This window comes from Rattus norvegicus, chromosome 7 (genome assembly GCF_036323735.1).
Source record: "Rattus norvegicus strain BN/NHsdMcwi chromosome 7, GRCr8, whole genome shotgun sequence".
In the NCBI taxonomy this organism is placed as follows: domain Eukaryota; kingdom Metazoa; phylum Chordata; class Mammalia; order Rodentia; family Muridae; genus Rattus; species Rattus norvegicus.
Genome location: NC_086025.1, coordinates 16,400,060 through 16,472,148, shown reverse-complemented (window position 1 = coordinate 16,472,148; position 72,089 = coordinate 16,400,060). Strand labels below are relative to the sequence as shown.

At 43.4% G+C, this 72,089-nt stretch overlaps 3 pseudogenes across 1 annotated transcript; all 3 read right to left on the bottom strand.

Annotated features, from left to right (window-relative positions):
- Nucleotides 1-11,898: 11,898 nt before the first annotated feature.
- Nucleotides 11,899-27,220, bottom strand: Smokl3 (sperm motility kinase like 3; annotated as a pseudogene). Its single transcript, NR_172051.1, is given in 8 exon segments — nucleotides 11,899-12,412; nucleotides 16,733-16,935; nucleotides 17,007-17,829; nucleotides 18,436-18,473; nucleotides 19,522-19,675; nucleotides 20,513-20,842; nucleotides 21,548-21,804; nucleotides 26,320-27,220. The product of NR_172051.1 is annotated as a sperm motility kinase like 3 (transcript).
- A 730-nt stretch (nucleotides 27,221-27,950) lies between these two features.
- Nucleotides 27,951-44,798, bottom strand: Ddx21-ps2 (DExD-box helicase 21, pseudogene 2; annotated as a pseudogene).
- A 98-nt stretch (nucleotides 44,799-44,896) lies between these two features.
- Nucleotides 44,897-65,650, bottom strand: LOC134479626 (RNA-binding protein MEX3A-like; annotated as a pseudogene).
- Nucleotides 65,651-72,089: the final 6,439 nt, after the last annotated feature.

The following is a 72,089-nucleotide window of genomic DNA, read 5'->3' as shown; positions in this document are numbered from 1 at the left end:
AGGAACTTTTTTTTTTTACATTTATGTATGTATGTATGTATGTATGTATGTATGTATGTATGTATGTATGTATGTATACATCATACAACTTTCTGCCTGCATGTATGCCTGCAGGCCAGAAGAGGGCACCAGACCTGATTATAGATGGTTGTGAGCCACCAAGTTGTTTGCTGGGAATTGAACTCAGGACCTCTGGAAGAGCAGACACTGCTCTTAACTTCTGAGCCATCTCTCCAGCCCCAGAGCTAGGAACTTTTTACATTTTGTGTTTTCCTTTACTAATCTATCATTTCTTTAGTATCTTGTAAGCCTGCGGTTCTCTATTGCATCTCTTGTATTCTGTTGCTTTTGCTTGTATCTGTACGTCCAGTTCTCTTTTCTAGGTTTTCTGTCTCCAGGGTTGTCTCCATACCTATTTTCCTTTCTGATTCTATTTCCATTTTTAGGTCCTGGACCATTTTATTCATTTCCTTTCCCTGTTTATTTATATTTTCCTGTATTTTTAAGGGATTTATTTGTTTTCTCTTTATAGGCTTACACCTCTTTTTGCCTTCCTATATTTTTTAAAGGAATTCTTTTTTCTCCATTAAAGGCCTCTATCGTCTTCATGACATGGGGTTTATGGTTATAGTCTTGCTCTTCAGGGGTGTTAGGATATTCAGGGCTTGATGAAGTAGGAGAATTGTATTCCAGTGGTGGCATATTGCAGTGGCTTCTGTGGATTATTTTCCTGAACTTGCCTGTTTCTCTCTGGTTGTCTGTGTTGGTGGCTGAACTTGGTGTCTTGGGTTGGAGCAGACCTCCTGGTATGCATAAGAAACTGTGGACTGGGACTTTGTGTACTGCTGTATAGCTGCAGGTGCAGAGGTTAGAGGTCATTCACTGGGAATCAGTTCCCTCCTTTTGTCTGAGACCTGGGAATTGAAGTCATGTCTTCAGGCTTTGTAAGAAGTGAATGTCTTTATGTGATGAACCATCTCATTAATCCAAGTATTTTAGGGTTTGGCGATGTTGTTTTCTGGTACTGGGAACTGAATTTACGGCCTCATATATATTAAGCAAGCCGCCTACCACCAATCTATGTTCCTACCTCTATATCCTTTATATTCCTTTGAGTTTGCATAATAAATCTATAAGAAGTGCAACCACAAGTCAAACTCCAAAAATTCTGGACAAATTTTTATAAAAAAAAGAAAAAGCAATAAAGAAGAAAAGATTTATTTTTCTTACAATGCAAGTTAGAAAATATTAAAACTGTCCCCACACTATACTTATTAAGTATTGCCTCCTTTGTGTGTGTGTGTCAGGAGAGCAGTGTGAGCATCACAGAACATAGCCCTCAGACTGCCAGGCCAACAGTGTTCCCCAACCTTCATAGGGCAGCACTGACTACTTCCATTCCTGTTAGGAGCTTCTTTCATTGTCTACCCTCCTACTCCCTTTTAAAGTTCTTACCAACCGTTATCTAAAACTGTGGTGAGTCATATTGTGTAACTATGCAGGGGAATGATGTCACCAGGGACTGAATGTGTCTCGTTGAATCCTCTGAGATTGAACTTAGCACATGAAAACGCTGGAAGAGAGTACATGCTTGGGCTGCATGCCCCTGTACTCATGTACTCAGTCTTCATCCTTGTATCCAGAAAATCTTTCTCTTTCAATAGGACCTTGTCTACCTCTTTCTTCTCCACGAAATTGCAGGGTTTCATGCATCATTGTAGTGTGGAATAAGAATATTGACATAATTTTCCCAATGGATATTATCAGAATAGATGGACAATTATGCAAGACACCGTTCAATAGCAAGTAGATCTACAGAAATGATGCTTCCTCTCGGGAAAATAAAATTTATGCTTTTTTCAATGATCTGTTTTGGTGCTATTGTATACCAGATAACATTCTAAGCAGTTTTTCTCAACTTCACTTTTAATAAACAAAACCTCCGTGTAAAATTATTTTTTTCCTTTTTCTTTTTTTCTTTATTAACTTGAGCATTTCTTATTTACATTTCGATTTTATTCCCTTTCCTGGTTTCTGGGCCAACATCCCCCTAACCCCTCCCACTCCCCTTCTATTTGAGTATTCCCCTCCCCATCCTCCCCCCATTTCTGCCCTCCCCCCAATAATCACGTTCACTGGGGGTTCAGTCTTAGCAGTACCAAGGGCTTCCCCTTCCACTGGTGCTCTTACTAGGCTATTCATTGCTACCTATGAGGTTGGAGCCCAGGGTCAGTCCCTGTAAAGTCTTTAGGTAGTGGCTTAGTCCCTGGAAGCTCTGGTTGGTTGGCATTGTTGTTCATATGGGGTCTCGAGCCCCTTCAAGCTCTTCCAGTCCTTTCTCTGATTCCTTCAGCGGGGGTCCTGTTCTCAGTTCAGTGTTTTGCTGCTGGCATTCGCCTATGTATTTGCTGTGTTATGGGTCTGTCTCTCAGGAGAGATCTACATCCGGTTCCTGTCAGCCTGCACTTCTTTGCTTGATCCATCTTGTCTAATTGGGTGGTTGAAGCAGAAAGATAAATCTACTTATTTCCCCTTTCCTTCAGTCTGGGACCCTGTTCCATGGAATGGTACCTTTGCATTCTATCTAGATGTTTCTATTTCAGGCAAACACTTTTGAATGCAAATTCACGAATATGTTCAGAGGTCAGTCTCTGACTCAGTTACTTTAACATTGTTATAATATGGCACTTGACCTCGGCAATTTAAAGCATAAAGAGTTTCTTTGTGGCTAATAGTTTTGGAGAGTAGTACCTGACCATCTTGTCAGGGTGTATGGCTACAGGAAGACAGTTATGGCATGTGAACAGTAGCTAACAAAATATTTCTTGAAGCACAAGCTAACTGGGAAAGATTTAGGCTTTAAAAACTTTTCAACTGGCTCCTAATGACACACCTCCTCCAACAAGGCCACCCTTCTGATTTAATTCTAAACAGTTCTACTGCCTGGAGACCAACTATTCAAACATGTGAGCCTTTATGGGCTGTTCTCATTCAAATGACTACAGCTACTATTTTATCTGAAACCTTAGTATAATTAACCATCTTAAATAACTTTTCCCAAATGACCCAGATGAGTGTTGGAACTAGAATTTCTGTTTAGACCATGAATGAACCTGTCTTACTAACCATTACAAAATACCTGCAGTATTTATCCATGTAGTATATTGGATTATATCAAAATAGTGGTTACAATATCTTGTGACTAAGCTGTCTCTTTATAATCTAGAAATGATAGCCAAGCAAGACGAGAAACATGGTAGCTGACATATGACAGGAATGTGCTGTAACCAGATTCCACTCCACATACTTTGATCTTAAAGGATAGGAGAGTTGGAGAATTTCATTAAAATGACAAAGAAAATTCTGTCTGCCTATATGGAGATTTCCTTCATTCTTTTTCCCCTCAGAAATGTGTCCAACTCTCTTAGTTGACTCTCATTTTTAGTCTACCATTATATGATACCACGTAATGTCAAATAGTCTTGTTATCCCTCAAAATGTCTCAGTGAGGGTCCTCAGCATATGAATAGGGTCACCAAAGCTTAGAACTATCAGTAACTTTTTATGATTATGTAGCTAATAGGCGCTAGAATCCAAATGATTACTGAAGGGATCTTAGAGAAAACATACTTCAAAACAGAGTCCCTTGGAAAGGCTTACAACGATGAGTGTCATAAATATGGATATGCATGATTAAATATATGTCATACCTTTTCTTTTCCAAAGATACTTCTCATGACTGCTTTAATTGGATGTACCAGAGCTGTGAAGCAAATGGAAAATTTCCTTCTGTGAACTCTGGGTATTCTCCCCCTAAAATATACCACCCAGACAGGATGATATCGACCAGATTACACAGGTCCACAGAGAAAGCTTGACATGCTCACTTTGAGTGAATCACCTTCCTCTGGATGGCAGAATCAGGCAGGATCAAATCCAATAAGCATTGAAAGTCAAGAAAGAATGTTGATTTGTGTAATGAGGTCAGGCACGTTCAATGCCTAGGGCAACTTGGATCTGTTTCTCTTTTAATTAACCTTGAGACTTTGTCTTATAATGTTAGTGAATTAACAAAAATGCAGGAAGTAGGAAACAATAATACCATGGGGGGAATATATCTCATAGTAGAGCTTACATGATTGTCTTCATTTACCCTGTCTTAAAGGACTATAAAAAAATGCCATTGTCTTCCAGGTATAGCCAGTGTCCCTGCATGATGTCAATAATGCAATCATTTTTCAGGCAGATGAGCTCAAGAACTTGATTCATGGCTTCAAATGTGGCTCTGTGGATGCAATTCTCTCTCATAAAAGCTAGCATTTCTGTAGGAAAATGTTTTCTTTTGTTTATCGGTATTCATTTTGTTCATAAGTATAAATTGCTTTGCTAGTTAATAGGTTTATAGATCTCCTTGGTCCCTAAATACTTTGAATTGTTTATCTTACTAGTTCCTGCCAGTCATATCGGCATCTTCAGAAACTTGGACAGGCTCCACCAGCCTTAAGAAAGTTTCCTTTTTCCCCTTTAGTGAAAATTGTAAAGATCTGTTTCTTCAAGATATGAAAATAGGGACTGGAGAGGTGGACAAATGCTGAGAGCACTGACTGCTCTTCCAGAGTTCCCTAGTTCAATTGCCAGAAACCACATTGAGGCTCACAACCGTCTGTTATGGAACCCAACACCTTATTCTGTTATGTCTTAAAACGTCAGTGTACATTGTTCTTTCACGAAACACTATATATATATATATATATATATATATATATATATATATATATATATATATATGTTTTTGTAAAAAAACAGTAAAGAAACATCTTGTCTCAAGACATATATGCATGTGTGCTCCCCTCACATCAACTTAACAGTCAAAAATTCTTAAACAGCGTACCAGAAGTGACCCAAGAACAGGCCACAGAACAGAGTCAGGAACCTCCCGTATAAACAAGAACTTCCCTAGAGTCACAACATAGTTTTAGAGATTTAAGACTTGTTCCCGTCACGCCACATAATTTCCATGAACTTTTCCCATACAGTAACAAGATATGTGGACTTCTTCCCATGTGGGTATCCAATAAACAGAACTGCTTCTCCTGATGTTTCATTATATCAAATGTTTCTCATGTGGATTCCAATAACAAGGCTACTTCCTATACGGGTAGATGTTCATCTACAACATGCAGGAATTTTTGATATGTGGATTTGTGATATCTAGGAGTATCACACACACACACACACACACACACACACACACACACACACACACCATATAAACAACTTCTTAATATTCATGTAGCAAACACCCAAGACTGCTTCTTATGTGGGTCCCTGATATGCAGGAATTCTTTCCATGTGGGAATATAATATCCAGTGCCTCTTACCATGAAGGTATAGTATTCCCAGGACTTCTTTCACTGTGGGTGAGTGAGATCCAAGACTTAATTTCATGCAAGTAAACTGTATACAGGACTTTATCATTTTGGGTTTGAAGTAAACAGGATTGTGCCCCACCTTTGTTGATGATATCTGTTGCTTCCTTCAATAAAAGTACCATATCCAGGATTGTTTTTTTACATATGTGCATAATATGCATGGCTTTTCCTATGTAGGACTATGATATCCAGAGTTTTTATCGATATATGTTCCAAATTTTCAAGACCTCTTTTCCTTCCATTGCAGGTACATGATACATAGTATTGCATGAATTCTTCCCATGCACCCCCTACCATGCATGTACCAATATTGAGGAATGATTCTCACACAGTAACATGATATCGGCAATTACTTCCCATGTGAGTGCATAAATTTGAGGACAGCTTGCCTTAACAGTCCAACATATCCAGAGCTGGTTCTTATGAACGTATATGATGTCCATGACTGTTTCCAATGCTTATACATGACATATAGATCTTTGTCCTATGCATTTGTGTAACATCCTGGACTTCTGACCATACACATACACTCTAAGCTCTCAGAGGCCAGCCCTGATGATGACCAGGTCCCACAGAGGAGGTAGGGAGTCAGAGAGAAAGAAGTGAGTCAGTCATGGTGGTTTGGAGGAATCTTGCAGCCTGACTGATTGGCAGTCTGGTTGCTTCTTTCTTTATAGAGAACTCAGTAGGCAAGGATAGATTCACGTTCCAAAACATAGAAAATATCATTTTTGTCCCCAAACACGTTTTATCTCTTTTGGCCAGAAGTTTAGGCAACATTCATAAATCATGACAGAACAGAATTATCTTTTACAATTATCGTCCCTCCTTAACCCCAGAACCCAACAGTTAGGATATTGTGGATTCCAGAGCACTGGACAGAACAGCATCGATGCCGGCCTGGGTGTCATGTCCTGAGCAGTGGAGCAGGGTACTAATTGTCATTAGGCCCAAGAAAAACTTCGAGCCAAAGCTAATGCAGTTATTATTCAATTTCCAACATAGTACGATGTTTATATTTATTTATTTGTAGAATTTATTCATATGTACAATCTTGTTCTTGGGCATAGGACACCACTTAATGAGAAAACTTTTCTAAGAAATGGAGGTCTTGACACCTCAGTATCCTATCATTTTTTTCAAACCATCCTCTGTTCGTCAGAAGAAGCTGGAGATGACTCCAGGCCATCTAACTTTCTTGCTGTATCTTTTCCTGCAGAGTCTTGGTATATGTGGCCACCAATCTTCTATGCCACATGAGTGCCTGAGGGTATAGCAGTGAGAGGCTTTTGCCTGTTCTGCTGCTAAATTTTCTAGTCCACTGAATCTTGTTCACCTTTTTAAGTTCAGTTTGCTCTGATTACCTTGTTGTTGAGTAAGTACAGGGGAAATGTTCCAAGAATATCTATGAGCCAGAGACCCACTACGTGATCTCTGGTGTCTTTGAGTTACAGCCTTCAGAGGGCAAGGATATCTTTCCAGTAGGGCCAGAAAGGCTAGCTCCCTAAAAACAGTAGTAATATGCTCAGGACTGTTGTGGGAAATCTTAGAAACAACTGAGATGTCCCTCAACAGAGGAATGGATACAGAAAATGCGGTACATTTACACAATGGAGTTCTATTCAGCTATTAAAAACAATGACCATGAAAGTTGCAGGCAAATGGAAGGAACCAGAAAATATCATCCTATGTGAGGTAAACCAGTCACAAAAGATCACATGTGTGTTCAGTAAGTGGATATTAGGAGAAAAAGCTTGGAACACCAATGAGATAGCTACCAGACCATGTGAAGCTCAAAAGGAAGGGGGATTAAAGTATGGATTCTTCATTCCTACATAGAAGGGGTAACAAAATAATCACAGGAGGTAGAGAGAGGTAGGCACTTCGGAGCGAGAGGGAGGGGGTGGGGAAAAGGGGAGCAGGATCAGGTGTGAAGAGAGACAGGGAGACATACAGAGGATCAGAAAATTACAAGAATGTGTGCAGCAATGCGGAGTGGGGAACTAGGATAGCCACCAGAAAGTTGAGATTCTAGCAAAGCAAGAGGCTCCCAGGACACATGGGGATCACATTAGTTGAAATACCCAACAGTGGGTTGCAAGATCCTGTAGAGAGCATATCCAGAGTTTAGGCATGGTTTGCGCCTCAGGCATGGGGCCACCCACTCATCTCAAAAATATTAACACGGAATTAATTTTTCCAATCTGAAGGAAATGCAGGGAGAAAGAATGGATCAGAGCCCTGTGTTCCTTAAGTACATTGCAGGGATCCCTGCCCCTAGTCGAGAACACTGTCCTGTATAAGGCTGAACTGCAGATACATGCCACAGAGCTATTCCACCTAAGTCTGGGGTACTCATCCAATGGGTTCACAGGAGCTCCATGCTGAAGTATGCACATGGAGTCAATTATGAGAAGGAGTGACTCAAGGGCTGCTGATGTCCAAATGCCTGACCCAGCTCTGGTTTCACCTTAGAAATTCTGTATTTCTGGAGCCTCAGGTAACCGGATATTAGCCATGCTGGTCATTGTTTTGGCTCATAGGCATCTCAAATGGCTAGGACTATGCATCGCCTCTCTCTTCAACTACTTACTGTTCATTAGTCTGAAATGAGATGATAAACTCAACAGCAAAGGACATTGAAGTACCTATAGGCTTTGACTCAATGAATAAATGTCAGCCTGCTTGATCCATGAAAGCAAGAGCTTCTAGTTCTACATCTTCCTTTCCTTTGCTCCTTAAGACTTCATGACCAAGGCAAGAAATTTGTAAAAGATAGTGTGTGATTCAGACTCACATTTACAGAACTAGTACATTGTGGTACAGCAAAGGAACAGTTGAGAGCTCTCTGGGCCACAAACTGGAGGCAGATTGGAAATCACTGGGAATGACTTGGGCTTTTGAAATCTATAAAACGAACCCTAGGGACACAGCTCTTCCCCAAGAAGCACTGCCTTATCCTTCTGAAACAGGTTTACCCACTAGGAACCAAATACTGAATCACATGGTTCTATGGGCACCAAACCCCTAAAGAGATCCTTAGCATCATCAGAAGGAAGGAAAAGGCCCTGAGGCAAAAGTCTAGACCAACACTGTGGAGATGTGCTGAGGGCACTGTCCATTTCATGTTCACATGGAGCATTTTTGCAGAAGTTATAAGGGAAAAGGAACACCATGTATATAAGTCTGTAGTCTGGGTTGGGATTTCATCCCTATTGTCCAGGGAGCTGTTTTTTGCATCCAAAGGACTCCTATGTACCAGTCTTGGTTTAATTTCTAGTCTATGTGTCAGGATTTTCCCTGGACCTGTCAGCAGAGGCCAAGGAAAGTACTCAACCTCGCTGCATGGCCAGCCTCTTCAGAAGGACAAACCTCAGGAGTAATCATAGCTCCCTGGGCTTTACATTGTAACATTAGCCTGTCCTGGCCTTGCAGGGACCTGACAGGCATAATCCTACCACCCTGGAAACACAGAGGAGCATCAGTACAACATTTGTCTCGATATTACTGTTCTCCAAAAGTAAGAGCATCCAAATTTAATGTTCACATTCCATATCCTGATGACATCTGTATTTTATTTTAATCTTTGAATTCTCCTCCTGGGAAAAGATTCTTGCCACGTCTGTGAAGAACATGACCAGAAAGTATCTGAACAGAACCTAACATCAAATAATGCCCCCAAATAAAGCCCAAACCACTTATTAAATGCAGGAAACAGTGGACACTTACTAGAGCAGTAAGGAGTGGACCAGTTCTGAGAGGGGAAGACAAGAGATATAGTGGCCAAAATCAGTAGACATAGTGTCTAATGTTTATGACCCAAGGTTAGAGTGAGGAATGGATGGAGACCCACAAAACAGTGTCAGGAAAATAAACAGGCCATGGGTAAGAGAAAGCAAATAAGACACATTGCATGCACAAGTGCATTCACAGAAGCTTGCACAAACACGCGCGCACACACACACACACACAGATGGAGAGTGAGTGTGTGTGTGTGTGTGTGTGTGTGTGTGTAAACAGGACATTAATGAGGTGTCATTCTGCCTGGTTCCTTTTCTGAGCCATAGTGAACAATGCAACAATGATGCTGCATGTCTGAGGATCCCTGCATCACATCGATGGATCAGACAGCCTTCCTATTTTACTCATTCTGAGGGACAAAATGGCTGGCAGCCAGTGGGGTGGCCCCAGTTTCACTTCCCACTATCAGTGTGTAAGCAACCATGATTCTCCCTGTCCCACCCATCGTTTGTTGACCTTGGTTTCCTTGTTACCTGTCATGGTGGACAGGGCACAGGTCACATAAAGCACTTTAAATTCCTCTTCCAGGATGATGAGGATGGGGAACACTTGTTTAAGTATCTACCTTTGAGGGTCTTCTTTGGAGGACCATGTTTTTAGTTTTGTAGCCCCTGTATTCATTTGATGACAGGGTTGGGGTGTGTGTGTGTGTGTGTGTGTGTGTGTGTGTGTGTGTGTCCACATGCGCACTCACGAGTGTGGTTTTATGTGGGTCAGTGGTGTCTGCCACAAGACAGAAGAGCTGGCATGGATGAAATAGGTTTAAAAAATTCCAGGAATTCTCCTAATTGAAAAGTGTAGGCATTAGTTACAACTCAGGCCTACTGGTCTCAGAACAAGTGACATGACATTTCACCAGGATGATGATGTCACTTAGGACAACACCTGATATCCTCCCCCCTGCAAATGAAGCATCCTAACTTCTCAGATTGAGCCAAAGGGCAGCCTTCTTCCCTGGATCTCACCTCACCTCACCCCATGATGTTTTGAAGTTCCCTGTTCACAAGGAAAAAGGGTCCATGAGTTATTTCACCGAGAATCATGAGAGCATCCATTTATTGGGCTGCAATTCTCCCAGGAAGAGTTTTCTCTTAGGAAGTGTTCCTTACTGGATCTTGGCACCATCCAGCAGGCTGGGTTTGAGGTTTCTCTGCAGGTTCTTAGCTTGCTACCGAAGATTCTGTTGGCTATTAATTTCACACTATACACTGCTCCTGACTTTGTGACTCTGGCTCTGGTCCTGGGAATCCATATAATTTGTAAAACACTCACTGGACAAGCACTGTCGAGTCAGGAACCAAATTCCTGGCCTATGTCAGCTTTGATAGAGTTTTCTTTGTGGTGTAACCCGTGTGTGTCCTCTTGAGCAGCTCTCAGGTCAGTCTTAAGTGCATCTCAGGGTGTGAACTCAGGATGCAGGCTTAGGGTGACTTTGAGGTCCATGCTTAGAACCAAGAAATAGGCAGCAGAAGGGTTGAGTAAGAGGCCTGGCTTAGATGAATCCCAGAGTATCATTCTTGTTAAGACTCCCGGACTGACAGGTTTATTTTGACCTCTAAGACCAGGAAATCCAAGGTTAAATATTTCACTGATACACTATGGGAATGGTCAGAAGTCCAGGCCTAGGGATCTGATCTCCTGTCCCTAGTCCAGCACATAGGTAGGAGGAGAATACATTCTTGAATGCCCTGTCTTTAACGTGAACAAAGACCATGTGATTTCGGGAACCAAGGCAGTTGCCTCATGATGCTTGTGACTTGCAAGAGAAAGAAGCAACTAGAGCCAAGGTACAGATGGAGGCTGAGGCAGGCCCTGCTTTGGTTCTGCTTCAGTCAGAGCAATAAAGCCCTTCAGTCCAGCTGTGTGGCTACATAGGTCATGATACCTGGCACTTGACCTCAGTGTGTGTCCTACACTTCTGCTAGCTTGTCAGCCATCCTGTGTGGTACTCAACCAATCCTGTATATTCCAGAGACTTCCCCTATGCCCTTGGTGTGTCAGTTCCTATAAGGACAAGCTATCTTGTGGTTGTTCTGTTGTGGTGCAAGATGTCATGTAAAGGACTTTTCTCTTGCGAGAATTGAATCATCTGGTCCCGGTCACATTCCTGATCTGAATCCTCCATACAGAGGCAGATGTGCTCTTTCAGACTGATAGCTGACACCTAGCCTGCTTTGGGCCATGAATTCAATCACACACTCCCTCCTGTGTTCCCCTTCCTTTCATTCTAGATGTAGAGGGTGGTGTGATGTCAGTATCTCCTAGAACCAACCATGACACCACCCTAGGACCACTGTACTGCTCTGCTGCCCTGCACTAGTATTCTACTAATGGTGACATCCTATGGAGTTTGACAGAGAGCATGGCAGTCACAGCACTATGGGTCATGGAGAGTCTCCAGTGGTCATTTCTGTGAATGGCAGCTCCCAAATTCTAACGGTGGAATCCCTGAATGATTCCACGTAGGTGTAGTGTTGGTGAGTCCTGGACCTTTAAATAAATCTGTAAGATTCTCATGTCAGACACCTTGTCCTTGGATTAATTTCTGAGTGTTATCTGTACTGCTTTGAGCTGTGCGTTTCTGAATTTGTAGGGGAGAATCTTGGAAATATCAGGCTCTGAGCCTTGTTCCCAGTCAAACAAGTTTTAAAAGGGCCAATAACCATAAAGGACAGAACTTCAGTTTTAATGGTAACTGTGAGTCCAGTCTATTTCCAGCCCCTTAAAGGGGTAAAAATCTTTCTTGGACTATATGTCAAGTGAGATAGCAGAAGGACCCAACACTTCCAAAGTCAGGACTTGCAAAGTTATACCAAGGAATGTATGAAAAAAGGCCTGTGGATACCTGGGCACAAGATTCGTGAATCTGCTATCCACAGACACAAGTTTCACAATCATAGTCCTGGTTGCAACAGCATCAGCCACAGGCTTCTCCTGTGGAGTGGGGCCTTCTTCATGATCTAGGCTTCAGACGTAACCTTTGACCTGAGTCTGTCAGACCCTCTGTAGGCTGGAATGTCTAAGGAGACTTTGGTCCTTGCACCTTTATCCCGTGCACAAATGCTTTCAAATATTTCTTAAAGATGTGACTTGGCCTTAGATGGGCCAGGCTTCTTGGATGTAGTCCATCTTCTAGGCCTGGGCTCATCAGGTAGAACAATCTCTTCAGTATCAAAAAGCTGGATGTGGAGAACAAAAGGAAGGAGATTGTGTAAATGGAGGGAATATTTTTTCAGAAGATATGTTCCCAGCTCTTTCCCAATAATTTTTGAACATACCAGACATTCTAGCACTCTACCAATGAATAAGAAAACCCTCATTGCCATTCCTGTCCCTCTAACCTGATGTCTGAAGAATCAGAAGCTCTGAAATGTTAGCCAAGGGGATATGCAAGAGCTGAAGGAGTCAGACAGAGAGCTTGTTTGTGCTCTATCCAGTGTCAGCAGCAGGCCTTTTTTTTTTTTTTTTTTTTTTTTTTTGGAAAGAGTTGATTTCTGCCATGCTGCCTGTCCAGAGGCTTTCTAGACATCCTGTAGAAAATGTCAGGGTCAAGCACTCAGCAATTCTGTTGTTGGTTGCCCAATTTTATTCTGCATGGCCCATACTAGGGAACAACATGACATCTGCAGGTCTTTGTTCTCTTCCCTACAATGGGGTAAAAACTGGAAACAACCTGTCAGGGGTGTCCTCAAGTATACATCAAATGCCCTGTCACTTGTGGACAGACCATGACTGGGGATCAAGTTTTACAAAACTTTGAGAATGGGGTGAGCACAGAGAACATGAAGATCCTGGGTACTGAGGGAGAGAGACACAACTACACCTTCAGGGACCTACGCCGAGTTATAGAAAGCATCACCTGTGCTATCAATGTACAGAAGACAAGCAAGGAGACCCACTGCACATCCTGCAGTGACATGACCAAGATTCCCCCTGGAGACTCAAAAGCTCAAGGTCTGCGACACAAATATAAACACAACCAGCGGTGAAGATGATGGACAAAGGGTTCTTTCTCCATAGCTGAAAAATGTCTAAATGGTACTTCTGAAGAATGCCCAGTCTACTGTGCACAGCCCAACAGTCATACAACAGTTTATATTTTGATGTTACTGTGTGTTCTCTATTTCCTGGTCTCATAGGAGCATCATGAAAATGTAGGGACACATTGCAGATATGCCACTGTCCAGAGTTTTCTTCGCAGAGCAGTACCTTGCTAAAGATACAAGCAGGGCCCTAATGACCCAAAAGACTCCAGTAGACTTCTTATGCCTTTTGTGCAAATGTGGGGGAGGAGGGTAAAATAAATTTTCTGGGCAGTTACTTAACAAACAAAGGGTCTAGATCACCTTATTACACTTGATAAAAGTCGCCTGGAATCTGCTCATCATGAACCAGAAGAGACTCTTTCCTCCAATGACTGACAGATCTCTACTCTCCACCAGGATTGGCTTATGAGGGCCCAAAGATGTCATTGCCATCCAAGGATGATCTACTTTCTGGAAAATGAATTCTCAGAGCTGGATGGAAGGTTTATACATGATGATAAATGTTGGGAAGAAGTCTGGAGGGATCACATGACTTGGTGATGCCACAGGCGGGGCTCAAAACAGAGGCACACAGTGGTCTACAAAACAGTATCTATTGAGAATCCTAACTTATCCACCAACCCATAAATAGAAACTTATCACATACTAGACTGTGCCTTGATCAGAACCAGTTTGGTCCAAGATGAAAACCTGTGAGAGAGTAGTGAGGATAAAGCCAGCTAAGCGTCCAGTTCTCATTGTGCACTGCCACCCACAGTAGAGCAGTGTACACATAAAGCTTGACCAGTGATTCCAGACTGTGGGTACCTGTCCTGCCTCACTCTGTTCAAGTACCTTGAACTCAGGAAAACCCCACAACTCACTCAGCTTCTACTTAGGGCATATGCCAGCCGACCCCTCATTGCAACATCATCCAAATTTTGTAATGTTCCAGATTATGGGAAGGCTGGTACTTCAAAAAAAGAACATGACATAGTCTTAGAGACAGCAAGGACACATGACAGATAAGGAGGATAAAATCCTAAAAGATGACAGTTACCTACAATAAAAGGATCATTTATGACATCTAGTAGGACCATCTATCTTTACACAGTTGTGGGAATGCCAAAGGCTGTTAGTAGATTTGTCTTTCAGTACTGCACTATAACAGTATGGACTCTGCCTGGCTATGCCTTAGCCTAGCCTTTTAAAAAGGACTATTTAGGCTCTACACTAACAAATGAGTTCTCCAAATTGTAAGCACCATCTTGAGCATCACATATTTGAACACATCACTGAGAATTTGAGACTATTTCACAATTTTTTTCTTTACCCACGTCAGTCTCATGTGTTCGAGTTTCCTTGACAATTAAGCCCATGACCACAACATTGCAAGTGGTCTTTTCAACTGCTTCTTGCAAGCTATGTTAAACTGACTGCACATCAGACAATACAAGTGAGAGGGTCTTCACAGCAACCATCTGAGAAAAATGACATAGTCTGCCTGCCTAAAGCAGCAGGGTCATTGCTAAGAACCAGAAGGAGACATCCCCAGGAATCACTGGCCAGATGCGACAGAGCCAATCTTGGGGGTTTGATAACTAGTGGGGTTGGAGCAGTGGTTCAGGAATATAATGGCTTAGAAAAACAGCATTTACTGTTTGTGAATACATCTTGTATGTAGAGTTTTATGTAGATTTTCACGAATGTTCATATGTACCAAACAATAGTAAAAGCATTTAATGGAATTATGAAGAGCACATGGCATTTCAGGATGCAACCTCCAAAAAAAGTGGTAGTAACAAGCCAGATTGAGTCCACCCTTGAGACTGGGAAAGCTTAGAGTACAGCATAGCATTCTGTGAACCCAGAGAGCATGGTTGCAGTGTATCCACAATGTAAGCAAATGGAGGCACAGCAACATTAGAGACCACACTGACCTGTATCCCAGTGGCTGCCTATGTTAAACTCAGAGGATCCTGGGATTTCCAGGGACCAGAAAGAATCAGATATGTGATCCACGGATCCGTGTTGGGACAGAAGAAATTGACAACCCTGCTCACATCTATGGGAGAAGGAGCCCACTTCTCCCTCGAGTTTTAAATAGACAGAAGCCTCTGCTATGAAGAGTATGGGCCATTGCCTCTTTAGAGACATCCCAATGTCAATGCTTCATGTCCTGAGAGGATATGTTGCTCACAAAGGTCAGCTTGCAGTCATGGTCTCCCTCTATTTTGGTCTTAATAGCTAAATTCTCTGAGGATCATCATGAGAGGATATGTCACCTCTGCATTCCCTTCAAGTGCCAGCTCATCATCTGGACCTCAGAGAATTGAGAGATGGATTAAGTGCTGTAAATAGTTTGGAGGTGAGATCTGGGCCATGTCTGGAAAGAATGGGGTATGAGTTACTGCCTTTTGCAATGGATGGAATTGCTGCTTTGGCTCACCTCAAAAGGCCAAGGACATGACGGAGAAGCTGTGAAGACTAACATGGTGGAGGGATATCCTGAGATATCATTCCCTTGTCTACTATACAGGGAAACCATACAGAAGGAAGAAGATGTCCACATGGCTCACAGTAAAGCCTGCTGTGACAGGCCTAGTTGTGAAGTGAAGTGGGCTCATTCTAGAGTTGTTAGGAAACAGGGCATGGCCGACATCTGCCCATGTTACACAAGAATGAAGCCTGCTGTGACAAGTCTAAATGTGCAGTAAAGCAGGCTTACTCTAGAATTGTTAGGACACTGGGCATGACCAAGAACTTTCCATGTTACACAAAGAGAGTGCTATGAGTTGGAAGATATCGAGACTGTGTCAAGGTCATGGCTGTGAGAATGACTGAAATGGGTGTGTCTGGGGAGGAGACTGTTTTCAAAATAAGCCAGGAGGAAGGAAAGATCCTGAGAAACTTGATGAGTTTCTCTGTTGTTGGGGCAGTCACTGTCAGGAGAGACCTCAGAAGGGCCTTGGTTTCCCCTTCACACAAGGACACAGTGTATTACTTAACTCAGTCATGGACAGACATGGGTACATTTACCAAGACACAACCAATACCCTGTCCTTCCATATATCAATAATTTAGAATCATTGAGTTGTTATTCTAGTCAGAGTATATAACTCACACCTGCATCACATAGGATAAAGATGTACAGGGAACATCCCTTACAACAGTTGCAGGGAGAGTGGTGGCTCTTGTCATTTGCAAAAATGTCTCCAACCTCTCTTGCTTAGGATGTGGTACAATCAAAGACTCTGCTCTAAGTACAGGGACCTCAGACTGCTCGTAACAGTTTCTTTTTCATGAAATAGATACATGTCCTCCATGCCTCCTGAGAACAGAACCCCAGGACATCAGCTATGTGTGGTATGAGAGGCAGAACTGAGCTCCACTTTGTACCCTCTCCTCTCAGAGTTGTTTGGAATCCCAGTATCTCAGCAGCAAAGACTAGGTTTCCTAAGATGATCATCTTACCTTCATCTAATAGATGAGGTCCCCAGTGATGGTCAATTCTAATTGCAAGGGGAGACTATGGAAAGACCGTAAGAATGGCAATCTCAATCTTGTCCTTCCGATTTGTGGTGAACCTCTGAGAGCCTCATGTCAACAGTCATCCTAACTGTAACACCTTCACTCATCTTCTGGGAGGTAGGACTATATAGATTTCTTAGTGATGCCTAGAAGACAGAATTGGAAGCGTTATGGTGTTAGCCCTCAGACCCGTTTCCTTCTGTGGACTCCCTTCTACCTTGTTGTCCTCATCTCAGAGGCACATTGATCCTTGAACAGGTTGTTGGTTATTTACAGTAGATGGAGGTCACAGCGAAAAGTCACGTGTTTTTCAAGGCATCATTTGTCCATCTCAAACTCTCTGTCACAGTCAGAGCTTGGCCTTCACTCTTTTGACACTTCCTCCAACTTCTTCACTGAGTGCAGCACACTAGAATAGGCATGACCTTTGGAGAGATGTGGTATATTAAATGTTAAAGGTGGAGATGGAAGACAAAAAACCCAACATGGGTCAAGATCATGTGAGAAAATCCCGCCCTTTGCTTTCTGGACTCCCAACTTCTACAGAAGTTGTGAATGATACTAACAAGAAAGGAATGAAAACAAGTCCTGTTCTAAGTTTTAAATTCCTTCTCACCACTGAGTTAAGATTGGGGTTACTGGCTTGGACTTCTCACAGGTAAATAAGAGCACATTGTGTAGGGGCTCTGGGTACCTTCGTGTGGGCTTACACATCATAAAGTGTTATAGATGGAATAACTTACCCATAGAAAATTCTGGCAAAATAAAGGTAGAAAGAACAGTGGCAAATAAAGTACTATGCTAAGAGTCGATATGACTTAACATTAGAGAACTAAGCTGGGATATTGAGGATCTCCAAATCTACAACCAAGACAACTCCAGTAGACAGAGAAGATTGTGTTGTTGTGACGGGTATCCAAAGAAGGAGAACAGCACTTCTGTGGGCCAATGTCTAGGCTCCTACTCCCGAGTCCAGTCAAGTATTTCTCCAGCATGTACTGGCACAGCCTCAGATCCTTCAGGTTCTTCACCTACAAAAGCTTTTCCAATAATAGGTAGTAGAGTTCAGTTACTAGGTCCTTTATGAGTTTGAGAAAGACCTCACTTGAGTTAAACTTTGACCTTCACAGGCTCTCCAGGAAATATACATGCTACCTGCCCCCACATGCATGGACACACACACACACACACACAGAGAGAGAGAGAGAGAGAGAGAGAGAGAGAGAGAGAGAGAGAGAGAGAGAGAGAAAGGAAGAGAGAGACAGAGAAAGAGATAGAGATTGAGCAAGGGAGAGACAGATTGATAGACAAAGCGGGAGTTAGGCAGTAAGAAAGAGAACAGGAGAGAGTCAGAAACAGATGCCAAGAATGAGAAAAAGACGGAACAAAAGATATAAAAACCAGAGAAGAGATAGAAGAGACAGACTACAGACAGAATGTAGGGGAGAGTGAATAGGTAAATGAGAAAATATGTAAATAATTTAAAATGCTTTGCAGGGCTACATGTTCTCAGTGCCCACACCATCTGTTTAAATTAGGGTAAAGTATATAAGCATCATACATACCTAGCAGCACTGATTTGGACTTAGTCTAAGAAGCACAATCTAACTGCCATAAATGCCATGAAAGCCCGACAAGTTGCTAACCTTTATTGGTGAGAGGGGCTCCACAACTGTCAAAAGACCTGGAAGAGGAAACAGAAAAAGAAAAAGATCAACCTGAAGGCCAACAAGTCTGCTGTGAAATTTTTATCTCTGCCTAGAAAGTACTAGTCAATGATACAGTACATACATCATAGTGTTGAGCTGATGGCTGAATGGAAACACTGTCAGGTATAATATGGGGAGAAACTGAGAAGGCCAGAAAGGACACTCTACAAGATATCAGCTTTGACCCTAGGTAAAATGAGAAGCTAAAGCCTCTAGTCACAAGTCTGACAGTTTTCAATGTTGAGCGGCGAGGTGGCCACTGGGAGAAATTCATGATCTTTAATTATAACTGTCAATTAGTACAGGAAATGTGACCTGGAGGGAGAGTCTTCACAAAGGAATCCTCTAGATGATCCTTCTCCTGTGAGCAAGTCTGTAGAGAATCGATTTTATGATCTTAAATGACATGGGAAGTAACAAGAATTTTAGCAGTGCCACTCCCTAGTCTTTGGGAAAGACTTCATAAGAGCAGAGGCCTTTAGATGAACACTAGCAAGCAAGAATACATGCATGCATTAATTTCTCACACTCCTGCCTGTGGATAGAACATGGGTAGCCCCTTTGTAGTGCCTTAGCTACACTGTGCTAATGCAGTATACCAGGAAGTGTTAAGTCACTGGATTGAAATGAAACTAAAAATATTTTGTTTCAGATAATCACACTGACACTAAAAAACAACAACTCAGACAACAGTGGAAGTTATCTGTTGGTTCTCTTAGTCAAATTTATCAAACTGTAGCTACCAACTCTTGCTCGGTAGGACCAGGTGGACATGGCTTCACTCTCTATGAATGTCTGATCTCCATTCATATTCTAAGAAAACCAAGAGAAGAAGGCAGTTTGTAACAGCTGGATACACAGATTTCCCACATTTAAGGAATAACCAATAACACAAAACGCCATCACATTTGCACTTGGACCTTTTCCAAGCCCTAACCAGCAGAAGAACTCTAGGTCTTGGCACTGAAATGGATGACCTATATGACACTTGATGGTGGCAGCCAGGGAAGGGAGGGGCCATACCATGTTGACCAGATATCCACACTGCAGATGCTTGTGACGATGCAGATGAGGTTGCTTGACACATTGTTGGTGCCCTCCTGTCTGCAGACAGAGGCTTTTGTTTGGCCTGCCTGGTAGCCACATTGAGCAACTTCTTGTGGGAAAGCACCAGGATCTGCAAGTGACAATTGAGAGTATGGAATACCATGGGATGATAAGGACAGAGTGCCCACTACGTTGGTCATGATGCATCCATAGCTTCTTCACATAATGACACTATACTGAGACTCTGGAGAGAAGATGTGTAAATAGACGAGAGGGTGAACATCCCAGGAAGACAGTCACAGGGATCAAGTGCCCAGAAGTAGAGGACAGCAGAGGGTGTGTAGATGGTAGAACTTTAGAGGATATTCCCATGTTCCTACACAATCAGGTCAGTTCTGGTATTGAGTATTTAGTTCTAGTATTTAGAAAAGAATTAGAAAAGATAGAATCAAAGAAAAGTGGTTTTCTGTGCTGATAACTAATCACAAATTCTATGGTGCTGAAGGATACAGGGATGACTGGATCCATTAGCCCCATCTTGTGCTGCTTCTAGGCATTACAGAAGGCCAGCTATTCAACACACTGTGTTAGTCAGATTCCCGTTTTACAGCACTAAGCACCCTCTATAGAAAAGGAAGCTGGATCCCAGAAGTCAATCAGAGTGGGAGAACGTTCCTGAAGTGGTAGGCAGGACTGTAAACTGACCAGTGAATATCGGAGTGTTCAGGGAGAGCATTCATAACCTATGATGTTCAAAGAGTGAGGAGAAATCTGCCCACACCAAAGATCCTGAAGGGTCTCTTCATGGGACACGCCACCCAGGGAGCCCTCAGTCTCTATCAGCACTTCAGGGCTCTATTCATCCTAGGCCTACTAATTTGATGCTGGAACTAAAGGAACTTTGGGAAGTGGGTTGAGATCAATCACATAGTGAGAAATCCACATGGGACCTCCCCATCTTCCTCACCTGGTTTTTCCTTTGACGTGTAGACATGGTCCTCTCTGAGACAGAATGTTCCAGGAGATTGAAGAGTGTATTTTTTCACATATTGAACTAGATTTTTAAATCAATAGCAGCATTAGCTACAATTGCAGTTCAAAATCAGAGGTCAAGTGGTTTTGCCTTCACTGAGAGATCAGGTCCAGACTTTCAGGTCAGACTCTGCTCACCAGTGACAAACGGAAGGACTTTGGTGCACAGCCTCGGGATTTGGGCTCCAGGCTGTGTTGCCTCAGTCAGAAAAGCCTCATGGCCCTCGACTGCTTCATTGTATGTCAGAGTCATAGTTGGTGATATCTAAAAAGAGGACAGGGACAGAATGTAAGAGAACAGAGGATTGAGCTAGGTCATTCGACCTGTAACAACACAGTGTGTTATTTGTATAGCTAAGAAAATTCCTGGACAGTAAGAGGGTGTGCTGAGGGAGACTGAGTGTCTGCATGGGAGATAAAGCCAACTACAGTGCTGGTGTACAACCAAGGTTCAGGATTACCTCTGGTGACAGTTTTTATCTGCACTCCTTACCAGCTTAGAAACTGACATGCAAAATCAACGATGGTTAGCCACGTGCAGCAACATGGCCTGTTGTTTCTGGGATTCCTACACTGTCTCTATCAGGATGGCCTCCTCATCTTCTGACAATCCCACCACCAGCACAACAGTAGTGCACACTTCAGGCCTTTGGCAGGTAGCAATACCCAACACTCCCAGGGTCTGTGATCTGCGTGGAGAACAGCATTTCACTAAGAGGTGAAACACAATAAATTTCCTTTTAGGGTGTCCATAAATATCTATCACAGTATCACAGACACTCGTCAGGTCCAGTCATTCATGATGGCTGCCTGTCACATGGCTGCCATTGCCTTCCTTCTCATGCCTTCTTTCTCTCCAGGCTCAGCTCGACAGAGCTGTCTTCTCAGGGACAGTGTTTCCCAATAACCTGTACAAGGATGGGAACTGACAGTTTTATTACTGTTTTTACCTGTTTTGATGCAGACTTACCTCACCACCTCTGTCTTCCTGGATGTCCTGGACTCTGCCAGAGTGTCAGCTCCTTGGGCACAGCTTGTTTGTCACACTAATGCCACTGGGATCTGGCTTCTCCTGAGAGCCTTACACGTCACAATGCTTAGTTTGTGTTTTCAGTCCAGTGTTGGTAATTTGAGTTGGGATCCTTAGCAACAATGAGCCACTGTCCTTGTACTCAGGAATCCATGACTATCCTGGCCTCAAATGCACCATTATCTGCAGGAGGGAAGCTGAAGGAGGGAAAGAAATTAGTTGTGAGGGGGACTGAAACCCAGGTTTCCAGGACAATGACAGAATAATCATTTCTCAGAACCTCCGACTGAATGAGACCTCCCTTTGTAGATTATAACTAGAGGAACTGCGAAAGCACTCAGGAGGGAAGGACACTAGAGCAAGTACAGAGAAGGGAGAAGTTATGGATCCTTTCCCTTTTCCTTAATGACTAAAGTCTGCACTTGAGAGAGCCAGAGGCCATTAAGAACTGCTAAGGCCATTGACTGCTGGATGTCAGGATGTTGTGTATCAGGAAGCTAATGGATCACCATGTCCTTTAGGGTGAGAGGGAAGAGTTCACATGTGTTGTTGGGCTTTGTCTCATGCTGACTCTGGGATACAGAGAGTGCAGACACTCTATGTACTGTCTGAATTTAGGTTCCAGAGGGATTCTATTGACCATCATCTGCAGATAAACACAGCAGCTACAAATCCTAGAACTTAAACAAATGGAGGATAGAATTGATGAGGAGATGGTGAGTGGCTGAGACACCTAATAGATACCCGAGTGAAAGTGTGACATAAGACAAATTCAAGTTTTCTACAGATCCAAGTGACAGGAAAAGTGCACACCCTGATGTGACTGACATGCCAGAAAGGGATTGCCCCTCCCCATATGGGTTGGACACTTTCCTGGAAATTTGGTCAACTTTAGGCCATTGGGATGGAAATATTTGTTTACATTATGCCACTGCCTAATTGTCCACTGCATTTATAGTACCTTTTCTTGATTAATGACTAAGTATGTAGGGATGTATGGATGGTAGCTCATCTGGCAGTAGGAAAGAGGTCAAGGAAATCATTGTGAAGAAGCCAGTAAAGAGTACCAGTCATGACCTCTATTCTTGTTTCTGCCTCTAAATATCTACCTTCAGTTACTATGACTTCCCTCATTATATTTACATACATCAGTTTTAAATTACACAACAGTTTCCTCCAGAGCCAAGCAAGACCCACTGCTCTCTGTTCCTGGCAGCAATGAAGACAAAAACATTTGGTGAACACTTGTTGGACTGTGGCTCCAGCTCAGGGCAGCCTAATCCCAGAAGACTCATAGTAGCTTCCTAACTTACTGAAAATTCTCAGCTGGAGAAATCTAAGGAGACCAGGGATAGATGGTGAAACATGAGAGAAAAAGCCAAGTCAGTATAACTGGGCCGCTTTTCAGCTATATTTTAGAGTAGAAAGATATTCCTATGACACTGAAAATGTTGTCTCGAGGTTATGGAGCCTTTGATTTGGATAGGAAGCATGAACACACACACACACACACACACACACACACACACACACACAGATCCATAGAGGTGCCTGGTGACACTTTTTACTTAGAACCACCACTGAGTTTGAAACGCCTACAGGTGCATGTGAAGGAAGGTCGGGGCCTCTAGACTCTGGGATGCCACCATGAGCCCCATTTCTATTTGACTTTGTTCCTTCCCACTGTTCTCTTCACTATCTTGACCTTTCCAATCCTCAGGACTCAGGAGAGTGCACCCCTCAGGTCTTTTCCATGTGTGGACCTTCAAGACTGAGAGAGCCTGAAAGTCAAGAGGAATTTCAGGAGTTTTCACCTAAAGGAGAAACTTACAGTTTATTCTTAAGTGACTCAAAACACTGCAGTATCAGAAAAAGACAACATCATATGCAACATATACAGAGATTGATGCTGGCTGTAGGTCACACAGCTTCCGCCATGGCCCTCTGTGCCTTCTATTATTTTCTTCCAGGGTCTCTCCTGCTGTAACTCTCACAAAAGTGTCTCTTCTGATGCCCTGGACTACCATGCATACTCTTTTGTCTCTTACCAAGTTAGTTGTTTGCATGCAGAACTACACCATCATTTTTGTCTTCCTGATTTCCTGGATTCTGCCAGGTTATCTGCTGCTTGGGGACAGATAGGTCTTCAGGCCTAAAGATCCCTGGACCCAGGAGTGAGTGAAGGCTTGGGACAGAGCACATTTTTATTCAATGACTTCTGACTGGATAACTGATCATAGCATGACACAGAGTAAACCTAGAGCACAGGATTGAATCTCAGATCTCATTTTGACACTGGAAGACTTGTTCCAGTTAGGAAAGAATGACGTGAGGCCTATGAAAGAAGACTTAACTCTAGCAATGAACTGGACACACAGATGCTGTAGGGGAAGAACTTGAACATGCTCTGCCCAGAATGCAAAGAGCAAGCTGGATGGCTAGGACACTGAACCCTAACCATGACGAAGAACCCACATCCTGCCAACAAAATCCCATGGAAATGCAGGGACATATGTCATGAGGCTAACCTCTGACAAATGAGGAGAGTCCCAGCTCCAGGCTCTTCAGATGTGGAAGAGGACTGAGTGTCAGAAAGATGGCAAATGCTTAGGGAGCAACCCTTCTAGTTTCCCAGGCTTAGCCGCTTTGAGGTTCACTCACAACTTTTGCATCTTTCTTGGACACAGTGAGAGAGATGCGCTGGGTGCCTACTCTTATCCTTCCCACAGAAGAGCATGTCACACAAGCCGGGTGATCTCCATGATAGAAGCACTGTGTATTATTCTCTAAATCTCCGTGTGGGATCCTTCAGCCCAGCACTGAGACTCATACTAGACATGGTAGACAGAAGTCTGGACTTTCCAAAGCTGGAGCACTTTTGAAATGTGGTTCACGATCACATCCTGGAGGCACTTAAGCTCTCACACCTGAAGCCCACTTCCCATGTCCCTCAAGTCTGCTGCTGTCTGCTGCATACAGTGCCCCAAGCCTACTACAGTAGATTCTCAAGAGGATGGCTAGTTCAAAGAAATTCGAGCTTTAGAGTGAGACCTCAGTGAGTTTGGTTTGTATGAAAGACTGGGAAGGAGTGTCCTAGCTATGTAGCACGTGTAGGAACGTGAATAGATGTCACTTTGAATGCCCAGTGGCCTGATCAGGAGCTGACCAAGCCAGCACATGCACTGCAGCTTAGGGAAAGCAGCAAGAACAGAGTTGTGGACTGAAACTTCCCATTTCTGCTCCTTGTGAACTATGGAGCAGGCATTTGCTGTACTCACAGGGAACATAGGTCTCCTTGTTGGTAGCATAGCAAATGATGGGAGGGAAAGAAACCTAGGAGCCCACGGGTCAGTGTCCTGGGACATTCATTTTGAGGTTTAGTTGCCTTGAGCCTGGTAGCAAGAAAGATCCTCTAGGAGCTATTCAGCCCTGGTTAGTAGATGGTAAGTAAGACTAGCATGACACTGTACGACCAGTCTCTGAATGCCAGATTGGAACTTCTAGTGACACTGACCCCTCTCTGCTGCATGCAGGATACATAAGAACTGGGTATCCACAGCTGAATCCCAATGTATTCATTCAAGCAGCATTGTCAGACCTCACAGGACTCAGTATACTCCGCCTGTCCAGTTCAATTGTAGGGAGACATGGAGGTGGCCCCTTAGTACTTTGACCACTGTCACTCTGCCAGGCACTAGGTCCCTAAGCAGAGTCTCTATCTGAATATGTTCCCCATAGAGAACAGCCTTATATGCCGCCTTTCAGACTGGCTGTACCCATACTCACTTGCTGATTATTGCTAGTTCGGTTACATCAGCACCACCTAGGCATTCTCCAAAAATATTTCTTCCTCAGATGGTACGGAAATGAGCAGGGTTTTATCCAGCTGGAGTAGACATACTTCTCCCCAACCCAAGAGACCCCATGTATACTCTTCTGATATTTCCAGTGAGAATACATGAATAAAGACAGAGACAATAAAATTCAGAGTGGAGATGCACCCTCCCACATTAGCTTACCCTTTTATATGGTACTGCTTGCTGCCTTTTTCAGGGGGGCCACTCTCTTGGAGGATCTATGCTGGGTTTTTTTCTTTGGAGCCCTTGGGAAGCAGCAAAGTCTTGAAAAACAGTCCCCGATTCCTTTGCGGAGTCTCTTAAACCATCCCATCGTCTGAGGGGGAGATGATGTATTCATCTCAATGTCCTGCTTATGTGGCAGGATTATTTCAACTCCCAACATGTTGTTGTAGACGCATGGGGAAGCTACAGGTCTTGAGTGGAGGGCACGGGTAGAAGTGCTTCTCTGCTTCTTAGGATAGTATACCGCAATAGGAGGCATGGAGACACACCTGCCCATATTGAGTCCTGATAGAATGAGGTCAAGAGGATTCTGTTCCCTTGAGGGCTGTCTGTGGAGGAGGCCAAAGTTGGGCTCACTGGCCCTTCTCCTGAGAGGAAGGCCAAAGACAGAGGGATGTGCTGGTGATGGGGGTGGCGGAGGGCACGGATCCCCAGGCTTGGTTGGAGTGATAGATGCAAGATCATACCCTTCGCTTACGTGATTTTTTAAGCTCAAATATGCCCCCATTGGCTCATCGTATCTTTTCTTTTGGAGGGATTCCAAGATGTCCTTGGCATTATACCCCATGCCACACAGCATTTCTATAATTTTGTAATCTGGGTCAGACATGGGCGGGATTTTTAACTCACATTTCTTGATCCATGGGTGATTTTCAATTTCCTCTATAGAGGGCCTCATTTCTGGTGAAACCGTGAAGATTTGATGTATCAGGTTTTCGAGTTGCCCAGACAGGTGATGTGGAACGGTATAGGTCCCCGTTGTAATCTTTTGCTCAATCTCATCGATGGTGTTTCCTCTGAAGGGAAAGTAGCCAGTGGTGATGAAATATAGGAGTACGCCCAAACTCCACACATCAGAACTCTTGCCATCATATGGCTGCCGTAATACCAGTTCAGGGGCATTAAAGCCCCTGGTTCCACAGTGCCTACTCAGTAATGTACCAGGTCTGCATTTGACTGCCAGGCCAAAGTCGATCAGCTTAACATTGCCCTCTCCATCTATCAGTATATTCTGTGGCTTGATGTCGCGATGGACAATGTCCAGACTATGACAATGTCTTATGGCAGATACGATCTGTCCGAACATTTTCTTAGCCTTTTCTTCTGGCAATGGGCCCTCCTCACTTATTAGTTGTACTAAGTTGCCTCCTGGAGCATATTGTAAAATAAAATGAATCTGGTTCGCTGTAACCAGGATCTGGAAGAGGGAAATTATATTTGGATGGTGCAGTAACTCCAAAGTGGTCATTTCGGACAGGATTGCCCTGATGGTGTTCTTGCTGATCTCTACCGTTTTGATGGCAACCAGGGCCTGTGTTCTCCGGTGCCAGGCCAATTTCACACTGCCATATGAACCCTGGCCAAGAAAGAATGCCACCCTATACTGACTGCCCAAAGTCTTCTTAATAGAAGTGATGTCCATCCCTGTGATCTGGTGAACACAGGTTGTGAGTTACAATAACCAGTCAACTAACAAAATACACAGCTATCAAGGAGTCCCACAGGTCAACGTTAACCTGCTCCCTGGTCCTTATGGACAAATTCAACAGGCTGGCCCACTGTCTTATACAGAGGACACTCATTCTTACATCACAGTGGTTCTTTGTGAGGTCACAGCATGAAATGCACCAAACAGACAAGGCTGTAAACCATAGTGTCTCCACTCTGGGCCTCAGGGAACTTTCCATTCTTGTGAAAAGGAAACTAGCCTCTCTGAGCTTCTTTCAGCAGATCAAAGAGTCAGTATTTACTGTTTAGCAATTACAGGCAGTACTGTGCTGCACAGGGAAGTGCATTACAGCTTCAACCTGGTGTTGGGGATTTAGCTCAGTGGTAGAGTGCTTGCATAGGAAGTGCAAGGCCCTGGGTTCAGTCCCCAGCTCTGAAAAAAAGAAAAAAAAAGCTGTAACCTAAGAGAGACTTTGATCACCTCTCCAGATGCTCTATTGGCTCCTGAGGCTCTGGTTAGAGGAGCAGCACTTGGGAAGTGCATTGAGGGTCCAATATCTGATCGATTATTTTGTCCTCCTCACATTATGTATGCATTCATTCATTCATTCATTCATTCATTCATTCATTCATTCATTCATCCATTCCTACTTCTTTCCAAAAGGAAGACAGAATGACGGTTACTCAGACAGGTCAGAAGCCTCTCTGCAAGGAAGGGGAGCTGGTAAATCATCTAAAAGGAATGAAGCACTGGGGACTTTGAGAGCAGGAGGGACCCTGGGGTGCCCATTGTGAAGAGTTTCTTCTTGGCTCTACTCACTGACCCAATACTTTACTATAAACTCCACTTCTGGCCTTTGATTGTGGATCTGGTACCTTTTGTTGTCACCTCTTGGTCATTGTCCTCTGAAGTTTCTACTTCCTCCTTGCTGTCCCTGCCCTGATCCAGGAAGTTCCTGCTTCCACCCTGCTGTCCCATGAAATCACCATGGCTGCCATCTGCTGCCCCTGCCCCCTTGATATCCTTCTGGGGGTCCTTTCAGCTCTGGCTCCTCAGTGGCCATGGTGAGCTGCCAGCATCTCCAACCATGCCACTTCACCTATGTTTCTGTGTCTGCTTCAGTGCAGACATCAAAACAAACTTCCGGTTTTCCTTTGAGGAAGACCATCCCCTTCATTTTGGCATCGATGTTCTTGCCTAGCTGCTCCTCGAGTTCCTTCCAAGTGTAGCTCAGTTGGACATCTCAACAAAGCACTGCAGTATCATGGTCTCAAAGGCTGCTGGGCAGTGGATCAGGGAGCACTGGTCGACCGATGTGGCCCCTGATCTGTGGAGATAGAGCAGCTGCCAGGTCTCTACAGCTCCTTTCTCCTCAGTCAGCATCTCAGCTGACCGCTTGAAATGGCCAACGGCAGTGGGGGCACAGAGTCCAATAGTCTGATGGCATCTTTGCTGGAGGCTTTCATTATTTGTTTCAGAAGGAAAACCTATTCATTCAAATTTAGTGCTGGCTTTCCGCTCCACCTGGGGTAACTGGTACTCTTCTTTGGTAAAAGCAGTTCAAACCCCTATCCTTCCAGCTCTGCCTGTTCTTCTTGAAAGATCAAAGACTCCATTTCCATTGGTGTACATCTATGAACAACCAGGTCACCCTCAGGATGTCTAACCCACTTGCAGCCAGTAAACCCACAAAACTGCCATTTCAGCACCTTTCAGGGTGATTTCCTTTTGCTTCTGCAGAATGTCCCCATGTAAGGACTGGGCATTCCTGCTTTATGCATGTGTTTTGTGACAGCTCCTGCCACTATTCGTGGATTCACAGAAGTTGAACATGTCCCCTTGAGGACCACTGTAGCCTTGGAACACATCCCCACTCACCACTGTCCTCTCTGTCTCCTGTGCTCCACAGTTAAGGCTGCTTTCTGAGTCTTTTCCCAATCAGGTCCACCCGTTCATACGTAGGTTTTGTATATTTTTAGCAACATTAAATACCCAATGAGACCATGTTGCAGAGAAAAAGCAATGTTTGCGGGTTGCCTTCAGAATCGTTATTGTATGCTATACATAAAATTTCTTCCACCTGATCTTCAAAACCAGTATCTAACATCTGGTCATCTTCATCCAGGACAACATGTTAAAGTTTGGTGAGATCTAGCTTGCCATTCTGCAAGTGATCCTCAATATGAGCTAGGGTCCCAACCAGGATATCAATCCCACTCTGCACTTGTTCTCGTTTACCACCATAGGGAGTTTCACCATAAAAAAACACTGATAGCTTTTATCGATGTCACTGAAGTCTTTGCTCATTTGATTTGCTAATTCTCTTGTAGGTGCAGCACTAGTATCTGATTGGCTTGGCCTCTCTTCCTCTCTTGAAGTCCACCTTTAAGTTACCCAATCAAAGGGACGGCAAAGGAGAAGGTCTTCCTGCTTACTGTCCATGCCTGGGCAATGAAGTCTGTCTCACTGTATACATGATGGAATGTCTTGGTTTTTAGAAAAAACGGGAAGTAAACCCCTCAAGCTTTGAGCTTTGAGAAGCTTGACGGTCTCTTCGGGTATGGGAAAATTAGAGAGAATCCTTTCTTCTCCATGAGTATTTCCTTTTCTATCTCATTACTATTTTCTTCCCCAGGAGCATCCCTGGAGTTGGAGTTTGGTTCGGAATGGGAGAGGACATTCTTGAGCCTGGGCTCTTCTCTCCCTTGTCTCATTAACTTCTTTCCCTTTCTTCTCCTTGGGCTTGGGCATGTCTGCCTCTGCTTCAGAAACTTCCTGGTTTTTATCTCTGTTTTTTTCCCATTGGCTGTTTTCTTCTCAAGGGACTCCTTTTCTTCTGGGATGTTTTGCTTTTACAAGCATTGTGGTCTTGAGGCTCATCCTCCTTCTTGGCCTTGTTGGATTTAGCAGAACACACATCAACTTCAGAAGGCCCTTTCTCTTTCACTGCTTTTGCTCTGGAGGAACAAGTCTTTTCCATTCCTTTCATTGCTTCTTCTGTCTTCGATTTTGGCTTCTCCTTTCTACTTTTCCTCTTGCTTGCGTTGGCAGCATCTCCTTGCTCTCCTCAGCCCTGTCTTCTCCCTACTTGGATGCACTGGGGAGTTTCCTGGTATTTTTCAGTGTGAGCTACTCAGGTCTGCCAGTCCCCCAACTGTGTGCAAAGGAGAGAGAGCGACAGAGCAGCCTTCTACTTGTGATCCACTCTGCATCTCTCAATAATTTCTTCCCTTGGAAAGAGATGATGCTTACTTCCCCTGCAATTTCTGTTAGAATTTCTACTACTGTGAAAACACGCCATGACAAAGGTAATATATTACTGCCTTGTCATGTACAATATTTTCTTGTGGCTGGCTCAATGGTTGTGAGTTTCCATCCAAATCATTATGGTGGGAAGTTAGGCAGCTTCTAGACAGGCAGCGCAGTTGAGGTGCTGAGTGTTGTACATCATGCTCCAAAGGCAAACGGAAAACTCCTTCCAGGCAGATAGGAGGAGAATCTCCAAACACATGCATACAGTGACACACATATTCAAACAAGCACACACCTCCAATAGTGCCCCTCCATTTGCCATGCAAGTACAAACAAACACACGCAGTTTCCAAGCTCTGTGCTCTGTGTCCTCCCAGCTCCTTTTTTGGTCAGCATTTGTCTTGATCAAACAATGAACTTTCTGAACGTAAAGTACTTCTTTCTATGGGCTCCTTACCTTCCCAGAAATCAACCTTCTTTGTGACTGTGACAGGCGCTTAGGTGCAAACATTTGGGCAAGTATCTGTGAGTGTTTTTGAGATGTTTTTCTCTAAGGAACATAAGGTCCGCACGGCATGATTTTTGGAACATTTCCTCGGGGTGCATTTCCAGCTGCATCAAACTGTGAAAGCAACAAGATTCTCAACCATCCACTGCCTGGGATTCCTGACCATGAACACAGGGAAATCAGTTGCTTTTTCTGCTGATACCCTGCTTTTCCCACCATGAGATACTGTATCATCATTACATCTGAGCCAGGACAAGCAAGGTGCATTCTCGGTTCTTTCCCAGGCCCTATCACTTAAGTTCCAGCTGCTGTACCTTGGAGATAAGCACATCCAGATGAACACTAGGAGTTCAGCTTCAGCTTGTTTGGGAGCTACAGGACTTCTCAGTGAATATCTCTTTGGTGGCTCCAGGTGGAAAAGTCAGACCCCTTTATTTGTACCTCATGCAACATGGGATCTGAAGAGGTAGAATACTTCCTCCCTAGGTATATGCACACTGGTACAAGACTGACATGCTGTCATGTTTGTCAAGGAAAAGGTGTGTGTGCCTCTGCCTGTTTAAGAGGACAATGCTTCTGGTAGCTTTTCATAGGGATCCTCTAACTTGTTGACTTGGCATGATTTGAATTCTCCCAGGTCCTCAATCTACGAAGTGTTGATATAAGCCACTGGTGTGGGGATTGCCTATTGCTCCCTCCATGATGTTAATACCAAGGCTTTTTTCAAAAAGTCAAAGCCATAAGACCCTGTCTTTTAAAGCCTTTTGCTGGGTGACCTAATCTTTTCCCACCAGATGTTCTAAATCCCAAGACAACAACTCAGGTAGAGCAGGTGCTGATGGGATATTCCAAGTATGAGATGGTTGTGAGACTGGATCCAGAGATCTACTGTGCCTGTCACCTCGAAACAGTTCCATGATTCACAGACACCTGGTGTGGTTCACCCCAATAGGGCTGCACTCAGAAGGCCATCTTACAGGGGCTTTGTTCTAATCTATTTTTGAGCAGAGTCTGAGTGAAGAGTTTACCCTCTTTGAAGACTTGGGCCTGTAGGTATTCTATCCACATGTCTGCAAGGGCTCAGTGGATTGGGCTCTACCTGCTAAGGCATCCATAGGGTCAGTAACCATATGGACTGCTTGGGCTTTGTCTTCTTTTGCTAGATTATTTGGAAAACATCTCCATCTGTCTCTGTATATAGAGAAGTAGGAAGCCATGATTTGCTTTGTATTCTGCTCTTCACCCTGGCTTGGATCCTTAACCTAAAGCAACCATTCCAAGTGGTAACTCCATAGTGACATCCAGGGGGTCATGAAAGTTGGAGAAGGGATAGGACACAGATTAGTGGGTGAGAATGTATTCTCAGAACCCAAGAGGGCATCTCATACCCCAAGACTGATTGTTACCATAGTGCCCAGCTCTGGTTTAGCTTTCTGTCTCGATACAAGATGCTGTCTCAGCAGGAATTTTGTGCCTTTTCTGAGGTAAGACCCATCTTCCTTGTGGGAAGTCATTTTGCCTTCTTTTATGAATGCCTGACTGTCTGGTAGAGTCAAGTGAGACCGGGGTCTACTAGCAGATTTCCTGATTTGCTGATACATGGAAGGTTATGAGGGACACACTTGAAGCTCATGTTGAGGGGATCAATGTTTGTTAATGTTAGAGGAAGGAATGGAAAGGAATAGATGAGCCTTGAGATGCTAAGTAATATTGAATATATATAAGGCATTGTCTCTGTGGGCTTGGAACTTTGTTCCCCATGATTCTATAGACTATTGTCAAGTCCAGGAGAACCTGGAAACTCATGTAGTATGGACTGAGCAGCCCTAACCATTTTGTTCTTTGTTTAATTTCTTTTATTTAGTAAGCATTCTATTCATTCACATGTCAAATGCTATCTCACATCCAGGTTACCCTTCCATAAGCCCCATCCCACATCTGCCCTCACAGCCCTCTGCTATGTCTATATGTAGGTGCTCGCCCACCCCCCTACCCCCTCCCACTTCTCAAGTTTACCCCTGTGCTGGGGGAATCAAACCTCTAGAAGACCAAGGGGCTACCCTCCCCTTGCTGTCAGTCAATTCTTTTCTCTGATAAATAGGTATTTGGAGCCATGGATCTCTCCCTGTACACACCTTGTTCAGTGATTAAGACTCAGGGGCTTCTGGGTTGTTAGTTAGGCCAATGTTTTTCTTCCGATTGGGTTACAATAACCCTCTCCTTCTGTAGTCCCTGCGACAGCTGCTCCACCAGGGTCCCTGAGTTCAGTCTGATGGTTAGCTCCAAGCTTCCACATCTGCATTGCTTAGTTGATAACCAGGTCTCCCAAGAATCAGTCAAACCAGGATTCTGTTATCACGCGCCTCATGACAAAGACAACAGTTTCAGGTTTGGTGTCTGCACACAGTGTGGATTCCCAGGTAGGAAAGTTCCTTGAGGACCTTTCCTTCAGTCTCTGCTCCATTTTTTGTCCTTGTTTTTCCTTTGGACAGGAACATTTCTGGGTAAAATACTTTTGAGATGGGCAGGCTCAGCCCTCCATTGGGGACTGTGCCTATATACTGGAGGTGGTCTCTTCAGGATCTATGTCCCTCTTCTCTGCACATTTAGGCTAAAGCCATTCTCAGTGGGTCCTAGGAGCCTCTCATTTCCTGGTCTGTGGGACCCTCTGGTGGCCATCTCCAGTTTGTAATCCCTGTTACATATTTTTATCTATTTCCTAAACCTCTCTTCCTCTTTACCATCTCCTCCACTATCTTATATTGCCCCCTTATTTCCTCCTCCTCCTGTCTCCCTCCCTGGTCCCCTTATTCCTCCACCTCCTGCAATAATCCTGTAACCTCCTCAATGCAGAACTGAAGCATCCACACCCTGGTCTTCCTTCCTCCTTAGCTCCATATGGTCTGTGGGTTTTATCATGGCTATTGTGAGCTTTTTGGATAATATCCTCTATTCAGTGAGTACAAAGTGTGTGGGTTTTTTTGTGACTGGGTTACCTCACTCAGCATGATATTTTCTAGCTCCATCCATTTGCCTGAGATTTTATGAAGTCATTGTATTTAATAACTGACTAGTATTCTACTGTGTTAATGGACCACATTTTCTGCATCCATTCTGCTACTGAGGGACTTTTGGTTTGTTTCCAGCTTGGCTGTTACAAATAAGGGATTTATCAATATAGTGGAACATGTGTCCTTGCTATATGTAGGGGACTTTTGTGTATATGCCCAGTAGAGGTAACCTTTGTCTCTGAGAGTTTTATTCTGTCTTTCCAGTAATCCCCTCTCCCAACATAGAAGGCTGCTGGACATTTTGCCAGACAGACACACATACTCTGCTCTCCTCTCTAGGGGCAGTTAGCTCTCATTGTCTTTTCAGTCTCATCACAGGCAGCGATGGTCACATTTCAAGCTTTATTTCCTGTCCCAGTCCAGGAGGATTTGGATCTTTCTTGCATGAACTCTGTTCTCTCCTCAATTAACCATATCCTGTTTCTTCAGCCAGCTGAGAAGATGCCAGAGCCAATACATGTACCCTAGCCTCAGCAGACAGGCCTTGCCATACTTTCAGAGTCCTCTGCCTATCACAAAGTCACTTGCTGTTGTTGTTGTTGTTGTTGTTGTTGTCGTTGTCGTTGTTGTTGTTGTTGTTGTTGAGAAATATCCCTAGCTCACCTGTTGTTGTCCTCCCTCAGTCACCTTCTCTTCACTGTGACCGAAATGGCAGGAGGAAAGTAAACACTCTGCTGAGCCATCTGTGTCTGTCCACCATGTTTACCCTTCTATTCCTAATGGGCCCTGTTCACAGGGGCTGAGGTCTGCAGTTGCCATTCTTTACTGTTGTGTCTCTCCATTCTCAGTTCTAACAAGGCTACGTAAAGTACCCTGGGGTGGAGTAGGTAAGGCAGTAACCTGAGACGTGGAGCTGAGATACTGTGGCCTCAGCTCATGCTCCATAAAGGATGCAGCCATTTGGCCCCATGGAGAACAGGAGCACTAGATGTTGCCTTGTCCAGCAACCCCTCAAGCCTATTTCTGCTGGAGTAAGGGAGGCCCCAGCCTGCCTAGGGGGGATGTGGTTCAAAATGAACATCATTTATATTATGGTTCCATAAAGAGTCGGTTCATGTATTCAAATGTTTGGAAATGAGTGGTCAGAATTGTCAGTGAACTTTACTCAATACATTTTGAGTCCCTTAAACTCAGGCAAGGAAAATCAGACCTGTATATTCCCTGAGGTCTTCAGGGGTCCCAGTGTCTGTCTAATGGAAAACATTCTACAGGAACATGGAAGGATTTCTAAAGCAGGTTATGTGTATTAGGAGGGTTAATTTAGGAATATCTGAATACAGAGGGCACTTAGCTCCTAAAAGTGGGAGTAAGTCTTTTACTATGTGGCAGTTCTCCACGGGTATTTTTCCATCTCCTTGGTCGATGCCTCCATTGGTGAGACAAACTTAGCAACAATCCAAGAGTCACCACTGGACCTCTGGATGAGCCCAGCTGTTTGAGAAGAGCTTCAGAACATACAATATTGACACCAACTGCCATCCTATCAGTACATTGGCATTTCTCTCCAAATGCCTTTTTATTGTACAATGAGAATCTCTCTCCAACTGCCTACCTCCCTGTACATATGGAATCTGATGTCAACTGCCATCTTTTTTGAACATAAACTGTCTATCTGCAATTACGTTCCTACGCAAATAGAGGGCATCTCTCGAAACCTGCCTTCCTCCGAGGACATAGAGTAACTCTGAGCAATTGCATCCCTTGACTGCATCTAAAATTCTTAAGTGGAAGAAAAATAGTCTTGGGGCCCAGAACCAATATCTCAAAATTGACATCTCTCTAAACCATTCAGATGAACTGTAAAGACAGTAGAAGATAGGAAAATTCAGTCTGATTAAATCAGGGTAGAATTATCCCCAGTTTCTTACAAAGTTAGGTAGGGGTATGTCAGGTAGTGACTTGGAGATATTTGTGTAGAGATAGGAGTATCTGATAGAATCTTTACATTATGTCCAGTTCTGAGGGACCCTGTCTGACAAATGAGCAAAGTTCAATGATGAGAACATATATAATTGAAAAATTAATAGAGCAGGAAGAAGGCGTGGGAAGCAAGGGTTAAATAGTGTAGTCATCCAAGAAACCTAACCTTACGGCCAGCACCACAGGAAAAAACAACTCAGGAGTCAGTACATGATACTTTTTCCAATTGGCCAGGGTGCATTTGAGATCATGAATCCTGCCTGCCACATAAAAACACAGGCCTTAGTGATTATAAAACTATAGAGGTCATCAAATATCTCATTGGAAGGATCCAGTCACAAATATAAACTATGAAAACACTATTCCATTCTAATATCAAGAGCCTCTATCAGGTTCTAGGAACGTCAATTCAGATCCATCTACTTTCTGAGAATGCTCTAGAAGAAAACGTCCTTGACCAAAGAGTGGAAGGGGGGCATGTTGCAGAAGGAAGATCATAGAAAATACTTGGACACTTATGGGCATCAATAAAGTACTGCCACAAAAATTCAACCTGTCCATCCACACATAAAATTCCAGAATATCCACAAAGATGCAGTGGATAATGTAAAGTTCATAGACCTCACCAGCCCATCAATGCAGACACTGCCTCTCACTGAAATGGCAGCATTGGACCAAGGATTTTATGCTCCAGAGCTCACACTAGGAGAGCCACAGGATGGCATGGAGGCAGATGCGTAGAGTATGGGCCAACTACTCCATTATATCACCACAGGGTCCAATTTCTTCAGTGGAAGGACCACGAAAGAGATCAGAAATAGATTGTCACAGGGCCCTATGACATTGCAACTCACTTCTGGCAACCGGAAACCTAATCCACCAAATCCTTACAGGTCGCCCAGAGATGAGGCCCTCCATTGAGAACATTGAGACATTTTTGTGTAATGAGAGGAAATGTGAAGTACTTAGCTCGACTGTTACCTATCCAGATTCTCAAACTGTAGACATGCTCTGAGGTATGGAATTTTATAGTTGCAGGAAATTAAATCCTTGAACAAGTAAAACTACAGTAAAATGATGGGGGACATATTTAAATTTAAAAGAACAGGAACAGAGGGCACTTGAGCATGGATCTAAGACTTTTGTCATTACTGGGCTTACATGCCCTATGCCACCCAAATCATGAGCACATCCCTTTATTCTCTTCTTCCACCAAAGAGAAAGGGGAGTAACCCCAACTTTGGCCTCATCCATATCCAGCCCTAGGAGAGCATTGGCCTGCTGCCCTGACACAATAAGGCCAGTAGTGGCAAGAAGTGCTTCCATGCCTGCCACTACATTACAGTGTCCCAAGAGGAGGAGCACAGAGACTGCCTGTGCCCTCCATTCTGGAGATGTGTCTACCCACTGAGTCCACATCAGCATACCAGAAGAGCAAATGCCCCTGCAATCTAAGGAATTCTTAGACAAGGAGCTCTAAGTAAACCCTCAGAGGATTGAGTGCTTCAAGGGACTAGACAAGAGTATCAGGGTTTTCCTGTCAAGAATCTGTTGTGTTAAGGAGTCTGTGAAGATGAAAGCCTAGTATATAACTTTCAAAAATATGGATCTTATGAAAGAAGCAGGACCCAGAACCCCATGAGTTTCTAGGCAAGTACAAGATTGTGCATCACTTCTTGACCTTCTTCACTATACCATGCTACAGTCATTAGCCTCTTCTAGGGCCTACTAACATCAAAGGGGGTCCATGTAGATACTGAGTGTGCTCCAGCAGGGGACTTCTTGAACTAATAATGGAGGAGTCCCCAAGCAGGAAGACGGGGCAAAAACATTTGTGCAAATAGTGACAGTCATAAAGTATTGAAACACCATTGACTTTGTCTATGCAAACATAAAACACCAGAATATCCTCAGCGAGTCAGAGGTTGATGAGAAATAGACAGAGATGACCTGAACCTCAATGCAGACTTTGCATCTTCCTGAAAAGGCAGCATGGGTCCAAGGGAATTATGCTGTAGACCTCACACTAGATGAGCCATTTGATGGCAAAAAAGGCAGATGCGGACAGTTTGGGCATGCTCTTATATTACCTGACCACATGTTCACAGGCACTGAGAGTAAACACCATGGAAGAGACAAATATTGTCACAGGGACCTATAACATTGCAACTCACTTCTCTTGGCAAATTGAAATCTAAATCCCCAGACACTCACATTTTCCCCAAAGTTGAGTTCCACCATAGAAAACATTGAAGGACTTTCCTGGGCAATGAAATGTGAAGTTAATATGAAGACTGTGACTTCTCCAGATTCTAACATTATGGACAGGCTTTGAATCATGGAGTTTCATGTCAAGGAACTGGAATCCCCAAAAAAGTAAATGGAAAAGATGGGGCCCTAACTACTCTAGAAGAACAGACACAAGATGTGAGCATGGATCTAAGACTTCATCCAAGCCTGTGGATCCAGGTGCTCCACCACCCCGACTCCTGCACACCACTTCATGTCTTGTCTTCCACCCAACGGAAGGGCCTGTGAGCCCAACTGTGCCCTCCTCCTTTACCAGCCCTCATGAGAGCATGGACCTGCTGCCCTGACTCTGTCAGGGCACAGGAGGGCAAGAAGAGCTCCCATGCTTTCCATTGCTCTACACTGTCCCAAGAGGAGGAGCAGATACTGCCTGTGCCCTGTATTCTGTAGATGGGTCCGCCCCTGTGAACACATGAGCACATCAGAACAGGAAATTCCACTGTCGCCTAAGGAAGACTTGGACAAGGAAACCTTCATCACCCTCTCAGAAAATTGGGTGTCTCATCAGAATGGGCATAAGAGAGAGCTTCCCTGTTGTTTCCTGTTTCCTTTTCTGTTATTTCAAAAGTCTCTGAAGATAAACCACAACCCCCCACCCACCCATATCTTCCAAGAACCTAGGTCCTCTAAAGCAGGGAGGACGCAGTAGGAAATGAAATGGTATGCTTGTATGGGAGTGTTCATCACAACATTGACATTGTACACTACACCATCCTATTACCATTAACCTCTTTTAGGTCCTAGTAACATCAAATCCTTTCCAGCTAGATACTCAGTATGTTCCAGCGGGAAACTTCTTTGACCTCAGAATGGAGGAGGGGCTGCTGCAAGAGGAGGAGTCAAAGAATTTTATTTGGGCAGATAGTGCCAGACATAAAGTATTGCCACTATCTTGACATTGTTTATTGAGACATTAAACATCAATACATTTTGCAAATTGCAGACTGATATATGAAGGTAATAGTGCTTGTTTACCAGGATCAAAATCAAATATTCTTATTAATATTCCTCTATCTTCTCACATTAAAGCATTATATGTGCACCCAGGTGGCATTGCCTGAGAAGACGTAAACAAATACCTGTGTAACCCAGATGTGGAATCAGCAAAAGACCACAGAATTAGTCTACCTGAGTCTATCTTATTCAACATTGACTTCACAGGTGCTCCATGCTCAGGAAAGCGTGTGGGGTCACTTAGAAGAAGGGGTTACTCGGGCAGTTGTTCTCTATGTGCTTCAGCCAGCACTGGCTTCAGCTTGGATAAGCTGCATTTCTGTAGCCTCTGATAGCAGGATCACCGCTCATGCTTTTCATTGTTGAGATTTATAAGTACTCCAAGTGTCCAGGACAGTGGATCGCCCTTCCCTACAATAACATGCCTTTAGCATTCCCAAATGTTGGTATAGACTCAACAGCAAAGGGCACTAAAATATCCACTGGCTTTGACTTTTGAATGAGTAAATTTCAGTGCATTGGATCCACTAAAGCAATAGCTACTAAGGTCTGCATGTTCCTTACATTCGCTGCAAAAAGACACCAGGACCCAGGCAGCAAACGTATAAAGTGAATGTGTGCTTTAAACTCACTTACAAGTTGAGTATCTACTGGGATCATCAAAACCATTGTGAACAGAACAGCTGAGAGTCACTTGGACCACAAGTGGGAGGCAGAGAGGGAATCAGTTGGAATGGCCTGGGCTTTTGATACCTGTAAACCCAGCGCCAGGAACACAGCTCTTCCCCAGACTATACTGCCTAATTCTTCCTAAACTGTTGTCCCAACTAGGAATTGTATTGAAGCACATGACCCTAGGGGGACCAACCTAATTCAATCTCCTACATAGGTGCTGATCATTTTCACTAGGAAGAAAAAGGCTCTGAAGGCTCAGGAGTGTCAAGACAGGTACTGTGCTGAGGTATTGAGAGGGACACTCTCCACCTCTCCAGGTCCTGTTTTCATGGATCATTCATGAGGGAATTATAAGTGGAAAAAAAAAAGGAAAACACTCTGTGAATATGTTTGTGCTTTGGACTGGGGTTTGGTCCCTATAGTCCCGGGAGACGTGTTTTTTTTTTCCCATGAAACCAAATGATTCCTATGTACCTATTTTAGCTCAATTTCAAGTCCATATGGTGGGATTTTTCCTGTATATCTCAGCAGAGGTCAAGGAAAATACTCAACCTCAATTGATGGCCATCCTCTTCAGAAAGAAGAACCTAGGCATTCAGTACATGCTGCTTTCCTGTATAGCTGTGAAGGCTTGACTCTGTAAATTATCCTACCATGGCCTTGCAGGGACCTGAAAAGCATAAATATATTGCGAGGAAGGCACAGAGAAGCATCTTACTACATTGTTTTGATATTGTTGTTCTCCAGTATCTCTGAATTCAACTTTCAAGGGTTGTGGCATGAGAACATCTGTTTTCTTAAAAAAAGTAAATGAATATTAATCCTGGCAGAAGAACCTTGCTAACTGTGTGAGGAAAGGGAACAGAAACTATCTGAAGAGACTGCAGTAGCATTCAATCCTATCCCCAACCCCCAAACAAAGCCCAAACCAGCTGCTTATGTAGACAGCAGTATCAAGTGTTTGACTTTGTCCTTCCCAAAGGCTAGAGCCGTAACTTGTGAACCTGAACCCTTCTGGGCCCCAGACATTGTCCTGAGGGAGTCATGCAATGGTAATGTTGAGTGCAGTCTGGGCAGGAAGCTCTCTGGGATAAGAGAACAGGGCACATCCTCTGTATAGGGAACAGGGTGAGCTGCAGGACAACATCCTAACAAAGTTCCATGTCCCTTACCTTGCCAGATAAACCCTCTCATGTACCAATTTTGACAGTTGCCCCAGAGAAGGCATCTGCTAGAAGATATTGAGAAACCAAATATGAGTGAGGAAAAGTCACAGACTCTTCCAAGTGAGAACTATGCAGCCCACATCACCTCAGCATTCCACATGCTGTGACTTCTATTACACACATATCATATGTGCAGAAGTGACAGTATGAGAAAATAATGGAGACATACTTAATACTACTGGATCATGCCATAAATGTGGGGTAGGCTGAAGGCCTTCACAAAGACTTTGTCCATGACCATACATTTCTATCCCCACAATTTTTTCTCTTTCAATTTTTCCCATTAATTTAAGAAGCACTGATTCTGTTCATGCCTGTTCAGGCTGCTGTGTTTAGAACCACACCTATCTGAAGAAATGTCATGGGGAAAACTGTCTCCATGCTTAACATTTTCTTCTGCTGTCTCATGAATGGGAGCCCTAGATACAGTGAGGCCTCCCAGTGTCACTCTGTGGCTGTCCCTTATGCGAGCCGCAGCAAAGTTCAGGAGCAGATCCCTTGCCGTTTTGGCAATAAGGTGCTTGCAATCTGTTTGCAAACTGCAGAGGATAGAATGAAGGCAGGACTCTCAGGGTTGTTTTACCTCTTGCAGTTCAAAAGAGTTCCATCTTGATTCTTCCAAAGATTGAAATGGCAAACCGTTTCACACCTAGGAATTGTGTTTAGAGACAGGCCTCCTGTGTGTAGCTTGTGAGTTTAGCATGCACTGAAGTGCTGATAGAATGAAGCCCCCGTCATATGAAAACCAAGAGAAGGACAGCCTCTGTAGTCCAGAGAGGGATGTCCCTGGGCATCGGCTCATGTGTCACCTGATGAGTACTAATTGCAAATGCATTTTCCTCTGGTCCCTGGAGAAAACCTGAGGGAAAAAGATGCCTGAACAAAGCCCACCCACACTCAGAAGGAGTCCTATAGAGATTAAAAAGTGCTTCAGTCTACAAAACTAGCCTACCACAGACAAAGTGATTTCTATTGTGGACATAAGTCAGACTCTAGCTAGGGAAAAGTACAGATTCTCTTTGAAAAAGCAGTGTTCCCAGGCTTACATCCTAGCATATCATGTACACATCATAACTGATTAAAATAGCATTTTAAGTCACATCCATCTCATACTGGAGTATGAGCAGCCTCCTGAACGCAGTAGACAATATGGTAATAGAGATTTGTCCAGAGACAGTATGGAGTCTTTAAAAGAGAATTGGGAAGATGCAATGGGAGGAATAATTGATTCAGGAGATCAAAGGGGGCAGCAGGCTGCTGAATGAGGAGACCCAGAAATCTCATTTGTTGTGTGACCTCTACCCAGACACTGATCAGAACCTGCACTTTTTAGAATGTACATTACTCTTCAAAAATGCTTGCTTTTCTCCCTTGAAATTCGTAGAGCAATGTCAATGATCTCTTTATGGTGGACTATGAACATAAAAGTCAGAGAATGTCTCTGAGTATCTGTGTTTATACTCAAACCCAGAAGTTGAAGTGCCCAGCTCAGTCCTAAACACTCACTGACTCTAAGTAATCCCTCCTCCCTCTTGTCCTACAAGTGCTAAGAGACAGCATTTCAGGGCAGGCTTCCTCCCTTTATTTTCAGTGTAACCCTGTACTTCTTCCTGAGTGTCCCTATGTCATCCTCTATGAGGGCTAAACCTGGACCCATGTAAAAGGATTCTCAGGGACTAATATCACTACTCTTGGGCACACCCTGAGTACAGTGGGATCTTTGACCTTGGTATCTTCCTAGGTGTCCACAAGGAGGCCCTGCTCTTCTGCCCTTGCAATACAGCTTGAGTCTCCTCATGTCTAGAGAGGGCAATCTGCAAGAAAATCTTGTCTGCTTTCCTGAGGCGTCCCAGCTATTCCAAGCTCTCAAGTTCTCAGTAATATGTGAAGACTCACTTAGCAATTCTTCCAGGGTCTTTGTATAGCACAATAGGACCTTAGTGAATTTAATGATGTCTATGGCTCACTGAAGGAGAAACAATGCACAACTGCAGAATAGGGATCCCAACAAAAGAAAAGAACCCATGACCACTCAAGTGCAGAAGAGGTAAACATACTGCATGGCAGTTGGGTGCTCTGGGAGGCAGCCGTCTGCCAACGTTTCTGTGACTGTCATGACAGAGAATTGAGTTCAAAGAACTAAATCCAAAAGAATCCTGCTATCGTTCTCTGGAAGCACCAAATGTGTTATTTGGAAAATTGGTTCATGGGCAGGGGCCACTAGGGACATTGTAGGCACATTTTTCTTCAGGGAAGAGTGAAGGATTGTGGTGGGAGAGAAACAGAATGACTGACACAATGAATGAACAGATAAATGAATGAATGAATGAATGAATATTTGCTGTGGAACATATGATGAACTGGAGGGCTGATCTGATGTCAGTGCTCCCTCCTTCCTTCAGGGACACTGCCCTATCCCTTTATGGGAAGTAATTTTGGAAAGTTGTAGGGCAAGCCTCAGAGGATGTTGAAAGCTTTTCTGTCTGTCTTCTTCCAAATGGGGAGCATCCTGCCTTGATGGTTAATTGTTCTCCTGAGGGAGAAACCTATAGTGGAACTCATGATGGAGCGCCTATGTCTCCTTAGAAGTGATATGTCCTCACCCCATTGTTTGGAGGCAAAAGCCAATCAGGAAAACACACCTTTCTGTCATTCCTTGAGATACTCCTCCCTCCCTCTATAGGCCCAGCAGACGTAGGATACCACTAGCATCCCAGAAATCTCACTTGTTGTGTGACCTCTACCAAGGCCAATGAGGCGTCACACAGCCTCAGGGTCTGGCTGTAAGCCTCTGCCTCAAGGAAGGGTTGATTTTTATGACCCATGCATGGAACAGGAAAAAAGAAGTTCTGGGTACTTGGAAAGGGCCAAATAAGACAGAATTTTAGTTTTATTAAGGACTACCAAGTTGCCAGGATCAAATTCATAATCACAGAAAAGACATCCTAAATGTCTTCCTTACACATGGATGTATCTTGATCCAGCTGTACTGAGGACTGTGTTTTCTTTCCCTCATCTTCTGAGGCCACTATGACTGTCCTAAGTCTGTGCTTGCATATGGCCTCCCATAAAACAGATTATGGGAGCTGTCCAATTCAGCCAGGACTCCCTCCCATGGACAGAGGTATCACATTTCTCAGAGGCATGGAGCTGTGCATTAATCAAAACTTTGGGCACTAGAAATGTCTCAGTCACAGCTGTGTTTCTGGGTGGTAGGACAGTACACCTATGTCAGCATTCTTTCACTTGACCTTACAGCCTTACTCTCTAGAGCCTGATGTCAAAGACCTGATGTTGTTTCCCCTGCATTCTGTGACTGGTGTGGTGACACCTGGTACAGAAGCCACCTTCTGTCCAGACTCTTAGTGAAGATTCATTATTTGGTACACTCAGTTTCCATCATCTAAATCATAGGAGACAGGAATGTCTCCAGAGTCCTGTTTCAGTTTTGTTGACAGCCTTCTAGAAAGGAAAAGTGCACTCCTAGATCTGCTTCCTCAGGACACCTTCATATTCCTTCCCAAGGTATTCTCAGTGACTGTTATCCAGTGCAGGACTTCACCATGGGCCAGGTCAACTGCAGCCTCAGTCCTTCCTGCCTCTTCACTGTTCAACTGTGGAGGCCAATAGGCTGGGGCCTGCACACAGAATATGGAGCCATTAGGATTTAACTCTGAAAAGAATCCAAACATGGCTGATTCCCTTCCCACGTCCCTCAAACCCATGGGGTTATGGCTATCCATGCTGTCTACTTTAGGTGCTAGGGGCCAAGGAATCCTTTCCTCTGATCACCTTAGGAGAGATTGCTGTAGCAAGACCATCACTCTACTGTGTAGAATGTCTAAATGTATTCCTCCTGCCCCTCTGAACTTTGTTCGCTTGGGTACTGGGCCTGCTTCCCATTAGCTGCTATCCCTGTGCCTGGTGCCTGGGCATGGTCACTAGACCCTCCACATTTGGTAGTTGAATGATTGCAAATGCCAGGAGGAAGCCTTGTGGTGGATGTGCACACCTTTACTTCCAGCAACATAGGCAGGTGGATCTCTGAGTTACTTCCCAGCCTGGTGTACTGAGGGAATTCCAGGATAGTCAGGGCTACACAGAGAAACCCTGATTTGGGACCTCCATGCTCCAAAGTGAGAAACCTCTTGTGGAGATAAAGGCAGAGTATCTGAGTACCTCATATCTGGCAGTAAAGTAGGCAATGTAAGTTAAACTACAGTTTCTGACAGTTAGGGCTTGCCCATCCCCCAAGGTTTTGCCCAACAATACCCTTTCTAAAAGTGGGGGGAGGGTCTATCAGCCTCCCTTTCTTCTTGCTCTGCCACAAAACAACCACTGCCTGATGTGGACCAGTGTACAAAAATGTGTGTCTGGCATAAGTTACTTTGCATTGATTTGACAGACATTATGACCAAAAGCAACAAGGAGCACAAATGATTTAATGTGGCTCCTATATCCTGACCATTGTCAAGATTTAATGTGGCTCCTATTTCCTGACCGTTGTCCATCTGTGACGAGAAGTCAAGGCAGGAACTCAGACGAGGCATGATCCTGTAGGCAGGAAGTGAAAGAGAGCTGACAGAGTGGCAGAGGAGAGCTGCTGACTGGCATGCTGACCTGAATTTCCTGCTCAGATAATGATGCCTTCTAATGGCACATCTCCAGATGGGACACCATGCTCCCATAGTAGTCACTGATGAAGAAACTCCCCTTATACCTTCCTATAGGCTATTAATACAGGAGTTAACTCAGTAACATTTTCCTCCATTTGGATTTCTTGTGCTATTGATGTTGACCAGTTGACTATCACACATGAGCACCATACAAATAAAAATTGCAGTGCTAGGGTCAGGTGAAATGTCATCAGAGACAGAACATGAGCTAGAATGTCTAAGCATTAGAAGCAGCTGGCTGTTCCTATTATCTTGCTGTATTAAGACCTATTTGAAGCAGAATGGAGGGCCTGCAGCTGGAGGATTGAAGGATGGAATTCAGTGTTCACTAGGTGGATGGGATCTGTCTGTCACAGTTCTGAGAGAAGCTTATGTCTCTGACCTCCCACTCTAGAGAGCCATACAGAGAGACAGGTCCTGACTGGAACTCATTCCTGTCAGTGAAATGGCTGTGACCTCCTGCATCTCCCCTCTCAGGCTGGTGGTTTAGAGGGTGAGGTTGTGGAGAGGTAAATTAATTGACAAGAGGCAAAAGAGAGAGACCTCCGTCTGCCTTCCTCCCACATCCCTTCTCCAGCCAGGAAGAGTGGGACTCCTGAGCTAGAGCTCAGAGTATTCCCTCCCTATTACATACAAGCATCTGCTGGCCTCCTGGTCTCCCACCTGCTCCTGGCCCAGCCAGCAGAACCAGGAGGGTAGGAGGCTGCTGACTGACATAAATGAGCAAGAGGAGCACAAAGGGTGCTAGACCTATCACAATGCCTGATTCTTGGAAGAGGCTCCACTGCACCCCAACCCTGCTTTGCCCTGGCGTAACCCATCACCAAGAAGCTGAGCTCTCTCCTCAGGCAGTGGGGAAGACATAGCATAATGATTTGTGTTTAATCAGGATTCAATAGTGGTTCAGCTAGGTGCAGAGAGGTCAGGGGTGGGCCACTGCTAGGGAGCGGGAGGGGACACTTCCCAACCACACCTCTCCAGATCCAGGATATTTCCTACAATCTGCTTCCCCTTCCCTCGGGCAGGTGATCTGTGATACGTACATGCTGCACCCTCAGCATAATGCCCACAGAAGATAAAGGTTGGTTTCCAAACTTTTATGAACCCTGATACTAGTTTCCACTATGTACCCATTATTAGTTTCCAGTCTCAAACTGTCTGGATCTAAATCTACATTCCATCAGGAATTGGAATTGAGTCTTTGCAGGAGTGGGGAAGGGGCTGTCCACTACAGGATCAGAACCTGGGAAGGGGGCTATCAAAATGTTCTCTAGACTTCTCTCCCAGGAAGATGTTATGCCCAAAGCTGGGCTAGAAGAGGCAAGAGGAACCAGGGACTGCACTTAACAGCTGGATAGAAAATGGGAATAGAAGGGATAGGAAAAAAGAACAAAGACAAAAAAAGGAATGGGCAAGTCCACAGCAAAAAATTTGAAGAAGGGACAAGCAAAAAGTTGGAGGGAAAAGAGAAGCCTCCTTCAGATCTCTAGCCCAGCCGTGTGAGACAGGTGAGTTGTGAGCCCTTTGTTGATTGACATCCTGCTCCTTCCCAGAAGATGTACGTAGAACCTTATTAGGTCCCCTCTCCTTATCTGTTGGGAACTCAGGAAAAGGGTGGGTTGTGGTAAGGGGTCACGTTACGAGATCGGAGGTCAGAACCAAATGACTGGGGATCACTAAGAGCACCTCTAGCTACAGACAGCAATTCTCCCTGTTCTTACTGCGCAGAGGAAGATGCCTAATGTCACATAGATAGGGAGAAGGGAAAGGTCAGGTTGTCCTGGTGGCCACTTCAAGCTAAAGAAAAGCTTCTCTTAACTGCTTCCTGATTTAAGGGTCTGTTGATGTATCAGAGTTGTAACATTAGTAAAATTTATAGCCCACTCCCAAAGTGTAACCAGAGGCTCTGGACTTTGCCCCACCCGTAGCCACTCATTCCTCTCCTTCTCCATCCCACTGAGATGATTATTGCCTAGAAACTTACCCTGTAGTTGCTACAATCCCTGCAGGTCCATGGCTGTACCCTAGGGAGCAGACCGATTTTCCAGGGACATGGAACTTGGAAAAATATTCAGATAGCTTGTGTGGCAGTGATGTGACAGACAGGACAATCTTGGTCTGTCCTCTCACAGATGCATACTGCACCCTCCATCCAGACAAGATTATGTCCTCTGGACACCAGGGCTGCTGTCACTTTTCTCTCAAAGCAGAGGATGCAGGCCTTCCTACTCCCACTTTAGAGAAACTCTTTGTGTCTCTCTGGACTGCATCTATGTGAGCCTGTCCAGGACCCCTCATTGGTGGCAGGAGATCAATGCTCACCTGGGGGTTCTGCATATGCTTTGGCTGAAGAAAAGTAGTAGGAGGCAGAAGAGAAGTGCACCAGTGTGAAGATGGAGTTCCTGGTAAGAACTCCATCAGCAGTGGGGGTGGGCAGGCTTACCTCTCACTCCATAGTACAATTCCTGCCTGCCCACACCATTGCTGGAAACAGATATCCACCTTAGCTGATGTCCCTGCCCTGCTAGCCTAAGTGCTGGGCCTCAAAGATGAGTTCATGCCACACTCAAATATACAGCCCAGGTTGTTGTGCCTGAAGGTGGAGAGTGGCTTACAGCCTAGAGCAAACACGGGCCAGGCATCTGAGTAGAGGCTATCCAGGGCTGCATGGAGTCTGACAGCCATGAAGTCAATCTTATTGTCACCCAGGAAGTCACCATCCCTGTTCTACTCAAGAATCTTGCCAGTGTGTGGCGTAATGTACCTTGCTATCTCCTTCCTTGCGGTGCTGTCTACTTTCCAAGTTACCCAGGCACTGTTGACCTCAAACACCAGGTCTTAGTCCTGGCTGGAAGTTATGATGTAAGTGTTGGTCTGCTGCTGGATACAATTTGGGCACACTACCAGCATCACCACATGGTAGGGCTCATACAGGGATCATCGCTTGGCCTGGCAGAGCAGGGGGCACACTAAAGCCACACTTCGGAGATGATTTCCTGCCAGGCTGTGAACACTTCTTACTGCCTCCCAGTCACCATGAACACTGGCTCCTCATCTCACACATCTGTCTCAATATGGGTATTGGTCTTGGCCCTCAGAGCCTTAATCCATCATCCTTGGCTATCTACGATCTCCTCCACTCGCTCAGATGTGAGCACTGGAATGCACGCTTTGGTGTTGCTGGTGGCCTTAAGGCAAAGCTTTGCATCTTTGTCCATTCCGAGCTTTGCTGTGTTCTGCCCTTTGGTGGTGTTGGGCTGCTGGATCCTCTGCACAGCTGGGTCTGCTGTCTGGGAGGCCCTGACCTCCACAAATCTGGAGTCCTGGCTGCCTGGGGTGGTGGTGGGGGGTGGAGGGCCTGCAGGGCAGGGTCTGTCGACTGCTCAGGGATGCCATCCCCACTCCCACTCCTCTGCCATTCCAACTCCCAGTCCTACACCATCACAGGCACCAGGTGTGGGGGTTGAGGCTCCCACAAATGCAGGAGGCAGAGTTGATCAAGATCCAACTGAAGGGCACACTCCTCTTCCTGCATACCTTGGTCTTTTTGCTTCCTCTGAAACATCATAGTTATCCAAAGCCCCTTTTCTTCCCATCATTCCAGATACCACTAGACTAGGCGTGGGGAATCAAAAGCTGAGGGAGAGGGAGGGAGAGAGAGAGAGAGAGGGGTGGTGGACAGGAGAAGCAGTGAGCGGAGGGCCTGTCTTCTTTCTTTATTTCCTCACCATCTCAGAACAGCACATGAGCCAGGTGAACTCTGGAGATATCTTTCTTAGTCTCCACACTCTCCCTAACCTGTCAAAGGGCTGATTGGTTATTTTGTTCTTAAAGCGTAGATTAGTTATGTTGTTCTTTTTCACGGAAGCCCTCATGTTTTTTTCCTGAGAACATTTCCCACCTTAAGAATATGACTTTCACAGTTTTAGGCTCCCTTGGCTATGTGCTATTGTGTGCTGTGTTTTCTGAAGCATTTCAGGTCTTAACTTTGTGGCCATGATTGATTTGGAATAATCTTCATGTGTGGTCAGAGGGACTTCAATCTCCCATATATGGAAATTTGCTTTTCCCAGCACCATTTCTTGACCAAGGTGCACCTTTTCCTACAGATTTGTACCACCATCTTTGTATACAATTAGTTGTCTCTTAATGTGTGGGTTCATTTTTAGCTGATCCACTCCAGGTCTGTGATCTGCTCCTGTGTTTCTGAGCCACACCACACATTCTATAGATGGGCACTATGGGGAATTCTCTAGCATGTTGTTTTCTCCCTCTTCTTCTTTTTAATTCCTTCTCCTCCTTCTTCTTTCTCTTGCCCTTGGTGTTTTTCTTCTACCTCTTTTCTTTCTCTCCTGTCCTCATCCTTTTCATTTCCTTATTTTCTTTTTTTTCCCTTTTTTTCTCCATCTTAATTAAATTGGGTATTTCTTATTTACATTTCAATTGTTATTCTCTTTCCCAGTTTCCATGCCAGCATCCCACTAGCCCCTCCCCCTCCCATTTTATATGGAAGTTCCCCTCCCAATCCTGCCCCCACTAGAGGACAGTATGGCTCCTCTTTCAAAAGAGATTTAGCAAGGCTTCCTGGCATAGGTCTGCCATTCTAGTTACTCAGGAGCCTGGGGAAGGAGGACGACTTGTTCAAGGCTAGCTCTAACTACAGAGTAAAATCAAAACCTGCCTTAAGAACAGAGTGAGATCTTGTCTCAAAATAAGAAGCAAAGAGATTGCTACAGATGGACTCCTTGGTAGAGAACCAGCCTCACCTGAATGAGGTTCTGGGGTCAGGCATTTTCACTGGAGAAAAAGAGACCCAAAGTAATTTACCCAGAAGCTGGAGCTCACTTTGAAGGGACAGGGAGATGGAAGGGTTCAGGGCTATTTGTCCTAGGGGATAAAGGATAGAGAGGAAACAAAAGAGGCCCATAGACAATGACAGTTTATAAAGGTACCAGGGGAACTCCCTCGTGTTAGGATGAGGTGTTTAGTTGTACTGGGCTGTGTTAATGGGGCAGCCAAGGGGGGCTTTTTAATGCTGGACTTCAGTACTTTGATAGCTTGACTTTGATAGTCAGCCTCAGGAGGACGAAGTGGCCAAATAAGGAACTAGGCCTTGGTGGCCAGCTCTAGGAATGCAATCTAAGGGGTTTTTGCAAAGCACAGAGAATTGGGGAGATGGGCAAGGCCTGCCAGAGCCATGCTCACAGCCATACTTGAGGTGACCAGAGGCCCTTCACCTAGAATGCACAAAGCCACAGACTCCTGATCCTCAGTCTTGCCTTTATGAGGTGCAGTGACACAGGCTTGTAGCTCTGGCACTTTGTCAGAAAGAAAGGGGAGAGAGAGAGAGAGAGAGAGAGAGAGAGAGAGAGAGAGAGAGAGAGAGAGAGAGAGATCTAAAGCCAAGGAAGATACCCTCAGAGATAAGTATGTACCAAATCTTGCTTCATTACAGGGTTCTGTAGACTTCTAAGATCTGGAGTGGAGCCATCTGAAAGAAGTGGGAGTGCTGTGATCCAGCCAGTGATGGGGAGCTCTCAGCTAGCACCATGGGGTTCCAGGTACCATCTCCAAGGGAATCTCCCTTCCTATGCTCCCCTCTGAGAGAGAGAAGACATGTGATTCATGCCTGTAATTCCAGCTCTGGAGAGGCTGAGGCAGGAAGACAGTATGGACTATATAAATAAGACATTGTTTCATAAAAACAATTCCTAAAAGAATCTGCACAGAGTATGAGGATGAGAGTATAAAGATAAGAGCCTTGGGCCCGTTCAAATCAGAAAGCCACAGAGGAGAGATGTTCATACAGTTAAATTACATAGTGGTGTACAATTCTACGATGCAGCTCAACTTTATATGAATTTCAAGATCGATCTGGAGAAAGTCTGGCATCTTCTTGAATGATTCATTGATCACTTCGTGTTACCTCAGCCTTGTACTCTTAAGCATTAACCAGAGAAATGAAGGTCTGAGACCCTTAGAGACTCATACATGGATGCTCACAAGACTTTTGTTTATAGCAACCAAAAATTAGAATTAGAGAGGGGGTGCTAGAGAGATGGCTCAGTGGTTAAGAGCACTGACTACTCTTCTAGAGGACCTGGGTTCAGTTCCCAACACCCACATGGCAACTTACAACTGTCTGTAACTCCAAGATCTAACATCCTCACACAGACATACATGCGTGCAGAAAACCAATACACATAATAAAAATATATAAATTTAAAAAAGAGAGAGACAGAGAATTAGAGAGATTTCAGTGCATGGCGGGGGTGGGGTGCGGATAGGCAAATTTCCTGGATAGAGGAGACATACATGGGAATTCAAACTCAGGATATTTGATATACAGGAGTCACATAGAGAACCAGAAAGATGGACTTCACACAAACTGTGTGTGGGGGGAGGAAGCCCCAAGTGTGTGCAGTTCTGAGTGAATGAGTGGTGTTGACTTGTGACAGCCATGTTTAGGGACCCAGAGCCCCAAACCCATGGAAAAATGTCAAAACCTTCTCCAGCCCTGGGTGAGGTTCAGAGGGAAATGGCAAATCCCTCCATTAGTATCTGTATGTGGATATTAATAGTATATTCAGAAAATGTCCACCATAATGTTCTGTCCCTGGATATTTATAGCCGGAAGACTGCTCCCCTACAGAGAGTACTCCTACCAAGACTAGCTAAACCTGTCTGCCTGATACAGCCGCAACCCATAAACCATGCCACCTTGATCTGTGTACAATAGCCCAGTCCTTGTTCAGCTGAATGCAGTCACCCTGCCTCTCTTCAACTCTATACTAAACAGACTGAGCTTCCAGGGTGCTGAGGTTTATCCAGCAGTGAGTCTGGACCACATTATCCCAGCTTTCTGTCTATGTGCCCATCTGTCTGTCTTCCGTCCTTCACCGTTCTTCGACAAGTCTAAGTAACCAAACCATGCAAGGACTTGGCAGTAAGCAATGCAAAGGAGACAGACAGAGCACCACAGAAAATATACGTGCACCAAGGTTTCTCCAGAGAGACAGTCTATGTTGGCAATTAATAAAAATAAGCCCAGTTCTTTTTCTGGGAAATATCAGAGAGATTCCTGTTAAATGTCCACAAGACTGGTCATGTTAAATACCGAGAAAGATTCGGGGCAGGTAAGGTAGAGTACCCTACCAGAGGAACATGAGATGGCCTGACAGATTAGGAAACACTTGACACCTTTTAAAAGTTTTTTTAAAAGATTTATTTTTAGGAGCCTGTCTGTGTGACTGTGTGTGTGTGTGTGTATGTGTGTGTTTGTGTGTGTGTGTGTGTGTTTGTCTGTGTGTGTCTGTGTGTGTGTCTGTGTGTGTATGTGTGTGTGTGTTTGTCTGTGTGTGTATGTGTGTGTGTATGTGTGTGTGTGTGTGTGTGTGTGTGCGTGTGTGTGTGTGTGTGTGAATGCTCATGTGAGTACAGCTGCCCCAGCTGACCAGATTTTCCTGATACTGGCATTAAAAGCAACAGGGATTCACCCTACTTGAGTGCTTGGGGACCAAACTCAGGTCCCAGGGAAGAGCAAGAAGCACTCTCAGCTGCAGGGCCATCTATGTGAGCCCCCATTTAGCAACTTCTTAAACCTGCACTTTCCTTGTGCCCCAGGCCTGCTACTATATATACATTTTCAAAAGAGAAACAAAAGTACATGTCCATATAAAGGCATGTATATGAATGTCTATAAAAGTCTGATTGTAGCCCAGTGGGGTGACACATGCCTGTAATCCCAATTCTTGGGAAGTAGAAGGAGAATCGGGAGTCAAGGTCATCCTTGGCTATATTTGGAGCTGAGACCAGCCTGGGCATCGTGAGATTCCATCTCAATACATAAGGGTTGGAGAGAAGGAGAGGTGGGTTAAGAACATGGTTTGCTTTTGTAGATGACCCAGTTTCTGTTCCTAGCACCCATGTGACACAACCATCTGTAACTCTAGTCCTAGGGCATTCGGAGTCTTTTTATGGTCTTTTAGGCCATCAGATACACATGGTGCAGGACATACAGTCAGGCATACACATAAAAGAAATAATAAACATTTGAAAATAATAACTAAACATTTGAAAGTCTTATTTGTAATAACTCCAAATGGGGATGTTGATGAACACTTAAAAGGGAGTTATGTAGCTATACAACACAGTGCTTTTTAAGCAGCGAAGGCAAATGAACGTTTATGTATGCAATACCAAGATTAACCTCAAAATGATGATGGTAACTAAAGCCAGCGTGACTCCACAATGTTCCTCACTGCAGGATTCTATTAGATAAATAAATGTAAACAGATTAGTAGTGATAAGAAACAGGTCAGAGATTGGGCAGTGAGGGTGACAGGGGAAGGACTAAACAAATTCAGAAGAAAACTTTGACTAGGGATAAGTGTGCTCACTTCCTTGACAGCAGTGACAGATTCACGATGTGTACAGATCCCGAACACTATTAAGCTGCTTGCTATAAACATGTGCATTTTAAGGCATGTTCTACCCCTAAGAGGGCAAGAGTGCTGTCTTAAGATTTCTGAGAATTATAATAAGCTAAGGGACTTATAAAAATAGTTTAGAATTAAATCTCCATTTACAATACAATTTAGACTTAAGATTTCTTAGATCGTGCCTCAATTTTACTGGACACTCAAAGATATTAGGAGCTGGAGAGATGAGTCAGTGGTTAAAAGCACTTGCTGCTCTTATAGAGAACCTGGGGTTCAGCTCCTAGCACCCAGATTGGGTGGCTCACTGTGTCTTGTAACTCCAGCACCAGGACATCAGATTTTCTTTTCTGGCTTCTACAGGCACCTGTATGCCCATATTGCATATAAACACATTCTCTCTTTCACTTCCTCCTCCTCCTTCTTTTTCTCTTCCTCCTCCTCCTTCTTTTTCTCTCAACACACACATACACATGCCCCAATCTTCAAAAGAATCTCTCTCTCTCTCCCTCTCTGTGTGTGTGTGTGTGTGTGTGTGTGTGTATGTGTGTGTGTGTGCACGCGTGTGTGTGTGTGTGTGTGTGTGTGTGTGTGTGTACTCCCACTTGTGGAAGCCAGAGGTCAAAAGTAAGTACCTTCCTCATCACTTTCTACCTTTTTAGAACAATTATTACATTGTTTATTTGGGGAAGGGATATTCACACCATGATGCTGGTGTGGAAGTTAGAGGACAATTTTTGGGAGTTGATTCTTTTCTTTTACCATGTGGGTCACAGGGATCACATGCTGGTTTGGCAACAAGAGCATTTACCCACCTTCATTCAGTGAGCAGAAAGCTCATAGAATAACTGGCCAATCTTGGGATCTTGGGATCCTCTACCCAGTACCTCCAATACTGAGATCACAGCTGTACTCGTTGTTGTTGTTGATGTTGTTGTTTAATGTGAATATGGAGAACTCAAGTCCTCAGGCTTCTGTGGTGAGCATTTTACCCACTAAGCCATTTCCCCTAAATTCTCTCTATTTTTAATAAGAAGAAAGCTCATCAGATCATAGAAATTGTATCCAAAAGCTATAACAACAAAAATGGCACTGTAAATCTTTAAATTTTTTTCAGATCTATTTTAATTTTAACAGGGGAGGTGGTGTGTGTAGTGAATTCTGGAGTCCACAGAGATATAAGGGTTCTTTGGAGCTGGGGTCATGGGTAGATGTGAGCCAGGGCTATAAAGAGAATAGAATATATGATGTATGATGTATGATACATGATATACTATATACAATATGATATATATATATATATATATATATCACTAGATTTTACAATCTCTTCTGGATATGGTGATGATGACCTTTTTCACCAAAATTTGAAGCAAAGGAAGTATACTTGGTTATGGAGTCTAAATAGGATATAGAAGCATATTTGTTTGTTTTTCTGTTTTTTGAGACAGCGTTTCTCTATAACAGCCATGGCTGTCCTGAAACTTGATTTGTAGACCAAGCTGGCCTCAAGCTCACAGGGATCCTCCTGCCTCTGCCTCCTGAGTGCTAGGATTAAACGTGTTCTCCACCCTGCCTGTCCCTAGATGGAATGTTTTTAATTAAATGTAAGTAGTTACTTTGACTATATGTTTATGATGATAAGGATTGGACCAGGAGCTTCATGCATGCTGAACATATATTGTGCCACTAACTGGTAGCCCCAGCTCCCTAAAATTTCTTAGACATTCTATCCAGTGGTAAAATAAATAATGTAAATGTCCAAATTCTCATTCAAAGGCAATGCATTAAACTCGATGCATCCTAGAAATGGAAGTTCAGGGAATGAGATGTCATTCTGTAGTTATTAGGGAGAAAAAAATTAACACCAGCAGCAGCTACTGTAGTAGAGTGCTTGTGTTTATGTTGGGAGCAGTAGGATCCAGTCCAATCTGCTTGAAAGCAATATAGTAACATCGACTAACAGTCACTGTGCTTATAAGAATGTAAATAACATCTATGCTGATCCTGAAATATGGCATTTTAACAAGCTAATTATTTAAACTAGAGATCCCTCGAGAAGAGCTGCTCTGGGAGGACACTTTTACTTTGACATTCCTTCATCTACCTAAATCCAGATTTCCAAAGAACACAGTTATTTTTGCTTCCTTCCCTAGGTTTCATTAACTAACCCCATATAGTCGGGAATCAAGACTAAAGAATGTAATCACAACGGGACAGTTTTTTCACAAGCCATGGACTATCTCCTAGGCCCATTCAATTCCCAAACACACTCCGTCACTAACTGCTGTCTAGGCCTGGGGTTCATTTATTCCTCTAATATTCCTTTCGACTCCTCAGATTGGTCATCTTCCCCATCTCCCTCCCACGAAGAAGACAGTATAATTATGTAGACCTCATTGAGTAATGGCACTTCTGTGGTTCTTCCTCAAGCATGTTAATAGATGTGTTTATCTTTTTCTCCTATTAATCTCTCATTGTTGCTTCATTCCAGCAAGTCAGTGGAAAAGGTAGGGGCCACTTTCCCTTTGCCCTGCATCTACATAATCATTCAGTTCAGCTAGAGAGAGGAAAGCACCGATCCAGACCATTTAATTAATCTTTTTTTTTTTTGCAACAGGCTGGATGAAGTCAGAGATAACAAAACGATAAAAATGCTAAGAAAGTCCTGTCTGCTGATTAAAGATGAGGAACTATTGCTGTCTCCATGGATTTGCAATGACTTCTAAGAGATACTGTTCAGTAAAAAGTGCAAAAGGGAAGAGAATTTTGTATGAACCAGTGCTCTGCTGGAGAATCAGAGCTAGAGACTTCTGGAAGGACTTTGGGGCTGGGGGTTGGTTGTCATCTGACCTCTGAAGCCTCCGGGCACCCACGTGGTGCAACAGACCTACATGTGGAAAAGACACTCATACACATAAAAGAAACAAATGAAAAAACTAAAAAATAAACAGAATAATGCAAGAGCTGTCAAGATGGCAAAGCTGGTAAAAGTGTTTGTTGCACAAGCCTGACAACCTGAGTTCAGTGGCCCAGAACCCAGGAAAAAAGAGCAGGAACTCCTGAGACCTGACCTCTGTCCTCCTCATGCGTGCTTGTGCCTGCAAAAACACACAGGTAGGCACACACACACACAGACACACACACACACACACACATACACACACACACACACATGCTACATGAAAATAAACATGTTTGAAAGACTAAGTAAAACAGTTAGGCAGTTGAGGCACAACTTTCAATCCCAGCACTTGGGAGGCAAGGACAGGTGGATCTCAGTGAATTCAAGGGCAGCCTGGTGTATAGAGCTCGTTCCAGGACAGCTAAGGCTGCACAGAAAAACCCTGTTGGGGAAGGGGGAGACCCTAAACAAGCAGTGGCCAGCTTTCCTGTGTCTGATTTGACATCAACTGAACAATGAAGGGGAAATGACAGAAAGAAATGACAGGGACAGGATGGAAAGACAGCTGCAGGATCTGGTCCCCTGGGTCGATGGTTTCCATTCCCAACAAAGTAGAAAGGCATTACTAGGGAGAGAACCAGAAGACAACAGAAACTTCAGAGGGGTGGGGTAAGAATGTATGATTGACAGGCTTCACAGGGATGGCTGCCAGAGAACAATCAAACTTCCTGGGGCTCAAGAGATGACTCAGAGGTTAAGAGAGCTAAGAGGTCAAGAGCTTCAAGAGGAATCTGGTTCAATTCCCAGCACCCACATGGCAGTTAGCAGCTGTCTGTAACTCTAGTTTTAGGGGATCTGACACAGACAGACAAGCAAAAGAACACCAACGCATATAAAGGATAAAGGAAAAAAAAAAGAAATCACCAAAAGAAATTTTAATGGAGGAAAAAAAGGAAAAAGAAAAGACTTTCTAGGAATTCTCACGGATGAAGCTTACAGAAAGCTGTCTTTTTTTTTTTTTTTTATTAACTTGAGTATTTCTTATTTACATTTCGAGTGTTATTCCTTCTGGTTTCCAGGCAAACATCCCCCTAACCCCTCCCCCTCCCCTTCTTTATGTATGTTCCCCTCCCCACCCTCCCCCCATTGCTGCCCTCCCCCCAACAATCACATTCACTGGGGGTTCAGTCTTAGCAGGACCAAAGGCTGTCCCTTCCACTGGTGCTCTTACTAGGATATTCATTGCTACCTATGAGGTCAGAGTCCAGGGTCACTCCATACATAGTCTTTAAGTAGTGGCTTAGTCCCTGGAAGCTCTGGTTGCTTGGCATTGTTGTTCATAAGGGGTCTTGAACCCCGTTAAGTTCTTCCAGTTCTTTCTCTGATTCCTTCAACAGGGTCCTATTCTCAGTTACTGGTTTGCTGCTGGCATTCGCCTCTGTATTTGCTGTATTCTGGCTGTGTCTCTCAGGAGAGATCTACATCTGGCCCTTGTCAGCCTGCACTTCTTTGCTTCATCCATCTTGTCTAATTGGGTGGCTGTATAAGTATGGGCCACATGTGGGGCAGGCTCTGAATGGGTGTTCCTTCTGTGTCTGTTCAAATCTTTGCCTCTCTATTCCCTGCCAAGGGTATTCTTGTTCCCCTTTTAGAGAAGGAGTGAAGCATTCACATTTTGATCATCCGTCTTGAGTTTCATGTGTTCTATGTTTCCATTATCTAGGGTAATTCAAGCATTTGGGCTAATAGCCACTTATCAATGAGTGCATAGCATGTGTGTTTTTCTGTGATTGGGTTACCTCACTCAGGATGATATTTTCCAGGTCTATTCATTTGCCTATGAATTTCATAAAGTCATTGTTTTTGAAAGCTGAATAATATTCCATTGTGTAGATGTACAACATTTTCTGTATCCATTCCTCTGTTGAAGGGCATCTGGGTTCTTTCCAGCTTCTGGCTATTATAAATAAGGCTGCTATGAACATAGTGGAGCAAATGTCTTTGTTACATGTTGGGGCATCTTTTGGGTATATGCCCAAGAGAGGTATAGCTGGATCCTCAGGTAGTTCAATGTCCAATAATCTGAGGAACCTCCAGATTGAGTTCCAGAATTGTTGAACCAGTCTGCAATCTCACCAACAAAGGAGGAGTGTTCCTCTTTCTCCACCTCCTCGCCAGCATTTGCTGTCACCTGAGTTTTTGAACTTAGCCATTTTCACTGGTGTGAGGTGAAATCTCAGGGTTGTTTTGATTTGCATTTCCCTTATGACTAAAGATGTTGAACATTTCTTTAGGTGTTTCTCAGCCATTCGGCATTCCTCAGCTGTGAATTCTTTGTTTAGCTCTGAACACCATTTTTTAATAGGGTTATTTGTCTCCCAGCGGTCTAACTTCTTCAGTTCTTTTATATTTTGGATATAAGCCCTGTATCTGTTGTAGGATTGGTAAAGATCTTTTCCCAATCTGTTGGTTGCCGTTTGTCCTAACCACAGTGTCCTTTGCCTTACAGAAGCTTTGCAGTTTTATGAGATCCCATTTGTCGATTCTTGATCTTAGAGCATAAGCCATTGGTGTTTTGTTCAGGAAAATTTTTCCAGTGCCCATGTGTTCGAGATGCTGCCCTAATTTTTCTTCTATCAGTTTGAGTATATGTGGTTTGATGTGGAAGTCTTTGATTCACTTGGACTTAAGCTTTGTACAGGGTGATAAGCATGGATCGATCTGCATTCTTCTACATGTTGCCCTCCAGTTGAACCAGCACCATTTGCTGAAAATGCTATCTTTTATCCATTGGATGGTTTGGGCTCCTTTGTCAAAAATCAGGTGCCCATAGGTGTATGGATTCAATTCTGGGTCTTCAATTCTGTTCCATTGGTCTATCTGTCTGTCTCTGTACCAATACCATGCAGTTTTTAATCACTATTGCTCTGTAATATTGCTTGAGTTCAGGGATAGTGATTCCCCCTGAAGTACTTTAATTGTTGAGAGTAGTTTTAGCTATCCTGGGTTTTTTGTTATTCCAGATGAATTTGCAAATTATTCTGTCTAACTCTTTGAAGAATTGGATTGGTATTTTGATAGGGATTGCATTGAATCTGTAGATCGCTTTTGGTAAAATGGCCATTTTTACTATATTAATCCTGCCAATCCATGAGCATGGGAGATCTTTCCATCTTCTGAGGTCTTCTTCAGTTTCTTTCTTCAGAGTCTTGGAGGTCTTATTGTACAGATCTTTTACTTGGTTGGTTAAAGTCACACCGAGGTACTTTATATTGTTTGGTTCTATTATGAAGGGTGTCGTTTCCCTAATTTCTTTCTAGGCTTGTTTCTCTTTTGTGTAGAAGAAGGCTACTGATTTATTTGAGTTAATTTTATACCCAGACACTTTGCTGAAGTTGTTTATCAGCTTTAGTAGTTCTCTGGTGGAACTTTTGGGATCACTTAAATATACTATCATACCATCTGCATATGGTGATATTTTGACTTCTTCTTTTCCAATCTGTATCCCCTTGATTTCCTTTTGTTGTCTGATTGCTCTGGCTAGAACTTTAAGAACTGTATTGATTAAGTAGGGAGAGAGTGGGCAGCCTTGTTTAGTCCCTGATTTTAGTGGGATTGCTTCAAGTTTCTCTCCATTTAGTTTAATGTTAGCAACTGGTTTGCTGTATATGGCTTTTACTATGTTTAGGTATGGACCTTGAATTCCTATTCTTTCCAGGACTTTTATCATGAAGGGGTGTTGAATTTTGTCAAATGCTTTCTCAGTATCTTATGAAATGATTATGTGATTTTGTTCTTTCAGTTTGTTTATATAATGGATCACATTGATGTTTTTCCGTATATTAAACCATCCTTGCATGCTTGGGATGAAGCCTACTTGATCATGGTGGATGATTGTTTTGATGTGCTCTTGGATTCGGTTTGCGAGAATTTTATTGAGTATTTTTGCATCGATATTCATAAGGGAAATTGGTCTGAAGTTCCTTTTCTTTGTTGGGTCTTTGTGTGGTTTAGGTATAAGAGTTATTGTGGCTTCATTGAAGGAATTCGGTTGTGCTCCATCTGTTTCAATTTTGTGGAATAGTTTGGATAGTATTGGTATGAGGTCTTCTATGAAGGTCTGATAGAATTTTGCACTGTACCCATCTGGTCCTGGGCTCTTTTTGGTTGGGAGACCTTTAATGATTGTTTCTATTTCCTTAGGAGTTATGGGGTTGTTTAACTGGTTTATCTGTTCCTGATTATCTTTGGTACCTGGTATCTGTCTAGGAAATTGTCCATTTTCTGCAGATTTTCAAGTTTAGTTGAATATAGGCTTTTATAATAAGATCTGATGATTTTTTGAATTTCCTCTGTATCTGTAGTTCTGTCTCCCTTTTCATTTCTGATTTTGTTAATTTGGACACACTCTCTGTGTCCCCTCGTTAGTCTTTCTAAGGGTTTATCTATCTTTTTGATTTTCTCAAAGAACCATCTTTTGGTTCTGTTGATTCTTTCTATGGTCCTTTTTGTTTCTACTTGGTTGATTTCAGCTCTGAGTTTGATTATTTCCTGCCTTCTACTCCTCCTGGGTGCCTTTGCTTCTTTTTGTTCTAGAGCTTTTAGGTTTTCTGTCAAGCTGGTGACATATGCTCTTTCCTGTTTCTTTCTGCAGGCACTCAGCGCTATGAGTTTTCCTCTTAGCACAGCTTTCATTGTGTTCCATAAGTTTGGGTATGTTGTACCTTCATTTTCATTAAATTCTAAGAAGTCTTTAATTTCTTTCTTTTTTCTTCCTTGACCAGGTTAACGTTGAGTAGAGCATTGTTCAACTTCCACGTATATGTGGGCGTTCTTCCATTATTGTTATTGAAGACCAGCTTTAGGCCATGGCGTTCTGATAGCATGCATGGGATTATTTCTATCTTTCTGTACCTCTTGAGGCCCGTTTTTTGACCAAATATATGGTCAATTTTGGAGAAAGTGCCATGAGAAGCTGAGAAGAATGTATATACTTTTGCTTTAGGATAGAATGTTCTATAAATATCTGTTAAGTCCATTTGGTTCATGCCTTCTCTTAGTCTGTCTACGTCTCTGTTTAATATCTGTTTTCATGATCTGTCCATTGATGAGAGTGGGGTGTTGAAATCTCCTACTATTATTGTGTGAGGTGCAATGTGTGTTTTGAGCTTTAGTAAGGTTTCTTTTACGTATGTAGGTGCCCTTGTATTTGGGCCATAGATATTTAGGATTGAGTGTTCATCTTGGTGGATTTTTCCTTTGATGAATATGAAGTGTCCTTCCTTATCTTTTTTGATGACTTTTAGTTGAAAATTGATTTTATTTGATATTAGAATGGCTACTCCAGCTTGCTTCTTCCGACCATTTGCTTGGAAAGTTGTTTTCCAGCCTTTCACTCTGAGGTAGTGTCTGTCTTTTTCTCTGAGGTGTGTTTCCTGTAGGCAGCAGAATGCAGGGTCCTCATTGTATATCCAGTTTGTTAATCTATGTCTTTTTATTGGGGAGTTGAGACCATTGATGTTGAGAGATATTAAGGAATAGTGATTATTGCTTCCTGTTATATTCATATTTGGATATGAGATTATGTTTGTGGGCTTTTCTTCTCTGTTTTGTTGCCAAGACGATTAGTTTCTTGCTTTTTCTAGGGTGTAGCTTGCCTCCTTATGTTGGGCTTTACCATTTATTATCCTTTGTAGTGCTGGATTTGTAGAAAGATATTGTGTAAATTTGGTTTTGTCATGGAATATCTTGGTTTCTCCATCTATGTTAATTGAGAGTTTTGAAGGATACAGTAACCTGGTCTGGCATTTGTGTTCTCTTCGCGTCTGTATGACATCTGTCCAGCATCTTCTGGCTTTCATAGTCTCTGGCGAAAAATCTGGTGTGATTCTGGTAGGTCTGCTTTTATATGTTATTGACCTTTTTCCCTCACTATTTTTAATAGTCTTTCTGTATTTCCTGCATTTGGTGTTTTGACTATTATGTGTTGGGAGGTGTTTCTTTTCTGGTCCAATCTATTTGGAGTTCTGTAGGCTTCTTGTATGCCTATGGGTATCTCTTTTTTTAGGTTAGGGAAGTTTTCTTCTACGATTTTGTTGAAGATATTTACTGGTTCTTTTGAGCTGGGAGTCTTCACTCTCTTTTATACTTATTATCCTTAGGTTTGATCTTCTCATTGAGTCCTGGCTTTCCTGTATGTTTTGGATCAGTAGCTTTTTCCCCTTTACATTATCATTGACAGTTGAGTCGATGATTTCTATGGAATCTTCTGCTCCTGAGATTCTCTCTTCTATCTCTTGTATTTTGTTGGTGATGCTTGTATCTGTGGCTCCTCGTCTCTTCCTTTGATTTTCTATATCCACGGTTGTTTCCATGTGTTTTTTCTTGATTGCTTCTATTTCCATTTTTAATTCCTTCAATTGTTTGATTCTGTTTTCCTGGAATTCTTTCAGGGATTTTTGTGATTCCTCTCTGTAGTCTTCTACTTGTTTATTTATGTTTTCCTATGTTTCTCTAAGGCAGTTCTTCATGTCTTTCTTGAAGTCCTCCAGCATCATGATCAAATATGATTTTGAAACTAGATTTTGCTTTTCTGGTGTGTTTGGATATTCCGTGTTTGCTTTGGTGGGAGAATTGGTCTCTGATGATGCCAAGTAGTCTTGGTTTCTGTTGCTTGGGTTCCTGTGCTTGCCTCTCGCCATCAGATTATCTCTAGTGTTACTTTGTTCTGCTATTTCTGACAGCGGCTAGACTGTCCTATAAGCCTGTGTGTCAGGAGTGCTGTAGACCTGTTTTCCTGTTTTCTCTCAGCCAGTTATGGGCACAGAGTGTTTTGCTTTCGGATGTGTAGTTTTTCCTATCTACAGGTCTTCAGCTGTTCCTGTGGGCCTGTGTCTTGAGTTCACCAGGCAGGTCGCTTGGAGCAGGAAGTTTTGTCTTACCTGTGGTCCCGAGGCTCAAGTTTGCTGGTAGGGTGTTGCTTATGAGCTCTCTGCGGGGGCAGCAACCAGGAAGATCTGTGCTGCCCTTTCCGGGAGCTTCTGTGCACCAGGGTTCCAGATGGTGTTTGGTGTTTTCCTCTGGAGTCAGAGATGTGGGCAGAGTGTAGTCTCTTCTGGTTTCCCAGGCATGTCTGCCTCTCTGAAGGTTTAGCTCTCTCTCCCACAGGATTTGTGTGCAGAGAACTGTTTATCTGATCGGTCCCTTCAGGTTCTGGTGGTGTCTCAGACGCATCGGACTTGCTGCTCCTGGGCCCTCCCCCACGGGAACCCAGAAGCCCTATACAGTTTCCTCTTGGGCCAGGGATGTGGGCAGGGGTGGGCAGTGTTGGTGGTCTCTTCCGCTCTGCAGTCTCAGGAGTGCCCACCTGACCAGTTAGTTGGTGAGGGCTCTCTCCCATGGGGTTTGGGAGCAGTGATAAAAGCTGTCTTTTTTAAACTTTATTTAAATTTCGGTTTTTGAAGCTCAAGGTAGGACAAGCTCTCTATTTTGAGTAATTCTCTGTTTTCGAATAAAGCCCCACAGCTTACCTAGCCTGGTCTTTGCAATACAGATCTGTTTTATCCATGCGATTGCAAACATAAGGGCTGACCAAATGTTAAACAAGATAACATCAATCGTAAGATAGATAGAAAAAGAATAGAAGGGTTTTTGTTTGTTTGCTTGTTTTTTAAAGAAAAACCAAAATCTAAGCCAAATGCAGCAGAGATTAAAACTCACTGGGATTGGGCTCTGAAGATTTACGGGTAATCCTTGAATAATCCTTAGAAATAGATACCTCTGATGTCAATCAGATGAAAGGGATTGGATGGATTTTCCATCACACATGACGACAAAGCTTATGTGGTGACTGGAAAGACATCGACGCTCTTCGCAGGGTCATGGAGGCACAGTTATGGAGACAGACAGGACATAAAGCGACATCAGTTACAGAAGTAACCCTTCTACTACAAGGACCCCACTCCTCTGGTTATGAGGAGTAGGAGGCAGGCCTGGAAGCATGGCCGGTGCAGAGAGAGCACTTGGTAGGATGTGCAAGACCTTGGATTTCATTCCAGCATTATGGAATAAAGGAAAGAAACATCAAGAGGCAGAAAGCAAGGGACCCATTGTGAGTTAATGACTACAGAGACACGGTGTTTGATGTTTGGTTGGTTGGTTTTTCGAGACATGTCTGATAGTCATGGAATTCTGTAGACCAGGTTGTCCTCGAACACAGAAATCCACCTGCCAGAGGACAGGGATTAAAGGCGTGAGCCACCAACGCCTGGCTCTCAGGATTATTTTTTAAAAAGCAATACACTCTTCTAACCAACGAACCTTCTGTACCCCCTTTTGTTTTTACCATAAATTCATTTTAACTTACGTAGTTGTTTTCACTGTAATACAGGGTGACTTTACAGTCTTCCTGCCTCTGCCTCCTATATCCCTGTGCCACCTGGCCCAGCTACAACAGGTGACTTTTGGAACAAGGAGGAAGAGCATCATCAATTTCTATCTGCATCTGCACCTGAAGGTGGCAAGGTGAAGTCAAATAAGCCCTTTTCTTTTGGTGTTTTGGAGTACGATGTCGCCATGTTTGTTCAGCCTGGCTAAGAACTCACAGTGTTAAGCCACACTGCCCTCAGACTCATTAGCTCAGCTTCTAAAAGGTCAGGGTAAGATGCATGTGCCACCGTACCCAGTTGGCTTCATTATGTCTCAACTATATTAACACCAACCACAGTCAGTCATAGGAGGGTGTAAAATAAATATTTTTAAAGAACAAGGAAGAAGATTCAAGGAGGAAAAGTGTCAGGGTCCCTGGAACTCTATGTAGACCAGGTTGGCTTCATATTCACAGAGATCTGCCTGCCTCTGCCTCCCAAGTGTTGGGGCTAACCACACCCAACTATGGGATATTTCTTTGCAAGGCTTTTGGTAGCTTCGCAAAGTTGTGATTGTTCCGGGTATGCAATTTACTTAACAATGAATGTCACAATGTGCATTAGTGCGTTAGTGCATTGGCTTTCTGTGGAACTACTTGGTAGCTGCATCATATTTTAATTTAATTTTTTTCATGTCAAACCCTGGACCTGTACATAATATCATTCAGTTGCATTCACCCACAGTCTTCCATTTTTTTAAAAAAATATTTTTTAAAATCTGTGTGTGTGCTTGTGTGTGTATGTCTGTGTCTGTGTGTGCAAACAATTGTTTGGGAACCCACAGAGGCTCGAAGGGATTAACCATTCCCTTGGATTTTTCAGCTGTTCTGTATAGGTACTGGGATATAAACTTCTGCAAGACCAAGCTCTTGACTGCTGAGCCATCTCTCCAGCCGCCTAGTTTGTGTGTTTGCTTTAAACCCATTCATAACAGTATAAAATCTCACTGTTTTCAATGTGCCAGAAGATGCTTGGATCCATGCATGTTTTGTAATGTTCAAATGGGGAAATAACCTACTTCCTCAAACATTCATCATTTCTTTGTTGTGAAAACATTCAAAAATCCTTTCTTCCATACAGGTAATATTTTGCATTTGTCACAAAGTATTTCTGAGATGCAAAAAGTTGTGATAATGAAATGAACACCGTACCAGCACTAAGATTATCAAATAAGGAATCAGGGTTTAGGGGTGAGACTCAGTGGTACACTGTGTGCCCAGCACACAGAAGGCCGTAGGCTCACTCCTCACAGAGAGGGACAGAGACAGAGACTCATGGGTGGATGGCTGCATGAGTGGGACAGTATTACCCAGAAAGTCTTATCCTTGGTGTAATCCTCCTTACTTGCATTTCCCTCCACTACTATCTCACTTAACCGCTTTCTGAAAGTTGATGACTGTTCAGCAGTACATTATAAATACATTCAGCACATAATAAACTGGCGTGTGTATGTGTGCGTGGTTCTAAGAAATATGCAGCACTATTTGCACACTTCAGTCCTTCTGTTTGCCTTCTAGGCATGTCTGTGGGATTTGCTCAAGTTGGTTATTCATATTTGTCACTTCTTGTCCTGTCAAATAAACATTTAATAATTGTGTTTGTATTCTCCAGTTGTCCAATAAAGAAGTAAATAAAATATCCCTTAGCATACTGTACTTTGTTCCTTCTTAAGGACCATTTCTAAGTATAGGCATCAGAGATAAGCTGTCAAACCTTAGGAGACATTTTGCCATACTGCTTTCCAAAAGGTCTGTGCAGGTTTTATGTTGTGTACATACATACACACACATGCACACACACACATCCAGATAAACATATGAGAGGGGGGAGGGGGTGGGCGAGGGGGAGGGGCGGTGTGGGGAATGGGGAAGAGAGGAGAAGGGGGAGGGGAAGGGGACAGAGTGGGAGAGGGAGAGAGGGAGGGAGACAGAGTGGGAGAGGGAGAGGGAGAGGGAGAGGGAGAGGGAGAGGGAGAGGGAGAGGGAGAGGGAGAACAAGTCAGTTCACAGTTCACTTTCCCCTTTTCATTCTGTCCAGGACTCCCGCCCATTGAAAAGCACCACCCCCATTTAGGATGACACCTCAGCTGACTTAATCCAGATACTCTTTCACAGATATGCCTAGAGATGTGTTTCAATGGTGATTCGGGTCTCACCAAGTTGGCAATCGAGATGATTCATCACAAACCTCTTGCTGCATCTTTACATGAGTGTGGTTGGGAGCTGGGATCGGTGCCTTCACAGGGACCAACAGAGGATAGGCTGGCTTCTTTATACTAATCTACTCTCATGGTAACTATTCCAGTCGTCCCCAGTTCCAACCAGTCCCCAGGAGATGCCATGAATCCTCTCTGAGGCCAAGCTTCCGATGACCTCATTACTTACTTCAGGCTAATCAGGTGAGAGATTGTTCTTCATATGGGGTCTCGAGCCCCTTCAAGCTCTTCCAGTCTTTTCTCTGATTTCTTCAACTGGGGTCCAGTTTTCAGTTCAGTGGTTTGTTGCTGGCATTTGCCTCTGTATTTGCTGTATTCTGGCTGAGTCTCAGGAAAGATATACATCTGGTTCCTGTCGGCCTGCACTTCTTTGCTTCATCCATCTTATCTAATTTGGTGGCTGTATATGTATCGGCCACATGTGGGGCAGGCTCTGAATGGGTGTCCTTTCTGCCTCTACTCTAAACTTTGCCTCCCTATTTCCTGCCAAGTGTTTTCTTGTTCCCCTTTTAAAGAAGGAGTGAAACATTCACATTTTGGTCATCCTTCTTGAGTTTCCTGTGTTCTGTGCATCTAGGGTAAGTCAAGCATTTGGGCTAATAGCCACTTCTCAATGAGTACATACCATGTGTGTTTTTCTGTCATTGGGTTATCTCGCACAGGATGATATTTTCCAGTTCCCTCCATTTGCCTATGAATTTCATGAAGTCATTGTTTTTCATAGCTGAGTAATATTCCATTGTGTAGATGTACCACGTTTTCTGTATCCCTTCCTCTCTTGAAGGGCATCTTGGTTCTTCCCAGCATCTGCCTATTATAAATAAGGCTGCTATGAACATAGTGGAGCACGTGCCTTTGTTGTATGTTGGGGCATCTTTTGGGTATATGCTCAAGAGAGGTATAGCTGGGTTTTTAGGTAGTTCAATGTCCAATTTTCTGAGGAACCTCCAGACTGATTTCCAGAATGGTTGTACCAGTCTGCAGTCCCACCAACAATGGAGGAGTGTTCCTCTTTCTCCAAATCCTTGCCAGCATTTGCTATCACCTGAGGTTTTGATCTTAGCCATTCTCACTGGTGTGAGGTGAAATCTCAGGGTTGTTTTGATTTGCATTTCCCTTATGACTAAAGAAGTTGAACATTTCTTTACGTGTTTCTCAGCCATTCGGCATTCCTCAGCTGTGAATTCTTTGTTTAGTTCTGAACCCCATTTTTAATAGGGTTATTTGTCTCCCTTCAGTCTAACTTCTTGAGTTCTTTGTATATTTTGGATATAAGCCCTCTATCTGTTGTAGGATTGGTAAAGATCTTTTCCCAATCTGTTGGTTGCCATTTTGTCCTAACCACAGTGTCCTTTGCCTTACAGAAGGTTTGCAGTTTTATGAGATCCCATTTGTCGATTCTTGATCTTAGAGCATAAGCTATTGGTGTTTTGTTCAGGAAATTTTCTCCAGTGCCCGTGTGTTCAAGATTCTTCCCCACTTTTTTTTTCTGTCAGTTTGAGTGTATGTGGTTTGATGTGGAGGTCCTTGATCTACTTGGACTTAAGCTTTGTATAGGGTTATAAGCACGGATCGATCTACATTCTTCTATATGTTGACCTCCAGTTGAACCAGCACCATTTGCTGAAAATGCTATCTTTTTTCCATTGGATGGTTTTGGGTCCTTTGTCAAAAATCAAGTGACCTTAGGTGTGTGGGTTCATTTCTGGGTCTTTAATTCTATTCCATTGTTCTATCTGTCTGTCTCTGTACCCATGCTATGCAGTTTTTTTTTGTTTTTTTTTGTTTGTTTGTTTGTTTTGTTTTTTTTAATCACTATTGCTCTGTAATACTGCTTGAGTTCAGGGATAGTCATTCTCTCAGAAGTCCTTTTATGGTTGAGGATAGTTTTAGCTGTCCTGGGTTTTTTGTTATTCCAGATGAATTTGGAAATTATTCTGTCTAACTCTTTGAAGAATTGGTTTGGTATTTTGATGCGGATTGCACTGCATCTATAGATTGCTTTTGGTAAAATGGCCATTTTTACTGTATTAATCCTGCTAATCCATGAGCGTGGGAGATCTTTCCATCTTCTGAGGTCTTCTTCAATCTTCAGAGTCTTGAAATTCTTATTGTACAGATCTTTTACTTGCTTATTTAAAGTCACACCGACGTACTTTACATTATTTGAGACTATTATGAAGGGTGTTGTTTCCCTAATTTCTTTCTCGGCTTGTTTCTCTTTTGTGTAGAGGAAGGCTACTGATTTATTTGAGTTAATTTTATACCCAGACACTTTGCTGAAGTTGTTTATCAGCTTTCGTAGTTCTCTGGTGGAGCTTTTGGGATCACTTAAATATACTATCATATCATCTGCCAATAGTGATATTTTGACTTCTTCTTTTCCAATCTGTATCCCCTTGATTTCCTTTTGTTGTCTGATTGCTCTGGCTAGAACTTCAAGAACTGTATTGAATAAGTAGGGAGAGAGTGGGCAGCCTTGTTTAGACCCTGATTTTACTGGGATTGCTTCAAGTTTCTCTCCATTTAGTTTAATGTTAGCAACTGGTTTGCTGTATATGGCTTTTACTATGTTTAGGTATGGACCTTGAATTCCTAATCTTTCCAGGACTTTTATCATGAAGGGGTGTTGAATTATGTCAAATGCTTTCTCAGCATCTAATGAAATGTTCATATGGTTTTGTTCTTTCAGTTTGTTTATATAATGGATCACATTGATGGTTTTCCGTATATTAAACCATCCTTGCATGCTTGGGATGAAGCCTACTTGATCATGGTGGATGATTGTTTTGATGTGCTCTTGGATTCGGTTTGCCAGAATTTTTTTGAGTATTTTTGTATCGATATTCATAAGGGAAATTGGTCTGAAGTTCTCTTTCTTTGTTGGGTCTTTGTGTGGTTTAGATATAAGAGTAATTGTGGCTTCATAGAAGGAATTCAGTAGTGCTTCATCTGTTTCAATTTTTGGAATATTATGGATAGTATTGATATGACGTCTTCTATGAAGGTCTGATAGAGTTCTGCACTAAACCTGTCTGAACCTGGGTTCTTTTTGGTTGGGAGACCTTTAACGACTGCTTCTATTTCATTAGGAGTTATGGGGTTGTTTACATGGTTTATCTGTTCCTGATTTAAGTTCGGTACCTGGTATCTGTCTCAGAAATTGTCCATTTCCTGCAGATTTTCATGTTTTGTTGAATATAGGTTTTTATAGTAAGATCTGATGATTTTTTGAATTTCCTCTGAATCTGTTGTTATGTCTCCCTTTTCATTTCTGATTTTGTTAATTTGGACGCACTCTCTGTGTCCTCTCGTTAGTCTGGCTAAGGGTTTATCTATCTTGTTGATTTTCTCAAAGAACCAACTTTTGGTTCTGTTGATTCTTTCTATGGTCCTTTTTATTTCTACTTGGTTGATTTCAGCTCTGAGTTTGATTATTTCCTGCCTTCTACTCCTCCTGGGTGTATTTGCTTCTTTTTGTTCTAGAGCTTTTAGGTGTGCTGTCAAGCTGCTGACATATGCTCTTTCCTGTTTCTTTCTGCAGGCACTCAGCGCTATGAGTTTTCCTCTTAGCACAGCTTTCATTGTGTCCCATAAGTTTGGGTATGTTGTACCTTCATTTTCATTAAATTCTAGAAAGTTTTTAATTTCTTTATTTCTTCCTTGACCAGGTTATCATTGAGTAGAGCATTGTTCAATTTCCACGTATATGTGGGCATTCTTCCTTGATTGTTATTGAAGACCAGTTTTAGGCCGTGGTGGTCCGATAGCACGCATGGGATTATTTCTATCTTTCTGTACCTGTTGAGGCCCGTTTTTTGACCAATTATATGGTCAATTTTGGAGAAAGTACCATGAGGAGCTGAGAAGAAGGTATATCCTTTTGCTTTAGGATAGAATGTTCTATAAATGTCTGTTAAGTTCATTTGGTTCATGACTTTTCTTAGTCTGTCTATGTCTCCGTTTAATTTGTTTCCTTGATCTGTCCATTGATGAGAGTGGGGTGTTGAAATCTCCTACTATTATTGTGTTAGGTGCAATGATGAATATGCAGTGTCCTTCCGTATCTTTTTTGATGACTTTTGGTTGGAAATCAGTTTTACTTGATATTAGAATGGCTATTCCAGCTTGCTTCTTCAGACATTTTGCTTGGATATTTGTTTTCCAGCCTTTCAGTCTTATGTAGTGTCTGTCTTTTTCTCTGAGGTGTTTTTCCTGTCGGCAGCAGAATGCAGGGTCCTCATTGCATATACAGCTCATTAATCTTTGTCTTTTTATTAGGGATTGAGTCCATTGATGTTCAGAGATATTAAGGAATAGTGATTGTTGCTTCCTGTTTTATTCGTATTTGGATGTGAGATTATGTTTGTGTGC